The sequence below is a fragment of the Mauremys mutica genome, chromosome 12 (assembly GCF_020497125.1).
Source record: "Mauremys mutica isolate MM-2020 ecotype Southern chromosome 12, ASM2049712v1, whole genome shotgun sequence".
In the NCBI taxonomy this organism is placed as follows: domain Eukaryota; kingdom Metazoa; phylum Chordata; order Testudines; family Geoemydidae; genus Mauremys; species Mauremys mutica.
Genome location: NC_059083.1, coordinates 28934843 through 29004248, shown reverse-complemented (window position 1 = coordinate 29004248; position 69406 = coordinate 28934843). Strand labels below are relative to the sequence as shown.

At 49.4% G+C, this 69406-nt stretch overlaps 3 protein-coding genes across 5 annotated transcripts; 1 reads left to right on the top strand and 2 right to left on the bottom strand.

Moving 5' to 3' along the window:
- Window positions 1-12103: 12103 nt before the first annotated feature.
- LOC123346097 (zinc finger protein 585B-like) lies at window positions 12104-14747 on the bottom strand. Of its 2 annotated transcripts, none has more exons than XM_044983314.1 (3): window positions 14696-14747; window positions 14250-14363; window positions 12104-13938 (listed from the first exon to the last, which is right to left on the bottom strand). In XM_044983314.1, exons 1-3 carry the CDS (start codon window positions 14727-14729, stop codon window positions 12326-12328), a joined length of 1761 nt encoding a protein of 586 aa, XP_044839249.1. In that variant the 5' UTR covers window positions 14730-14747; the 3' UTR covers window positions 12104-12325. The 2 variants fall into 2 exon arrangements, with proteins under 2 accessions (XP_044839249.1, XP_044839250.1); XM_044983315.1 differs by having other exon boundaries at window positions 12104-13935.
- A 5011-nt stretch (window positions 14748-19758) lies between these two features.
- Window positions 19759-24909, bottom strand: LOC123346095 (zinc finger MYM-type protein 1-like). The gene is made up of 3 exons (XM_044983311.1): window positions 24860-24909; window positions 24223-24336; window positions 19759-22632 (listed from the first exon to the last, which is right to left on the bottom strand). The coding sequence occupies exons 1-3, from the start codon at window positions 24891-24893 to the stop codon at window positions 19934-19936; spliced, it is 2847 nt and encodes a 948-aa protein (XP_044839246.1). The 5' UTR covers window positions 24894-24909; the 3' UTR covers window positions 19759-19933.
- A 5002-nt stretch (window positions 24910-29911) lies between these two features.
- On the top strand, window positions 29912-46499 carry LOC123346113 (butyrophilin subfamily 2 member A1-like). 2 transcript variants are annotated; one of them, XM_044983335.1, is made up of 8 exons: window positions 29912-31093; window positions 33331-33441; window positions 33754-33870; window positions 36981-37328; window positions 37839-37961; window positions 38170-38190; window positions 40506-40532; window positions 45228-46499. In XM_044983335.1, the coding sequence occupies exons 3-8, from the start codon at window positions 33771-33773 to the stop codon at window positions 45743-45745; spliced, it is 1137 nt and encodes a 378-aa protein (XP_044839270.1). In that variant the 5' UTR covers window positions 29912-31093; window positions 33331-33441; window positions 33754-33770; the 3' UTR covers window positions 45746-46499. The 2 variants fall into 2 exon arrangements, with proteins under 2 accessions (XP_044839270.1, XP_044839269.1); XM_044983334.1 differs by lacking the exon at window positions 33331-33441 and having other exon boundaries at window positions 29913-31093.
- Window positions 46500-69406: the final 22907 nt, after the last annotated feature.

Below are 69406 nucleotides of genomic sequence, written 5' to 3'. Positions count from 1 at the left end.
CAGTGTGCAGAGGCGGTCAAAAAAGCAAACAGGATGTTAGGAATCATTAAAAAGGGGATAGAGAATAAGACTGAGAATATATTATTGCCCTTATATAAATCCATGGTACGCCCACATCTCGAATACTGTGTACAGATGTGGTCTCCTCACCTCAAAAAAGATATTCTAGCACTAGAAAAGGTTCAGAAAAGAGCAACTAAAATGATTAGGGGTTTAGAGAGGGTCCCATATGAGGGAAGATTAAAGAGGCTAGGACTCTTCAGTTTGGAAAAGAGAAGACTAAGGGGGGACATGATAGAGGTATATAAAATCATGAGTGATGTTGAGAAAGTGGATAAGGAAAAGTTATTTACTTATTCCCATAATACAAGAACTAGGGGTCACCAAATGAAATTAATAGGCAGCAGGTTTAAAACAAATAAAAGGAAGTTCTTCTTCACGCAGCGCACAGTCAACTTGTGGAACTCCTTACCTGAGGCGGTTGTGAAGGCTAGGACTATAACAATGTTTAAAAGAGGACTGGATAAATTCATGGTGGCTAAGTCCATAAATGGCTATTAGCCAGGATGGGTAAGGAATGGTGTCCCTAGCCTCTATTCGTCAGAGGATGGAGATGGATGGCAGGAGAGAGATCACTTGATCATTGCCTGTTAGGTTCACTCCCTCTGGGGCACCTGGCATTGGCCACTGTCGGTAGACAGATACTGGGCTAGATGGACCTTTGGTCTGACCCGGTACGGCCTTTCTTATGTTCTTATGTTCTAATTTTTAGGCAGCGGGAAAATCACAGGAACAGCAACACTGTGACCCTCAGAGCTGAGTCAGGGGCCTAAAGGCCCTAGACCAGTGTTTCCCAAAGTGTGGTATGCGTACCCTTGGTGGTACGTGAAAGAGTTTCAAGGGGTACGTGACATAATTTTTTATTTTACTTTATCATTGTTTGTTTTTTTAGCAGCAGAAAACAATTCACTACAATTTAATATATAAGAATGGTGTACACTTGTACAGTAGAAATACACACAGGTTTACATTGTAACTAATATGATAATGCATTCAGAGCTAACCCCCAACCAAAATGACATTGGTGTAGTTTGCTCAAATTTTGTTTTCAGGAAGCTATCTGAAGCCAGCTCCAAGAGCTGCTGTTCTTCTGAAGCAGCGAGGTTATTTGGCAATGTTTGAACATTGCTGATAAAAGAGTTCCTTATCCATTCGAAGGTGCCGTCCGGTTCAGGGAAATACTTATGAAGATCTTTCTGCAAGCTTTCCAAATGCTGCTTCATGGTTTGCAACACATCACTATTAAGTTCGTTAGTCAAGTTTATTACTAAGTCATGAAGAGATGGAAAGGAATCCAGTTCATGATGACCAAGACGTTTCTGCCACACTTTCAGTTTTGCGACCATGGCACTCACTTTGTCTTGAACATGGAATATGGATATGAGTTTCCCTTGCAAGGCTAGATTGAGGTTGTTTAAATGAACAAAGATATCTGCAATATATGCTAGTTTGCATAGCCATTTCCAGTCATGTACACGATCGTGAAGGTTAAAGGTTTCATCTAAAAAAACCTTGCAGTTCTTCTTGCAGCTCAAACAGGCAATTCAGAATTTTTCCATGCGATAACCATGGCATTCATAGTGTTTGTCTTCCTTTAGGGTTGTTTTTGCCTCCTGCTTAGACCCTGGCTGCCCCCTCCTCCAATTTGTCCCCTTTGCCCCTTTTTTAAACTCCTGTAAAAACCACTCAGCACAATCTTACACTTAGTAAGGGCAGGGTGAAGGGCAGTGGCTTCAGCAGATGTTACTGAGCACGCTCACTTCACCATAAGTAGCACATTCCTACAGGGAGCAGTTTTCTGTACTGAACCGGTGGGAGAGTTAATTAATCCACCCCAACGGGCGAGAGCAGCTCTGTCTGTGGGAGAAGCTAAAAATAAATAAATGCCAATTGACTCTCCTTTGGCAGGAGGCAGGCAAATGGGAAATACCAGCCAGAGGGGATTTCCCTGGTAGATAAGGTTTCCAACTCTCCCGGCCCAGACACCATTGCCACAAATGGTGTCCGGTCCAGGAGAGTTGGGAACCCTACTGGCAGATGAACAAATTTTCCCACAGACCCTAGAAAAGGCTGAAAAGCTGAAGAATGACCAGCTCTGGTCTGAGCATGGGCAGCAGGTAAAACGCCAGGGGAAGGGAGGTTAAACAATGGTGGTTGAAGCACGAAGGGACATAGGAATCTTTAGCACATCTGGCATGTAAATATCTTGCTATTTGGGCTGCAACAGTGTCATAAGATTGCCTCTTCTCACTTGCAGCATTACCTCCTGCAAATGGAAAATAACTTCTTTGTCTTAGCGACTGGCAGAAAAAGAAGTAGCACTGAGTGGATTTCTTGACTCTAAAGTTTTTAATTGCTTTATTTTTGAGTGCACTTATGTAACAAATCCATATTTCTAAGTTACACTTTCATGATAAAGAGCCTGCTCTACAGTCCTTGTATGAGGTGAACTGAAAAATACGATTTTTGCTTTTCGTGTTTCCAGAACAAATATTTATACTCAAAAATAATATAAAGTGAGCACTGTACACTTTCTATTGTGATATGAAAGATGTGAGAGATTTTAGATATGAAAATGTAGAAAAACATCCAAAAACATTTAACAAATTTCAAATGGTATTCTATTATTTAACAATGTGATCCTTTGAGATTAATATTTCTACCCACGATGAATTTTTTTGAGTTAATCACACGAGTTAACTGCAATTAATCAACAGCACTAACATGACTCTAAAGGTTGAATCTGGATCAATTAGCCTGCAAGGTTCTTAACTCTTCGGGGTCAGGTTGTAGGATTGAAGAATGAAATCACCCTTTTAATAAATGATACCTATATAATATGGCTCTGTATACTTGCAATGAAATTACTGTAATGAAACCACCTTTTATTATTAATGAAATTGTCTTTTTATAAATGGAACAGTGTTAACCACCTTTGGACAAATTGTGTGTTAGTAGCTTATGAAGAATTGCCTTGGAAAAATTGGTTACTGTAACTTTTTTCTTTTTAATACATTGTAACTAAAGTGCCTTCATATTGTAACTAAAACTGCCACCTTAAACCACTGATACATTCTAACTAAAGCAACTGTATATTATAACTGAAACTGAAACTCTGTTTAATGTTAGGTGTGTGTGTTTCATTTAAAAGGGTGAATGTGGGTGTGGGCAGTGGTGAGCTGCAGCCAGTTTGCGGGAACCGGTTGCTAAATTTAGAAGCCCTTTTAGAACCGGTTGTTCCCCGTGGGACAAACCGGTTCTAAAAGGGCATTTACCGTATTGTCCTGAGTATAGGCCGCACTTTCCCCCCCTAATTTAAGTCTTTAAATTAGGGGTGTGGCCTATAATCAGGAACTTGAAAAAAAAACAATAAAAATACTTCAAATCCCAGCCGCGGCCGGGAATCAGAGCGCTCTGGGCTGCCCCAGCCGTGTCCCCGCCTCCCCCGCTGCCCGGCCCCGGCCCGCATACCCGCCTCCACCGGCCCTGGCCTCGCGCCGCCCGGCTCCAGCCCCGGCCCCGCATCCCTTCCCGGCTGCCCTACTCTGGCCGGCCAGCTACCTGGCTCTGGCCGTCTGGCTCCCGCCACATATTTTAAGTTAAAAAAAGTTAAAAAATTATTTTTTTTAAAATAGCACCAAACTTTAAGGGTGCGGCTTATAATCAGGAGCAGCCTATACTCGGAACAATACAAGCGCTCCCTGCTGCCCCACCCCAGCTCACCTCAGCTCTACCTCCACCTCCTGCCATGAATTCTCCTCCTTGCTTCTCCTCCCCCCGCCTGCTTCCCGCGAATCAGCTGTTCGCGCGGGAAGCCTGGGAGGGCTGAGAAGCAAGCAGGCTTCCCCGGCCCAAGAAGACAACGCTCAGGTAGGAAACTAGGAGGGGCTGTGTGCCCCGGCCGTCTCCAGCCGCGGCCCAGCCTCGACCCTCCCCAGCTCCACGTCCCAGACCCTCCCCGGCCTCGCGTCCTCGACCTGCCCCGGCCGCGGCACCCTCCCCCGCATTCCTGCCGCGACCCTGCCTGGCCCCGCGTTCCCGGTCCCGGCACCCCCCGGCCTCGCGTCCCCGACCCTCCCCGGCCTCGCGACCCCCCCCCCCCGCGTTCCCGCCGTGACCCTACCCGGCCCCGCGTTCCCGGCCCCGGCCCTCCCCAGCCATGGCCCCGACCCGCCCGGCCACGACCCTCCCCGGCCACCGGCCCTGGTCGCGGCACCCCCGCCCCCACCGCGTTCCCACCGTGACCCTGCCCGGCCCCGGCCCTCCCCGGCTGCGGCACCCCCCGGCCTCGCATCCTCGACCGGCCCCGGCACCCCCACCCCCGCGTTCCTGCCGCGACCCTCCCCGGCCCTGGCTGCAGCACCCCCCCCGGCCCTGCCTCCCCGTTCCCGGCCGCGACCCTGCCCAGCCCCCCCCCCCCCCGCCCGGCCGCGACCCCCCCCGCCCCGCATCCCCGTCCCCCCCGGTCCCGGCCGCGACCCTGCCCGGCCCCGCATCCCCGACCCTCCCCGGCCCCGCCCAGACCCGGACCCGCATCCCCGACCCTCCCCGGCCCTGCGTCCCCGGCCGCCTGGCCCCATGTCCCCGACACCCCACCCGGCCCCGCCGTGCCCCCACCTACCCGGATGCCTGGCTCTGGACACGGCCCCCCAGCTCCGGCCCGGCCTGGCCCCGTGGCTCCAGCCGCCCCTGCTGTTTTGCCAGCCTGCGCGGTAAGGGGGCAGGGAGGGGGTGTTGGAGAGAGGGTAGGGGAGTTTGGGGGAGGGTCGGAGGGGTTGGATGGGGCGGCGGAGGGTACTCAGGGTACAGGGAAGGGGGGTGGATGGGGCAGGGGTCCCTGGGGTGGGGGGGGCATCAAGGAACGCGGGGGATTGGTTGGGGCAGGAGTCCGGGGGGGGGCATGATCCCTCCTGGGGTGAGGAGGGAACCGGTTGTTATGATTTTGGCAGCTCATCACTGGGTGTGGGTGTGTGATGGGATCAGTCCCTGATGCCAGCTCATCTCAAAGACCAGCTGCCAGCACCACCCTGATGGCTGAAGAACAATATGGGCGAAACTTGCAAAAGAACCCACCCAAGAGAAAGAGAAACAAAAGCCCCAGGAAGAAAAAGATCAAAATCACATCTGCCATTAACTGATGATTCGTGGTCAGACAGTGTCCAGGGGCACTGGGACAGGACAGGATCTATGGACAGAAACATAAAAAAGATGGGTACAAAACCATAGGGTTGGGTTCTTCTCTCCGTTCTACGATCATCCTCCAGGAGCATCAATGCGCAACGACAGGACCCAGCTACCCTCCTTGTGACTGGACCACCTGGCCAGTGGACTAGGAGGAGCAACTGAGGCTGGTAATTATATTCCGTGTGGGTGGGTGTGTGGTGAACAACCTTAGCTAGGAATAGAAACTGAATTACTTATCTTTTACTCCTATTAAGAATTCTCTGTGTTCACAGTAAACGTGGCATATTCTCTTCTCCCTCAAACAAGACTCTGCTAGTTCTATTTCTAGAGGTGCACCAAGGTGTCACAGAAGTTGAGATTATGTGTGAATTTTCCAGTGTTTAATGAGGTGTGATCGAAATGTGCAACTTTTGCCACAGCCAGGGGTGGCTCTAGCCATTTCGCCACCCCAAGCATGGTGGCACGCCGCGGGGGGCGCTCTGCAGGTCGCCGGTCCTGCGGCTCCGGTGGACCTCCCGCAGGAGTGTCTGTGGATGCTCCACCGAAGCCGCGGGACCAGCAGACCCTCCGCAGGCATGACTGCGGGAGGTCTACCGGAGCTGCCTGCCGCCCTCCAGGCGACCGGCAGAACGCCCCTCACGGCGTGCCACCCCAAGCACACGCTTGGCGTGCTGGGGCCTGGAGCCACCTCTGGCCACAGCCCAAGTACTTATAGAGTCTTGCTCTTGTGTGGATTTTCTCATGTAAACCAAGGACTGATCGGTTTCTGAAATGTTTCCCACAGTCTAAGCACTTATGGGGTCTCTCTCCAGTGTGGATTGCCAAATGTTTAACAATGTTTGACCTCCATATAAAACTAAAGCTAAGCAGTTATGCAGTGTCTCCCCTGGGTGGATTCTCTGATGTAAAACAAGGGCTGACATCTATTTGAAATGTTTTTTCCATAGTTTAGGCACTATAACTGTTTTCCCTGATGTTTAGAAGGCCAGATCTGTTTCTGAAAGCTTTCTCAGAGTCCAAGCACTTATGGTCTCCCTCTTGTATGGATTGCTTGATGTTTAAGAAATGTTGACCTCTGTATGAAACTTTTCCCACAGTCTGAGCACTGATGGAGTCTCTCTCCTGTATGGATCCTCTGATGATCTATACAATTTGATCGGTCTCTGAAACTTTTTCCACAGTCCAAACACAAATGTGGTCTTTCTCCAGTGTGGATTGCCTGATGAATATGAAGGGTTGAGCACCGTATGAAACTTTTCCCACAGTCTAAGCACTTATGGGGTCTCTCTCCTGTGTGGATGGCCCAATGTTTGACAAGGGCTGACCTCTGTATGAAACTTTTTCCACAGTCTAAGCACTTGTGGGATTTCTCTCCTGTGTGGATTCTCTGATGTGAAACAAGGGCTGACCTCTCTGGAGGTGGGCTCACCAGCTCTTTGTAGTACCGGCAATTCGTGGGGGCAGCACCAGAGTGGCGATTTGCCTCCCCCCGCTTTGTGGTAGGCATTCCGCAGCTCCTTGACTTTAACCCTGCACTGCATCCCCGTCATGGCCCCTTTCGATCCTGGCCCTTGATATCTACCCCTAGGTATCTTAATTCCTATGGCTGGAGCCCAGCTGGGACTGGACAGCTTCCTTCCCCCAAACACTGCTGAGTCCAGAACCTCAGCCTTGTTCCAGGCTGGTGATCACCTGGTGTGTGGAGCCATGGTCATGTGGAAAGATGCGCTGAGAGCACTCCACGCCTGGCTGGGCAAACAAGGGGATTTTCAAAATTCCCAGAGAATTTAAAGGGCGGGTCTGATGGTTGGTCACATGAGGACAGGGCAGTAGAGTTCAAACTGATGACCAGAGTGGCTAGAACAGGCATTGTGGGACACATCCTGGAGGCCGATCAGAGCACAGTAATAGATCAGAGCATCCACACTGGCACCGCGGCGCTCCAGCGCGGGCGCAGAAAGCTCTATGCTTCTCATGGAGGTGGATTACCAATTCTGCCTGGGCCTGACTTTCCCTTTTCTAAAGTGGGGGTAAGAAGTTTGAAGAAGTTTGTGTGGTGCTCAGATAGTGCCGTGATGGGGGCCAGATAGGGGCCTGCAATAGCTACAGACATGCAGCTGTTTCCTGTTCACGTCAAATCACAAAACATCACATTGGGGTTGTTGCAAACTTTCCTGATTTCACACTGACTCCTTCACTAGCTGGCGTTTCCCTTAACAACAATTGGAATGAAATGCTTAAACCCAAATTTTTGTGCAACTGTGAAAGTTTAAATCAATAAATATAAAATTTTGACAGATATTTTAAGCATTTTAAAATGTAAAAAAAAAAATTCGACCAAGCCTGACTATCATGCCTTAGACACTCAGCGCCTGCTCCTGCAGGCTCATCCTCACAGGGGGGTGCCTCTGATTGCGGGACCAGAGCCCTAGTGGTACATTTTCCACTAAATACTCCAGAGGGAGCCATGGCTGCAGAGAACCCCCTGGAAAGTCTCCAGGAGGAAGCTCCACGTCCCATTTGTCTGCAGTATTTCACAGAAGCTGTCACTCTGCAGTGCAGGCAGGTCAGCCAGTGCTGGGAGGAATCCGATACAGCCGTCTCCTGGCCTCAGAACCTGTGCAACAGAGAAACATCAAGCTGAACATGCAGCTGGCAAACATGGTAGAAATCGCCAAGCAGCTGAGTTTCCAAGAAGCAAAAGGAGCAGGAGGGAAAGGGGTGGGTGGAGACCACCAGGAGGCTCTGAAACTTCTGTGAAGAGGCTCAAACCCCCATCTGTCTGGTTTGCCATCTGTCCCGGGCTCAAAGAGCTCACACGGTGGTTCCCATAGAAGAGGTGCCCAGGAGTACAAGGTAGGGAATTGCTGTTAAGTTTAATGAGTAATAACTTAGCTTTGGATTTTAATGACAGGCTAATTTCACTGAAAGTTCCCTGGCACAGGCATGACGCATCATTCAGCTCTGTAAACCCTTCAGGGTATGGGAGATGCTGTAACAAAATAACTGATTTGACAGAGTGGGAACAGAGGCGAGTCTTTAACGATACCTGATGTGGGAAAATGTCCTCTGAGATTCTGATGGAGATTCCTGAAAATCTTCATCATATAAAGAATTCTCCCAATCCCAAAGGAGCAGACAAATTACCCACCAAGTTAATGAATACTTCAATTCTTACCCAAATACAGTAACTCCTCACTTAACGTCCTCTCGCTTAACGTTGTTTCAATCTTTCGTCCCTACTCAATTACAGAACATGCTCCATTTTAAGTTGTGCAATGCTTCACTATAACATCATTTGGCTGCCTGCTTTGTCCCTATGGCTGCCTATCCTCTTCCCTATGCCCTCCCCCCACAGCACCTCCCGCCTGCCAGCAGACCCCATGGATCAGTGAGTTCCTCCTTCTCCTCCCGCCTCCTGCCCGCAGCAATCAGCTGGCTTGCAGCATTCAGGAGGGAGGGGGGGAGTGAGGACTCAGAGTGCAGGCTCCCCCTCCCTCCCCAGCCTCCTGAATGCTGCAAACCAGCTGATTGCAGCAGCCAGGAGGCAGGGGAAGGAGGGGGGAGACTGTGTGCTGAGTCCTCACTCCTCCCCCCACCCTCCTGCCCCCGAATGTTGCAAGCCAGCTGATTGCCCCAGGCAGGAGGGAGGGGGGAGGAGCGAGGATGCGACATGCCTCCCCCCTCCCTCCGGCAATCAGCTAACTTGCAGTGTTCAGGAGGCAGGGGAGAGAGGGGAGCCTGCGTGCTGCATGCCATGGACAGGGGAGGGAACCGGGAGGAGCGAGGATGCGGCATGTGGAGTAAAGGGGGAGGGGGGGAGAGGCAGGTCAAGGATGGAGGTTTGGGGGGAAGGGGTGGAGTGAGCAGGCTGAGGGTTGAGCTCCCCACCCCTGGTGTTTGCAGAGTAGGAGAAGCTGCCACTGCTGCTGTGCAACGTGCTTCTCCGAGCCTACAGCACCTTCAGCCTCCTTGCCTGACTCATCTCCAATACCAGTGGGCTGTGCCTGAGTGGGGTACAGCGGGCGCACCTCCCAACTACAGTACTGTACTGTATGGCAAAAAAAAATTCCCTGGAACCTAACCCCCCCCCATTTACATTCATTCTTATTGGGGAACTTGGATTCGCTTAACATCGTTTCACTTAAAGTTGCATTTTTCAGGAACAGAACTACAACGTTAAGTGAGGAGTTACTGTACACGCTTACGGCCAATTCTTGTGAACTAAACTACGATTTATTAAAAGAAGAAAAGACAATATTGGCAAAAAGATCATTAGACATACAAATGCAAATAGAGTCCTTAGGACAGTTTCACCAGAGATGGCAGGTTAGAATTGAAGAGTCCTTTTCAGAATCATTTCATCACGTTCTAGTCCAATGTCCAAATGTTCAATATCAGGGCAGTGCAGAGGGGACTGGAGATCTCAGTCTTAAGACTCAAACGCCCCCTGAATAAAGCTTAAGAAGATTGGAGATAAAAGGATCAGGTCTCAAGAATTTATATAGACATTTTTGCAGCCTCTTCACAGCAGGCAGTCCTTGGATGATCAACAAGTTGTAGAAGTAACCTCCTATTTCCCAAACATCACAGGTAATTAAACTACATGGATTAACAAAGTAATTATCCCTATAGAATCACAGAATATCAGGGTTGGAAGGGACTTCAGGTGGTCATCTAGTCCAACCCCCTGCTCAAAGCAGGACCAATCCCCAACTAAATCAACCCAGACAGGGCTTTGTCAAGCCTGACCTTAAAAACCTCTAAGGAAGGAGATTCTACCACCTCCCTACGTAACCCATTCCAGTGCTTCCCCACTCTCCTAGTGAAAAACTTTTTCCTAATATCCAACCTAAACCTCCCCCACTGTAACTTGAGACCATTACTCCTTGTTCTGTCCTCTGCTACCACTGAGAACAGTCTAGATCCATCCTCTTTGGAACCCCCTTTCAGGTGGTTGAAAGCAGCTATCAAATCCCCCCTTATTCTTCTCTTCTGCAGACTAAATAATCCCAGTTCCCTCAGTCTCTCCTCATAAATCATGTGTTCCATCATTTTTGTTGCCCTCCGCTGGACTCTTTCCAATTTTTCCACATCCTTCTTGTAGTGTGGGGCCCCAAACTGGACACAGTACTCCAGATGAGGCCTCACCAATGCCAAATAGAGGGGAATGATCACGTCCCTCGATCTGTTGGCAATGCCCCTACTTATACAGCCCAAAATGCTGTTAGTCTTCTTAGCAATAAGGGCACACTGTTGACTCATATCCAGCTTCTCGTACACTGTAACCCCTAAGTCCTTTTCTGCAGAACTGTTGCCTAGCCACTGGGTCCCTAGTCTGTAGCAGTGTCCGGGATTCTTCCTTCGTAAGTGCAGGACTCTGCACTTGTCCTTATTGAACCTCATCAGGTCCCTCTGTATCCTATCCCTACCCTCCAGCATATCTACCACTCCTCACAGTTTAGCGTCATCTGCAAACTTGCTGAGGGTGCAATCCACGCCATTCTCCATGCCTTTTTTTGCACTGTAAAAAACCAAAAGAATAGTATTTTTCAATTCACCAAGTGCAAGTACTGTAGTGCAATCTCTTTATCATGAAAGTTGAACTTACAAATGTAGTATTACGTACAAAAAATACCTGCGTTGAAAAATAAAACAATATAAAACTAGAGCCTACAACTCCACTCAGTCCTCCTTCTTATACAGTCAATCACTCAGAAAAACAAGTGTGGTTACAATTTGCAGGAGATAATGCTGCCCGCTTGTTGTTTACAATGTCACCTGAAAGTGAGAACAGGCGTTCTCGTGGCACTATTGCAGCTGGTGTTGCAAGATATTTATGTGCCAGATGCGCTAAAGAGTCATGTGTCCTTTCCTGCTTCAACCACCGTTCCAGAGGACATGCCTCCATGCTAATGACGAGTTCTAATCGATAACGATCCAAAGCAGACCAGACCAACATGAGTTCATTTCCATCACCTGAGTCAGATGCCACCAGCAGAAGGCTGATTTTCTAATTTGGTGCTTCAGGTTCTGTAGTTTCCCAACCAGTGTGTTGCTCTTTTAAGATTTCTGAAAGCATGCTTCACACCTCGTCCCTCTCAGATTTTGGAAGGTACTTCAGATTCTTAAACCGTGGGCCGAATGCTGTAGCTACCTTTAGAAATCTCAGATGGTTACTTCCTTTGCGTTTTGTCAAATCTGCAGTGAAAGTGTCCTTAAAATGAACATGTGCTAGGTCATTATCCGTGACTTCCATATTATGAAATATTTGGCACAATGTGTGTAAAACAGAACAGGGGACATACAATTCTCCTCCAAGGAGTTCAGTCACAAATTTAATTAATACATTTTTTTTAAATGAGCATCGTCAGCATGGAAGCATGTCCACTGGAATGGTGGCTGAAGCATGAAGGGACATAGGCAGGTTTAGCATATCTTGCACATAAATACCTGCACGGCCAGCTACAAACACGCCATGTGAACACCTTCTCACACTTTCCGGTGACATCATAAATTAGAAGCAGGCAGCATTCTCCCCCGTAAATGTAAACAAACTTGTTTGCCTTAGTGAGCGGCAGAAAACGAACATAGACATGTAGGTTCTAAAGTTTTTAATTGCTTTATTTTTGAGTGCACTTATGTAAGTAAAATAATCTGTGTTTTTAAGCTACACTTTCCTGATAAAGCGATTGCACTACAGTACTTGTATGAGGTGAATTGGAAAATACTATTTTTATTTTGCATGTTTACAGTACAAATATTTGTAATAAAAATAATATAAAGTGAGCACTGTACACTTTCTCTTCTTTGTTGTGATAGAAATCAATATATAAGAAAACGTAGAAAAACATCCAAAAAAATTCCAATTGCTCTTCTATTGTTTAACAATGTGATTCATCAAGATTAATATTTCTAACCACGATGAATTTTTTTTGAGTTAATCATGTGAGTTAATTGCAATTAATCAACAGCACGACTATCTCCTTTCAATTTCTTAACAACACCAGGTTACATTTCAAAGCTCTAGTCTCTATTTCTTGGAATGGTCCCAAATAGCATTTACACACTTTCAGAACTCTTATGGTCTCTCTCTTGTATGGATTGCTTGATGTTTAACAAGGCCAGGCCTCCGTATGAAACTTTTCCCACACTCTAAGCACTTATGGGGTCTTTCTCCGGTGTGGATTTTTTGATGTGCAAGAAGGCTTGACCGCCGTACAAAACTTTTTTCACAGTCTAAACATTCATGGGGTCTCTCTCCAGTGTGGATTTCCTGATGTTTAACAAGGTCTGACCTCCGTATGAAACTTGTCCCACAGATTAAGCATTCATGGGGTCTCTCTCCAGTGTGGACTGCCTGATGAAGAAGAAGGGCTGATCTCTGTATAAAACTTTTCCCACAGTCTAAGCATTTGTGGGGTCTCTCTCCTGTGTGGATTGCCTGATGAATAAGAAGGGTTGATTTCTGCATGAAACTTTTTCCACAGTCTAAGCACTTATGGGGTCTCTCTCCAGTGTGGATTGCCTTATGTTTGACAAGGGCTGACCTCTGTATGAAACTTTTTCCACAGTCTAAGCACTTATGGGGTCTCTCTCCAGTGTGGATTTTCTGATGTTCCATAAGATATGATCTTTGTGTGAAACTTTTCTCACAGTCCAAACACTTATGGGATCTCTCTCCTGTGTGGATTATCTGATGTTTAGCAAGGCCTGACCTCTCTATGAAACTTTTTCCACACTCTAAGCACTTATGAGGTCTCTCTCCCGTGTGTTTTCTCTGATGAAAAACAAGGCCTGACCTCCATATGAAACTTTTCCCACAGATTAAGCACTTATGGGATCTCTCTCCAGTGTGGACTGCTTGATGTATAAGAAGGATTGACCTCCGTTTCAAATTTTTCCCACAGATTAAGCACTGATGGGGTCTCTCTCCAGTGTGGACTGCCTGATGTGCAACAAGGTGTGACTTCTGTATGAAACTTTTTCCACAGTCTAAGCACTTATGGGATCTCTCTCCAGTGTGGATTGCCTGATGACTAAGTAGGGCTGACCTCCATACGAAATTTTTCCCACAGATTAAGCACTGATGGGGTCTCTCTCCAGTGTGGATTACCTGATGTGCAACAAGGTGTGACTTCTGTATGAAACTTTTTCCACAGTCTAAGCACTTATGGGGTCTCTCTCTAGTGTGGACTGTCTGGTGTGTAATCAGTGTTGACTTCAAATTTAAACAATTCCTGCCCTCAAGGCACTGAGAGGGTCTCTCTCCTGTGTGGCTTCTCCCATGGTTATTAAGATCTGAGCGGTTATTGAAGCTTTCCCCACAGTCCAAGCATTGAAGTGATTTCTTTCCAGTTTGGATTTCCTGAGGTGTAACAAGCTGTGGTTTCAGAATGATTCCTTTCCCAAAACCAGGACATTCATAACTTTTGTCTTTCTTGGAGGTTGTCTGTCGGGCTGTGGGATCGCTGTGTCCTTCCCCACATATGATAGATTTATCCATTTGCTTCCTTGAGTGGTTTCCCGGAAGCCTATCTGACCTCCGCCAATTTTCCCCATCATCTCCCTGTTCCCAGCACTGGGAAAAATTCCCTTCAGCTCTTCCCACAAAGGTCCCCTGTGATTCTCCATGCCCAGGAACTTCCTTCTCTTGATTCTCCTCCTCGTTCTCACTCACTGTCTCGTTACCTGCTGGGAGACACAATCCAAAGAGGAGTCATTGTGCTGGGGAGAAATTCAGAGGAATAGCACCGAGGGAAAACCCAACATACTAAAGCTGCACAGACGGAGCAACTGGATTCTGCCTCCACTTCCCACCCAAACTTTTAAAAAGACGGAAAGTAGGGAAGGAAACTCCTGCAGTGAACAGGACATGTGGGAAGCGATGTCAGTGACATCTGCTGCCTGCTGCCCTGGCCTGGGTGAGAAGAGGAAAGAACTGAGGGCATTTACTGATACCTCATTTGGGGGATTCTCAACTTTTTTCTTGTGTCAGTCCTCACCTGTGTGGGCACCTCTCGGGATCTCTCTTCTCTCACAGGACTGGAGATCGGGCACCCACGGCTCTTCCCCTCGTTCCAGCTGGCTGATCAGGTCAGGTTTGGGAAGGGGGAATCCTGTGCAGGGAGTGAAATCAGATTAGATCAGGGTGTGTGGAGGACTGAAAGCGTCCCTCCGAAAGTGGGAGTATTTGTCAGAAAGGACATTCCCTGAGCGGCACCTGTCCCTGTGCTCTGCTGGGGAATGTGGAACCCAAGAGGACGGGAACGTGGTCGCTGAGCCCCCTTGGGGGAGGCAGACATCTGGGGAGGTGAGGGGAATTGTGGTGCACACCCAGCTCCAGTGTTAAACCCCTGTGCCTTAGGTTTTGACACCCTGGTCTCATTGCAGTGTGAGACACACAGACCCTCTGCAGCTTCCCATATGCAAGGTGCCAGGAATCTCTTACCCAGCGAGGTCACTGTCTCGTAGTTCTCCTGCATGACGTCCCTGTAGAGGGCTCTCTGAGCGGGGTCCAGCAGAGCCCCCTGCCCCTGGGTGAAATACACAGCCACCTCCTCGAAGGTCACCGGCATCTGGAACAACAAGAGTCCCCCACTCAGCACCTGCTGCTCCAGCCACAATCCTGCTAGTCATGGGGGGAAGGGGGAGAGGCCTGGAGAAACAGAATCCCAATCCCACTTCCACCCTGCTGAGAAGGTGGGAGAAGGTGAGAGCTCCTTGTCCCCCCCAGCACACGGAGCAGGGCAGAGTCCTGGTTCAGAAATGGGGGAATGTTTCCTCTTCTCCCCACTTGCCACTGACCTGTTCCAGCAGCCCCTTCCAGTCTCTCCGCTCTCCCTTTTATCGTCTTCCCTCGCCCTGGGGGAATGGGCGACTGCCCCATTGCCCTGGGCCTTTGCTCTCATCAGGCAGCTCAGCCACTGACACTGCTAACGGGGGTTGAACCCGGCTGTGCCGCTGAGGGCAGCAGCTCTGGGACTCACCGACACAGGGAGCCCCTCCCCTTGTAGGCCAAACTCCCCAGCTGGTCCCTGAAAGGGGCCCTTTGTGCAGAGTCATTTCCCTGCCCGGCTCCAGCCCTTTCCCCAGGTCTCTCCATCACCTGGAGGCTCAGGGGCTGGTGTGGTTAGAGGGGTTCCAGCCACTGGAGAAAGTGCCCCTGGGCTGGTCTCAGGGGGGTGGGATGAAACAGGAATGTTCTGATTTTTTTCTCTGAATAGTGTGTGTGCCTCTGTTTCCTCCTGGTTTGGGACTCAGCGGGGAGAGTCCAGGGCTCGGGACTCTGGATTCCCCCCCAGATGGACTTTGCTGGGAGCTCCTGATTTCTGTGCTAACAAGCTCTGCTCTACGCTGTGTTCCCAGCGACCAATAAACCTTCTGGTTTCCAGGCCGGCTGAGAGTCACAGCTGAGTGCGGAGGTGGGTGCAGGGCCCCTGTGGGGAGCGGGTCAGGCTTCTCCTTAGGCTGCCCCCGGGGCTCAGGCTGGGCCCACGCGCTCAGCAGGTGGGGTAATATCCCCCTCCCCCCGCCTCAGATCTCCCTGAGCTGCGGCCAGGGGCCGGGAAACAAAGCAGCGGATGGGGGGCGGGGGGTAACGTGATCCCGGCGGCAGCTTTCCCGGGCCCCGGGCGGGAATCGCAGCCAGCTCCGCTGGGAGCAGCCTGGGGCCAAACCTCCCCCTGCAGCCCGGGGGTGCCGGGGGGGGGCGGGTCTCTCTCACCTTCCCTCCGAGCGGGGCCCCCCGGGGCAGGGGCCGGGCCGGGCCGGGGGCTCTGCCCTGGGAGAGGCTCCTGGGGGGGGAGCAGCGGGAAGGGCCCTGCTGGAGATTCCCCTCTCCCGGCTGCAGCCAGGGCTCCGGGCTCCCAGCACCAGGGCGCCCCCCGGGGCTCGGGGATCTCGCCAGGAGCCTGGGAGCCAGAGTCACCGCAGCGGCTGCGAGTCACTTCCTGCGGCCGGGCCTGAGCCCGGAGCTCGCTGCCCCGGAGCCGCCTCCCGGCTGCTCCTGGGTCCTAGCGCTGAAGGGTTCGCGCTGCAGCATCTCTGGGTCCGGCTCCTGTTCCACTCCCAGGCTCTCAGGACACAAGGGAGGGACCCTCTTCCATCCAGCGGGGGGAATGGGTGACACATTTTTCTATAATACTTAATGAACTTTAGGGGAAACCAGTAAACATGCGCAGAGGTAAGCGGGGAAATGGCCCTGCTATTGGGGGGAACTTTCCTGACTTAAACACCCCCCGGTAGGGTGACCAGATAGCAAAAGTGAAAAATTGGGACAGGGGGTGGGAGGTAATAGGAGCCTATGTAAGAAAAAGCTCCAAAAATCGGGACTGTCCCTATAAAATCGGGACATCTGGTCACCCTACCCCCCGGGTGGAATCGAATAGCAGAAGGATCTGAGTCCTCGCTCCCTCTCCCTTCACCCAGAGCCTGCCTGACCCCGAGGGCTCCCCTTCCACTCTGCTGTGTGGCACAGTCCTTATATCCCCAACACGGCTGGGCCCAGGCTTCCTGAGGGGCCCGTCCCCCACCCTGGTTGTGACCACTCAGGACCCGGGTTAGAGCGTCCCCACTCTGGGGCACTTCCTCCGCTCTGGACGCTTCCCTGACCATTGTCTATACCCCAGAACAAATGCAATTTACTAAACAGCAGCTAATAAAAGAAATCAGGAAACAACGGGGAAGGTGAAAGGAAAACACTTTGCCCCACTCTGCGGGCCTGGGGGAAGCACAAACAGCGTCTGTGGGATGCCAGGGCAGTTCACAGTCTGTCCCTCCCCCGTCCCAGGCCTCCTGCCCAGGCCTTGGCTGTGCTGCAGGGATGCTGCGGGTCAGACACCTGCTCTGGCGGTGGCCACACACCCTCAGGCTCTAGGTGACAGGACCCTTCTTCCCAGTGTCCCTGGGAAGGTGCAAATCCAGAGGGCAGATAAAAAGCCCCCGAAATTGGTGATCTTTGAGCACTTCTGGCTGCTGACCTAGTTCTGTCCCTGTGCCCCCCTTCTCCTCCCAGGGTTCCACAGGGTGCAGGCCATGGACTGGGACACCCCTGGAGAGTGGGGGAAGTCCCAGTACGACAGGGATGACTTCATCAGCTTCCACATCCAGCCTCGGGCTGTTTTTCTAAGCCAGGGTGGGCAAACTTTTTGGCGCGAGGGCCACATTAGGGTTGTGAAACTGTCTGGAGGACCAGGTAGGGAAGGCCGTGCCTGCCCAAACAGCCTGGCCCCCACCCCGTTTCCACACCCACCAACTTCACAACCCAATTGCCCCCCTCAGAACATGTGACCCATCCAACCCCCACTGCTCCTTGTCCCCTGACTGCACTGACCAGTAGCCACACCCCTGCCCCCTGACAGCCCCCTGGGACTCCCACAGCTATCCAGCTGCTCCTTGTCCCGACTGCCCTGACCCATATCCACACCCCCACTCCTAATGGCCCCCTGGACCCCACCCCCTATCCACCTGCCCTGTTCCACCTCCCCTGACTGCCCCATCCAACTGCCTCCTGCTCCCTGTCCCCTGGCTGCCCCCTGGGACCTTCTGCCCCTTATCCAACTCCTCCCTGGCTCCCCACCCCCTTACCATGGCACTCAGAGCGGCAGGAGCTCATATCCCCGCCGGAGGCAGCCACATCGCTCAATGCTGCCCTGCAGGAGCGGAGGTCCAGCGCGCTGGTGGTGTGATGTGCTGAGGCTGCGGGGGAGGGAGAACAGTGTGGGAGGGGCCAGGGGTTAGCTTCCCCAGCCGGGAGCTCAGGGACCAGGCAGGACGGTTCTACAGGCCAGATGTGGCCCAGAGGCCATAGTTTGCTCACCTCTGGTCTAAGAAATTGACTGAACAAGAAGTAGCACTGAGTGGACTTCTAGGCTCTAAAACTGTACAATGTTTTATTTTGAATGCAGCTATTTTTTACATAAATCTACATTTCTAAGTTACACTTTCCTGATAAAGAGATTGCACTACAGTACTTGTATGAGGTGAACTGAAAAATACTATTTTTGTTTTGCATGTTTACAGTACAAATATTTGTAATAAAAAATCATATAAAGTGAGCACTGTACACTTACCATTCTTTGTTGTGAGAGAAATCATTATATACGAAAACGCAGAAAAACATCCAAAACCATTTAACAAATTTCAATTGCTATGCTATTATTTTACAATGTGATTCATCGAGTTTAATATTTCTAACCACAATGAATTTTTTTGTTAATCATACAAGTTAACTGCAATTAAGCAACAGCACTACTCTCTTCTTTCAATTTTTTAACAACACCAGGTTACATTTCAAAGTTCTAGTCTATATTTCTTGGAATGGCCCCAAATGCCATTTACACACTTTATGATGTCTCTAAATGTTGAATATGGGTCAAATAGCCTGCAAGGTTCTTAACTCTTTCGGGCCAGGTGTCACAGAAGTTTAGATCATGTGTGAATTCTCCAGTGTTTAATGACATGCGATCTCTGTATACAATTTTTGCCACAGTCCAAGCACATACGGAGTCTTGTGGATTCTCTGATGTAAAACAAAGATTGGTCAGTTTCTGCAATGTTTCCCACAGTCTAAGCCCTTATGGGGGCTTTCTTCTGTGTGGGTTGCCTGATGTTTAGCAAGGGCTGACCTCCGTATGAAACTTTTTCCACAGTCAAAGCAGTTATGGGATCGGTCTCCCGTGTGGATTGGCTGATGTTCTGTAGTGTTGAGGTGTTTCTGAAACCTTTCCCACACTCCAAGCACTTACAGAGTCTCCCTCTTTTGTGGATTACCTGATAATTAAGAAGCCTTGACTATGGTATGAAACATTCTCCATAGTCTAAGCACTTATGGGGTCTCCTATGTGGATTCTCTGATGTAAAACATGGCCTGAACTCCATATAAAACTTTCCTCACAGCCTAAGCACTTACGGGATCTCTCTCCTGTGTGGATTAGCTGATGTTTAACAAGGTTTGACCTATGTAGGAAACTTTTTCCAGTCTGAGCACAGATGGGGTCTCTCTCCTGTGTGGATCCTCTGAGTGTTATATGATTTGATGTTTGTGTGAAACTTTTCAAATGGTCTAAACACATATGGAGTCTCTCTCCTGGCTGGATTGCCTGATTTGAAACAAGTTCTGACCTCCACTTAAAAGGTCTTTCACAGGCTAAGCAGTTATGAGGTCACTCCAGTGTGTGGATTCTCTGATGTAAAACAAGGGATGACATCAATTTGAAACATTTTTCCATAGTCTAAGCACTTACGGGGGTCTCTCTCGTGTGTGGACTGCCTGATCTACAGAAGGGTTGATCTGTTTCTGAAACCTTTCCAAGAGTCTTATGGTCTCCCTCTTGTATGGATTGCTTGATGTTTAACAAGGTGGAACCTCTGTATGAAACTTTTCCCACAGTCTAAGCAGTGGCGTAGCCAGGTTCTAACATCAGGGGGAGCGAACACATAAAAAAGGCGCCACCCGACATATCAAATTACTAATTACATACTTTAAAATCCATTATACATATTTATTTTGTACTTAAAATAAAAACACAAGAATGATATTGTTTTTCAAGTATTATTTTGCATTTAAAATAGAAAAAGTTTTACAGTATGACATCTATTTATATATTGTATATAAAATCAAAACAATAAGAACACGTTATTTACTTATTTTAGATTTCAAAGATAAGATTAAAACAATATGAAGCAACTACAACAGCCTCTTTCGTCTAAGCTTCATTCTAGCAAAGTTATCTATTACTTTATTATAATCTACTTCAGTAGCTAATTGTCTTTCAATGGCGAGCAAAGCTAACCTAGACAATCTATCTTCACTCATTGTGGAGCACAGGTAAGACTTTATAAATTTGAATCGGCTAAAGGGTCTTTCCACAACTGCGCTACTTATTGGCAACGTCAGAAAAATGTGGTACAACCTCGAAAGGTTAGGATAAATGGAACACATATCATTGGCGATCATGAATTTCAGGACACAGTTGATGGTGAGGTTCTCGTCGACACTTGACTTTACCCTACCACTAGTGATCATTATATCTTTGTACATGTCTTTAAAGCTAAGAAACTCTTCCACGATTGCGGTTTGACTGTCGATCACATCTGAGTACATGTCTGCCAAAAATTCTAATTTGTTCACATTATCTGCGTTGTCAAAATGCTTTGGATCTAAACCGCTAAATTTGGCAGCCACATCTTTAAAATGCTCAAGTCTTTTACTTGTGCTATTTATAACAGAATCTAAGGACACTAAGTAGGATTCAACAATGAATTTCTCCCGGGCATCAAATATTCCTTCTTCACCCTCTGCAATTTTCTCATGGAATCTTTTTCTCTTATGTATTCTGTGCTGCTTATAGTCCGTAGTAATATCACATTTTCGAGCCAACTCGGTTGCTTCATTCTCAATCTGTTTGAATTCAGATACAAATTCACTTCGAATGTTTTTCATATCATTTTCAAAAATCTGAATCAAATGAGAAGCTGTTACCAGATCTAGACTACTTTTCTGTAAATAGGTGGATAAACGGAAAGCCTTCTCTAGCACTTTACTCCAGAATATAAGAAAAACTAAGAATTCGTAAGTATCGAGTGTTGCCAGAATACCCTTTGCCTCACTGAGCTGTTTAGAAGTACAGTTTATCTCATCCTCCACAATTCTTTGCAGGGCAATTACTAGTGCTGGTAAATTTTGCAAGACTGCCTCTACTGCTGACTTTCTAGACGCCCATCTGGTATCACAAAGTTTCTTTAGAGTTAATGCGAAAGATTCAATAAGATTGCGTTGTTCTTCCTTTAGTATTGAAAGATGAGGTAAACTGCCAGAAAAAAAAGTAAACAGACTTTCTAGAGTTCCAAAAAACAACCGAGTTTGAATACTGGAGCTTAATGCATCAATCAGAATTAAATTAAAATCATGTGCACAGCAGTGCATAAAGAGTGCATTTGGAGCAATTTCCCGTATCCTAGTTTGGAGACTTGATATTTCACCCGACATGGTGCTTGCTCCATCGTAAGACTGACCGTAACACATATTTATTGACAGCCCCAAGTTTTTGATTGCTGAAAGAAGAAAGTTGAAAAAATCTTCAGCACTTGCTCCAGGTAATTCGCTGAACTGTATAAATCGTTCCACTGCATCACCGTTTACTGTTACATATCGTAAGGATAAAGAAAATTGATCAGTTGTGCTGATATCAATAGTAGAGTCAACAATTATGGCAAAGTACTTAGCAACTTTGATTTCAGTTACTATCTTTGAGAGAAGCTCGGCTGATAAGGACTGTATCAGATCATTTTGTATGTCAGGACTGAGATATGTTGCATTTCGATCACTCCGTAATAAATGTTGTTCCAGTAATGTATCACTTTTAGCCAACAGCTTAATAAGTGCCAAAAAATTGCCTTCATTTGTACTTGGGGAACCTAAACCTCGATACTCGCGATGACCACGGAATGCCAGTCCCTGAATTCCCAAAAAGAGAACTGCATCTATAATACGTTGTAAAATCATCCTATTTTTTTCTATCTCTTTCCTTTCTGCTGTTAGACAAGCCAAGATTGTTCTATCATTGAACAAATGGAATTTGGTAAGGAAAAGTTCTTTCTCTGCTTTTTTGTGACTTTCACTTTTTTCATGTTTTTCAATTTTCTGCATACCTGTAGCAAATTTCTTGCAACCAGTTTTTGGATCGCTCCAAGCACTCGACCGATTTGCAAAAAGCCAACAAGCAAAACAAATCATAATGTTTGCTCTTGGCGAGTAAACTAGCCAGTGCCGGTCAATTGTACAAGCACTTTTCACTTGTTTTTGTTTGTACCAAGTTGCTCTGAAATGACGTCCAGCTTCATCTTTTGGAAAATTGTCAAAATTATCTTTAAGTCCTGGCTGACAAGGGCCTAACTCAAGCAGAGCACGTATTAGATCAGGTGTTACAGGTGTGTCACAAAACAAGTGTGGATCTGTTGGGTATTCCCTATGTGTGTCAACGATAGCACAGAATCTTACTGTGTCATTCTTGTCCTCTGCATGATAGTCTGCTGAAGTAATCAGGTATTCTGAGGATTCCACTTCCACTACCTGTTCAGCTGCAGCAGCCTGGATGCTGTAATCAGCTCCTAGGTTGAAGGTAGGTACTAGCAGGTCTTCAGAGGGTTTTATCTCTGGTGAAGCTGCAACGGCCGTGGCACCGTCTCCACCTCCTTGGCTGAAGGTAGGTAGCAAGTCTTCAGAATGTTCCACCTCTGGTGCAAAAGACGTTGTGGGCCTGTCGAATGAAAAGTAGGCCTCCAACTTTACATATTTTGATGATTCTTTTACTCGATTTGCATCTTCCTTCATCTTCTTTCTGTCCCACCCAGACAGTTGCTTCTTCTTAGTGCGCTTATCCATCCCTTATCAGAAACAAATAAAATAAATATGAACAACATACAATTGTTTTTTTAAAAAGTGATGCGTTTTAAACGCTCTCCACATGGCAGCCAGGTCAATTTCACAGTTCTATGAATTTGACACCCGTCGAATTTGGTCAGCAAAGTGTTAAATGATTTGTTGAAAAGGCGCCACTTTATTCAAAACTAGAGGAGAAGCGAAAACAATCCGCACACTAAGAAGTAAGCAAACAGACTGAACTATTTGAAATCATCCAAAGGGTTCAGCATTTGTTTACACTGCAGGAAACAATTCTTGTGTGGGTGCCTGGGTGAGTGAGTGCACATGTCAACCGCTAAAAAAAGCGCCAATAGAAGAGCGACGACAAAAAGTTTTTAAAAATGTGGGCCTCTTGGCTCTTGCAAGGGATTCACGTGTTACAAGACTGACTAATGCTGCAGTTGTAAGTGTTACAAGTGTACAGATGACGTTTCTACTGCATTTGATTATGTGATAGAAGTTTGTCCAGAAGAAAATGACACCGCTCAAAAATTATTTGGAGGTACCTGTAACGGAATGCGTTCTTTCGTCGGCGTTCTTTTGTCGGTGCTTTTTTTCCCCTGCGTTATTTAGTCACTCGGCCACAGGTGCCAACTTTGCTTGGCGCCAGTGGGAGCTCGCGCCCCCACCCGGCCCCGCCCCAACTCCACCCCCCCTTCCCCTGTTGGACTCCTCCCCAAATACCCGCCTCTTACCACACCTCTTCCCCAGCATGCTGCGTTCCCCCTCCTTCCCTCCCTCCGTCCCTCCCAGGCTAGCCACACAAATTAGCTGTTTTGCGGCGCAAGCACTGGGGAGCCAAGGGGAGAAGCAGAACGTGGCAGCGCGCTCAGGGGAGGAGGCGGAGCGGATGTGGAAGTGAACTGGGCCGGAGGGCGGGATCCAGGGAGCTGCCGGTAGGTGCTCAGCAACCACCAATTTTTCCCCGTAGGTGCTCCAGACCCAGAGCACCCACAGTGCCAGTTTTGGAGAATGTGCTCAGTGGGAGCGGCTGCTCCCCCTGCTCCCACCCTAGCTACGCTACAGAGTCTAAGCACTTATGGTGTCTCTCTCCAATGTGGACTGCTTTATGTAAAACAATGTGTGACCACCATATGAAACTTTTTCCACAGTCCAAGCACTTATGGGGTCTTCCCACAAAGCTCCCCTGTAATTCCCCGTGCCCAGGAACTTCCTGCTGTTGATTCCCCTCCTCATTCTCACTCACTCTCCCGTCACCTGCTGGGACAGAGAGACAATCCAGAGAGGAGTCATTGTGCTGGGGAGAAATTCAGAGGAAGAGCACCGAGGGAAAACCAACATACTAAAGCTGCACAGACGGAGCAATTGGATTCTGCCTCCACTTCCCACCTAAACTTTCACAGAGAAGGAAAATTGGGAAGAAAAGTCCTGCAGGGAACAGGACATGTGGAAAGCGATGTCAGTGATATCTCCTGACTGCAGCCCTGCCCTGGGTGAGATGAGGAAGAACCAAGGGCACTTACTGATACCACATTTTTGGGATTCTCAACTTTTTCCTTCATTCCCCAGATGGTTTCTGTGTCAGTCCTCACCTGTATGGGCGCCTCTTGGGATCTCTCTTTTCTCACAGGCCGGGTGATCGGGCACCCACGGCTCTTCCCCTCGTTCCAGTCGGCTGATCAGGTCGGGTTTGGGAAGGGGGAATCCTGTGCAGGTGGTGAAATCAGACCAGATCAGGATGCGTGGAGGATTGAGAGAGCGTCTGTCATAAAGGACATTCCGTGGGTGGAACCTGTCCGTGTGCTGTGCTGGGGAATCTAAGAGGAAGGGAACGTGGTCACTGAGCCCCCTCGGGGGAAGCAGACATCTGGGGAGGTGAGGGGAATTGTGACACACGCCCAGCTCCAGTGTTAAACCCCTGCCTATTTCTAAACCTGCAGAGCCCAGAGCCCTCCACATTGCTAGAGCTGTTCCCAAGGAGGAGGGAGAAGAGGGATTATGTGTGCGACCGAGAAACAACACAGACAGGACAATACATGACTTCTCCACCTTGAAAGCTAGTGGGGTTGGGTGGGGATGATTTAGTATGTGCTTTAGGTTTTGACACCCTGGTCTCATTGGAGAGTGATGAGAGAAGAACTCGACCAGTGTCAGACACGCAGACTCCTTCCTCCCCCACACACCCCGCCCCGCACCTTCCAATAACCAAGGGGATGGGGAATCCCTTACCCAGCGAGGTCACTGTCTCATAGTTCTCCTGCATGACGTCCCTGTAGAGGGCTCTCTGAGCGGGGTCCAGCAGAGCCCCCTGCCCCTGGGTGAAATACACAGCCACCTCCTCGAAGGTCACCGGCATCTGAAACAACAAGAATCCCCCACTTAGCACCTGCTACCTTACCCACAATCCCACTAGTCATGGGAGAGGAGGGCCAGAGAAGCAGAATCCTCCCTCAACCCTGCTCAGAGCAGCCAGGAGGCTTCAGGGGGTGGGAGAAGGTGAGACTTCATTGTTCCCCAAGCACACGGAGCAGGGCAAGGTCTCCTCATTTCCCACACGCCTACCAGCCACAGGCTGATATAGGAAGCAGAGCTCTGAGCCAGGGACAGGGAAAGGAACCTTGAAAGGTTCAGAAATGGAGGAATGTTTCCCCTCCCACCACCACCAATGGGCCTCTTCAGAAAATCAGGCCCAGGTTGATCCTGTTCCAGCAGGTTTATCACACCCTGTCCCATGCCGGGTGATTAACCCCCCTTCAATACCACCAAAATCTCCCTGAAAATCCCCTACCTGAGCTGGCTTCATTATGGCCATTTCCCTGCCCTGTCTCCTGGAAGACGGGAGGATCTGGAGCGAAACGTGGACGCGATTCCTCAGCCTGTCAGAGGAGCAGGGAGATTGGGCAGGTTTCATAAGGGGCTGGAGTCCATGTCACGCCCCGATTCCCCCCAGGCTCTCTCCCTGCAGACAGACGCATGGATTCTAGGACTCTGCCATGCTGGGAAAAACCCCAGTTAGTTCATTACCCCCACCCCCCGCCCCCGGCCTAGCCCCTCCCCCATTAGAACTAACCCCACCAAGTCCCTTCTACACCTCCCCAGAACAGCATCTCTGAGCCAAACGCCGGAAAAAGAGCAGAATCAAAGGAGTCACTTTAGGACACTGCCCCACGGTGTATTGTAACCCCTCTAGCTCTGCCCCAGCTCCCTCAGTCCTGCGGTGCTCAGTAGAGTCAGCAACTGGCTTTTCCTCGCTCAGCTCCTCCCCTGCTTCCCAGGAGAGCTGACTGCCCCGGGGGTGCAGGGAATGGAGCCGGGCAGGGCTGGGAGCTGGGAACCTCCTTCCCCACTTCCTGCTCCTGCTGCCCTTCCAGTCTCTCCGCTCCCCCTTTAATCTTCTTCCCTCGCCTTGGGAGAACGGGCGACTGCCCCATTGCCGTGGGCCTTTGCTCTCATCAGGCAGTTCAGCCACTGACACTGGTAACGGGGGTTGAACCCGGCTGTGCCACTGAGGGCAGCAGCTCTGGGGCTCACCGACACAGGGAGCCCCTCCCCTTGTAGGCCAAACTCCCCAGCTGGTCCCTGAAAGGGGCCCTTTGTGCAGAGTCATTTCCCTGCCCGGCTCCAGCCCTTTCCCCAGGTCTCTCCATCACCTGGAGGCTCAGGGTGTGGTTAGAGGGGTTCCAGCCACTGGAGAAAGTGCCCCTGGGCTGGTCTCAGAGGGGTGGGATGAAGCGGGAATGTTCTTAATGTTTTCTCTGAATAGTGTGTGTGCCTCTGTTTCCCCATGTGTTACTCAAGTATCAAGCTGGTAGGATACGGGTGTGAGATCATTGCAGAGGCCTCTAGAGGGCAGGTGTGACTGCAGAGTGGCTGCCTGGGCATAGAGAATGGCCAGAATTCTGTATCCTGGCAAATGATGGCCGGAGCAGGTCCTCTGCAAGGAGCCAGCCAGCTGAAGGTGTTGGAGAACAAGGAAAGAGGGGAAGGCCGGTGACACAATTTCCTGGGAAAGAGAGAAAGTACCGAGGGGCTGCCGAACATCACTGAGGAAGGGGGGCTGGTTTGGGTCAGTCTCCTGGTTTGGGACTCAGTGGGGAGAGTCCAGGGCTCGGGACTCTGGATTCCCCCCACAGATGGACTTTGCTGAGAGCTCCTGATTTCTGTGCTAACAAACTCTGTTCTACGCTGTGTTCCCAGCAACCAATAAACCTTCTGGTTTCAAAGCTGGCTGAGAGTCACAGCTGACAATGGAGGTGGGGTGCAGGGCTCCTGTGGTGAGCGTGTGTCAGGCTTCTCCTTAGGCTGCCCCCAGGGATGAGGCTGGGGCCGTGTGCCCCTCCCTGGGCTCCAGGGCCAGGTAGGCTGGGACCACATGCTCAGTGGGTCTGGGGGATGTTGGGGGAGCTCAGGGGCTAGGAGGGGCTTGCCTCCCCAGCCCTAGATTCACCCCACTCCAGCTGTTCCCCGTTCTTGTCCCTGGCTCCTAGTCCCAGGCGGGGTGTGTGTGTGTGTGTGAAAGAATCTGTACAGTGAGGGGAGGGCACTGAGATCCATTGAACCAAACTGTGAACCCTGGATAGGATGGAAACTCCTTCAACCCCGGGTGGGGGGCCGGCAGGGCCCCACCAGCCTAGAGCCAGCGCCTGTGCTGCTCCACTCCCAACCCTGGTTGTGCCCCTGGGCCCCTCTCCTTCCCCGCCCCCAGCTGGACCCCCTCCCACCCTGCATTCAGTTTGGCCCCTGCCCACCTTCCGCGCCCCCCTCAGATCCCCCTGAGCTGCAGCCTCCGTCCGCACCAGCGCGGCCAGGGGCCGGGAAACAAAGCAGCGGATGGGGGAGGAGGACGGGGGGGGATGGAGGGTAACGTGATCCCGCCCCCGCTCCGCATCCACGGGGGCCGCTCCCAGCGGAGCTGGCTGCGATTCTCGCCCCGGGCCAAACCTCCCCCTGCAGCCCGGGGGTGCCGGGGGGGGCGGGTCTCTCTCACCTTCCCTACGAGCGGGGCCCCCGGGGCAGGGGCCGGGCCGGGCTGGGGGCTCTGCCCTGGGAGAGGCTCCTGGGGGGGGGGAGCAGCGGGAAGGGCCCTGCTGGAGATTCCCCTCTCCCGGCTGCAGCCAGGGCTCCGGGCTCCCAGCACCAGCCGCCCCCCGGGGCTCGGGGATCTCGCCAGGAGCCTGGGAGCCAGAGTCACCGCAGCGGCTGCGAGTCACTTCCTGCGGCCGGGCCGGAGCCCAGCGCTCGCTGCCCGGAGCCGCCTCCCGGCTGCTCCTGGGTCCTAGCGCTGAAGGGATCGCGCTGCAGCATCTCGGGGTCCGGCTCCTGTTCCACTCCCAGACTTTAGGATCGGAGAGGGACCATCACCATCATCTAGCCCAGGGGGGTCTCCTGACTAAAATTTTGGCGGCCTCAGAGTGTGGGCAGCAGCTCTCGCTGGTGGCCGTTCTGACACTTTTCTCTAAAATAATGAATTTTACCAAAAACCAGGAGCTGTGCACGTCAGCCGGGCTCAGCAACGTGTCTGTACACAGTAAAAATTATGATGTCCATGGGGGCTGTCCCCACGAGCGGCTCCCTGTCCCTGCTGTTGCTGGCAGAGGCACGGCCAGGCGGCTCTGCACGCTGCCTCCGTTCCCCCAGCCGGAGCGCTGACTCTGTGACTCTCAGCCCATTGGCTGGGAACCACGCAAATGGGAGCTGTGGGGGTGGCACCTGAGGACAGGGCAGCTCAAGTAGAAGCCAGAGGGGGGGCCATGCTGCTGCTTCCAGGAGTTGTTTGAGGTAAGCGCTGCATGGAGCCTGAACACATCTCCGGTGCCCCACCCTTCTGCCTCAGCCCCGATCCCCCTCCCGCCCTCCAAACCTCTTGGTCCCAGCCTGGAGCACCATCCTGCACCCCAAACCATCATCCCCAACCCCACCCCACAGCCCTCACCCCCCCATGCCTCACCCTCCTGTTCCAGCCCTGATCCACCTCTGAAACCCTCAGTGCCAGCACCCTCCTACATCCCCACCCCAGAGCCTGAACCCCCAGCTGGAGCCCTCACATGCCACAATCCCCTGTCCCAGCCCTGAGCTCCTTCCCACACTCTGAACCCTTCAGCCCCAGCCTGGAGCTCCCTCCTCCACCCCAAATCCCTCATCCCCAGCCCCACACAACAGCCTGCACCCCCAGCCAGAGCCCTCACCCCACCCCCACATCCAAACCCCCTGCTCCAACCCAGAGCCCCATCCTGCACCCTGAACCCCTCGTGTCTGGCCCCACCCCAGAACCCACACTCCCAGCCCAGAGCCTGTACCTCCTCCCACACCCCAACCGCCTGCCTCAGCCCAGAGCCCCCTCCTGCCCACCATCAAGTGTCTGTCGTGCACCATGGTGGTGCTGACCCCTGCACAGAGATAAGTGGGAGAAGGGTCCTACTATTTTGGGGATCTTTCCTTTTACACCCCAGCCCGCTGGAATCGAATAGCAGAAGAATCGGAGTCCTTGCTCCCAGGGCTGTCCCTAGCCATTTGGGTGCTCTGTGCAGCCCCCCTGTGGGGGGGGGGCTGTGTGGGGCTCCAGACCTCCCCCACAAGGGTCTGGGAGGCAGGAACTGTGGGGGGCACTTTTAGGGTCCCCACAGGTCCAGCATGGCCTAGGGGATTAGTGGGGACCTGGAGCAGGGCGCTCCGCTTCCCTTGTCTTGGCCCCAGCTATGTCGCTCGGGGGAGAGGGCTTGGGGGAAGGTAACCCCCCACCCCCCCGGCGGGAAGCTGAGCAGCCTGGCCTCAGCCAGCTCCCAGCTGCAGCACTCCACTGCCCACCGCGGGTGAGTGCAGTGGGAGGGGGAACCTTTCTCTAACCCCCTCCCTTCCTGAGCAACATGGCTGGGGCCGCATTGCTCCACTTCCCGCCGCCGTTGAGTGTGGGGTGGGAGGGGGTCATCCTTTCCCCAACCTCCCTGCACTCACCGGTGGCGGGAAGCAAAGTGCGAAGAGGGCAGGGGAGTTCTGTGGGTTGTGGAGGGGTGGCTAGGGGTCAGGGCGGTCAGAGGGCAGGAAACAGGGGGATTGAATGGGGGCAAGGGTCCTGGAGGGGCAGTCAGGAAGGATCTGGGGTTGGATGAGGTGGTGGTGGGCAGTCACGGACAGAGAGAAGGGGTGGTTGGATGGGGCAGGGGTCCCGGGGGGCCATCAAGGATGAGAGGAGGGGTTGGATCGGGCATCAGGGGGCAGTCAGGGGACAGGGAAGGGGGGTGGATGGGTCAGGGGTCCCCGGGGGAGGTGTCAAGGAACATGGGTTGGATGGGGCATGACCCCCTCGTGAGGTGAGAAGGAGGGAACCTGTTGTTAATATTTTGGCAGCTCATCACTGCCTCTACCCCTTGGTCTAGCTACACCTCACACCAGGAATCCAGCTGGGGTGCATTCAGATCATTTCCCAGTGACCAGTGACAGCCCCATGAGGGCAGTGTTAAGGTTGCACTGGCCTGTACCTTAACTCTGTATTTCTTGGTTTTCAGACATTTGAGTTTTGATGAACTTACACCAGGTGGGGGAGATAAAATCTTTTACGGGACCAACTCCTGTTGTTGGTTGAGACGAGCTTTGGAGCTGCACCGAGCTCTTCTTTAGGGCTGTGTTGCTGGGAAGCTCGTCTCTGTCCCCAACAGAAGTTGATCCAATAAAAGATCTCACATCATCCACCTTGTCTGTGTAATAGACCGGGGCCAACATGGCTGCAACAACACAGCAAATCACTTCTGATGAACCTGATGTTTTGGAAGGTCACGATCTTCAGTGGGAAACCGGAACTTCCTTTTTGAACTCATGACTGATTCAGAGTCAGTTGTTCAACCTGTCATGATTTCAAAGAGAATCTTCTTCCTGCTTTTTCTGAATATAATAAAGGAAACAGGGCCACCCAGAGGATTCAGGGGGCCTGGGGCAAAGCAATTTCAGGGAACCCTTCCATAAAAAAAATTGCAATACTATAGAATATTATATTCTCATGGGGGCCCCTGTGGGGCCTGGGGCAAATTGCCCCACTTGCCCCCGGGCGGCCCTGAAACAAAATGGCAAAAAACACCCCTCCCCCCCCAAACAACAACGCCCCTTTTATTAACATGAAGTTCCGGTTTCCCACACACTCGCGGTGCAGCAGGACCGGGGCTGTTTCTTTAAGAGAAGACTCGACCCTCCCCACGGTTTGCGGCGAGGTAATTGACAGTGTTACTTTCACTTTCCCCGGGCGAACGCTGTGAGCCGAACGCAGGTTCATCGATTCGGAATAAAACCAAATTTCTTTTAACAACGTTCTGCGGAAAAGCCAGGACACGAAATTGCAGCTCTTTGATCGCCAAAATTTGCTGAGCAACGTGCGTGAGAATCGGGACCAGTCAATGACCATGTCACTGTCCCAGCCAAAGGGGTGAAGTCTGGCCACACCCGGGAGATTTTAAACTTCACAAAAAACCCAACCAGGTGGGTGAATTTTGCTTCAGAAGGGCTGTTTGTAACGCCTGATACCCGATACTTATTGCGGGTTAAGAACTGCCTTTTCTCCTTCTGTTCAAAACACAGGGAGTAAATAATCGTAGAAACTTGACAGAACAGCTACATTCAAAGTGATATGCCGTCAAATACGTTGCAGTTTGTTTTCATATCAATGTAACACGAGACTTTTACAGCTTGTGGAATTAGTCATTTCTTTGTTTTGCTGAATTTTATTCAAGAACAGGGGGCCCAATACTGTTCTTGGGGGAGAGTTGTAACTTCCTGTATTTTGAATAGAGGAAACTTACTGCACCAAACCCAGCTGCCATCAGTCTAGTTTTTGCCCTGTGCTGACATTGCAGTTTTCTGCCTCTTGACTGGGGGGCGGGGTGAATCCTTTTATTTTTTAAAAATAAAATTATGCTCAGAATCAATCGAAACAGAAAACTGTCTCCTTTTCTCCTTCTGAACTCACTGGGAATTAAGCATGTGCCTGAAGTTGATCCTGTGTTCAAGAGTGTCACTGAATAGGGACTTCAGGCTATATTAAAAAGGGACATTTATATATTGTGTAACAGATTATCTCCTCCTATGTGAAAAGCCATTCAAGGGGCTATATCATGAAGAAACATATAGGAGTGCAGCTATTTTAAATGGCAGTATTGTTGTGAAATTATGTTTTTGTTTTGTTTAAAACATTTTGCTTATTTTTAAATTTTTAATCACGTATTATTGCACAAAATATTAGATTTTAGGTTTTTTTTTTTTTCAGTTTTCATTTTTCCTCCCTTTTCTCCTTTGAGACAGGATAAGGGATGGGTGAATAAAATGTTTTGTTTCCATTTGATTCGGGTTTCTCATTTTGAATCAATTTGAAATATATTTTTCATTTAGCATCATTTTGTTGAAAAATTAGAAACATTGAAATAATAGGAAAACAGTTTTTTAAAAAACTGTCTAAAAGCCATATTCTATTGAAGAAAAATCATTTTTGTTTAAGTATTTTGGACCAGGTTCAGTATTGTCAACTCTCAGAGTTATTTGTGATTTTTGTGATTTTTATTTTAAGTCTCACAGTATTTGGTAATTTTCTGAAAGCCCTAATGTTCTAGTTTTTGAGTTTGTGAGAATATTTGATTTCATTTAAAGTAAAAAATAAATCTCCAGCCTTTATAGTTGCAGGGAAAAGTTTAAGATTGAGTGTACCCTCAAGGCTCAAAAATCAAATGGCAAAAAATAGGAACTCAAAATGTATATTTAAAATATTGTTTTTTAAGTCAATCAAATACCTTTTTTGACCCAATTTGTGATTTTTAAAAAAAATGTGTGTGTACATGGGGGGGGGGATTTTTTGTATTGATTTTCATAAAGCAACAAATATTCTAAAGCACAAAAAAACCCCACCCCACAAAAATGTACAGCTTGTATATGTTCCCATAATTAAGCAATTATGCAGTTTTATAGCTAATCAAAGCTACAAGACCAGACAATCATAGGTGCGGGAAGTAGGGATGTTTGCGGGGTGCAGTTTCCCCAGGTTTTATGCGAGGCTCCATTCCTGGTCCCAGGGCTCCGATCATGGTCCCGCACGTGGGGATCCACTCCTGCCCGCCACTAGCTGTGGCCCCAGCCTCAGTCCCTTTACCCCTGTCTGTGCCCCACCCTTCTGCAGATACAGCCCTGCTCCCAGCTCCAGCTCTGAGGGGAGGGCATGTGGGGTGTGAACAGGGGTAAAGGGGGCACAAGGTAAAAATTTTGGGGGCACTTTGACTGGCTTTCAGCACCCCCACTGTAAAAACTGTTCAAGTGCCACTGCAGACAGCACGAGACCATACAGTACCACACACAACTAACACACTGGGGGGTTACATTGACTTTTGAATCCTGGTTTTGGCAGTGCTGCTGCTCTGTTTTTGAAAGGCTCAAACAAATTTCAGTTTTCTGCAATAATTCATCCAATCTACACAAAGCAGTGTATCACACCTATTAATTTAATTCATCAAAGTGCTGTAGTTCTTTGGCAATAAGGGTCTGAAGGAAATGTCAGACACTCAGGGTGGATGAAAATTGATCTTTAAAAAATTAAATGAGAGGCTTTTCTTTCACTTGGATTTTTTTAATTTATCTTTCAAATTAGAATTATGATAACTGAGGCTAAGGCATATAGATATAGATATATAATGTATATATGTATAACATTCAGCAGTATATGTTTGTTTCAAAAGTTTTAAAGAAAATCAGATCAATGAAGCGGTGGCAGTCACTGGCTAAGCACCTGGAAGCTCACCCAGCTTGAAGGGTCACCCAGCATTTAACAACAGTAGCCTCTTCTGCAGGTACAGAGAAAATATTTTATGCACTTCAGTGTACCCAACTTGCTGAATTCAATGACTCGTCCATTCAAAGTTGAGAAACCAGTTGGGAGTTGAAAAATCAGGAAAGTTTGTTTTCCGCTCTGAAATTGTCATTAAAAACAAGGTGTGAGAGGATGAGATCTACGCGCTCTAAAATCTTGAAGGACACGGTGACCAGAAACAATCAGTTCAATTCACTAACTACAGATAATAGTTCCTTTTTCTAACAAATCAGATTTGAATGCAAAACATGTTTTAGTGAAGTATTTTTCTCTTCCCTATCCTGTTGTCCAGATCAAGTTACAGTGAAGATGAAGGTTCTTTGCATCTGTTCTAGCTCCACAGTGAGCGCCTCTCTGCCTGATTTCATCATTTTCTTCATTATTTATCATATTCACAAGTTGGAATCAGGTAGGAATCCCACTGGTCCTGCTGCTCCTTGTAGGATTTGTTTCATTGTAGTGATTATAAATCATGCCTATTCCACTCCTTTGTACAAAACTGAAAAACAAAAACAAACAAAAAAACCCAAACCCACCCCTACAACAAATTTCAGATTGGCTCAATATCAGTAAATAAGTCTCCATTTCCTCCCCAACCCTTCTGGAGGAGTAATTCTCCACGTGCTGCATATGAGGCAATTCAGTTTCTCTATCTATCTAGGTACTTATATCATCATAGTATCTGAGTGTAAGGCTGTATGGAATATGGGTGACCATTTATAATAGCATTGATACCAATATTACAAAATCACAATAAATCTTATACAAGATATGCCATGAGAAGTAATTATGCCGCTCTACCCTGTGCTGATTAGGCCTCAACTAGAGTCTTGGGCCCAGTTCTGGGTACCACATTTCAGAAAAGATATGGACAAATTGGAGCGAGTCCAGAGAAGAGCAACAAGGATGATTAGGGGTCTGGAAAACATTTCTTATGAGGGAAGGTTGAAAGTACTGGGTTTGTTTAGTCTGGAAAAGAGAAGACTGAGAGGGGACATAACAGTTTTCAAATACCTAAAAGGTTGTTATAAGGAGGAGGGAGAAAAATTGTTCTCCTTAACCTGTGATGATCGGACAAGAAGCAATGGGCTTAAATTGCAGCAAGAGAGGTTTAGGTTGGACATTAGGAAAAACTTTCTAACTGTGAGGGTGGCTGAGCACTGGAATAAATTGCCTAGGGAGGTTGTAGAATCTCCATCACTGGAGATTTTTAAGAGCAGGTTAAACACCTGTCAGGGGTGGTCTAGATAGTGCTGGTCCTGCCATGAGTGCAGGGGGCTGGACTTGATGACCTCTCAAGGTCCCTTCCAGGTCTATGATTCTATGTAAGGTATCAGTGGAAAAGGCTTGATTTGCTAAATATGATAAGCTTGTTTATAGGTCTGTATCATCTTTGTATGGTGAGATATAAATATGTGCAGTATATTTGTGTCTCAAACTTGTGCTGTGCATTTGGGTGATACCCCCAGACAGACCGGCATCAGCACTATCCGGCCTGCTGTAGAATGAACCATTGAGAGAAGCCCGGGGTTATGCGTCAACAGGACATGTAGACAAGTATCAGGGGGTAGCTATGTTAGTTTGGATCCACAAAAACAATGAGGAGCCTGCTGGTACCTTAAAGACTAACAGATTTATTTGGGGAAAGCTTATGCCCAAAATAAGTCTCAGTCTTTAAGGTGCCACTGGACTCCCTGTTTTTTCAGGACATATAGGGACATGCATAGGTGCTGACTTCTACTGGTGCCGGTGGGTGCTTGACTCCCACCCCCCGCCCCTGCCTCTGCCCTGACTCCACTCCTCCCCCATTCCAACCCCTTCCCCAAAGTCCCCATCCCAATCCCGCTCCCTCCCTCTCCCATTCTGACTCCTTCCCCAAATCCCTGCCCCAGACCCGACTCTTCCCTACCTCCTCCCCTGAGTACGTTCCCACTCTTCCCCCCCTCCCTCCCAGAACTCCCACTAACTTTTTTTCTGAGGGTGCTCCAGCCCTGGATCACCCACGGAGTCGGAGCCTATGGGGACATGCCGATGGACAGGGGACTCCAAGTACCTTTTCATGCACATGTGCTGTGAGTTTGTGTTTGGGGCAAAGGATATAAATGCATCTTCTCCATTTTGTCTGCAATCCTGCTTCTCGTGTCTGGAGTAACTTCCCTACAAACTGAAGCTTTGAACAAAGGACTGCTAGACCTATCCAAGCTTTGGATGTGTTCCAGAGGGACTTTGCAAGCTAGCAAACTCACCAGTGCTGCTAAGAACCTGATATGTCGATTCTAAAGTCTCTCTCTCTGTATATGTGTGTGTGTATATATATGAAAGTATCTGACTGCTTTGACCATTTAGCAACTCTCTTCTTTTTAGTTCCTTTTCTTTTCTAATAAAACCTTTAGATTTAGATACTAAAGGATGGGCTAGCAGCATGGTATTTTGGGTAAGATTCAAACTGGTATTGATCTGGTAATGTCTGGTCCTTTGGGGAATTAAAAGAACATTTTGTAAAGTGAATACATTTTTTTTAAGTAATTTCTCACTGTACTGAACCTATTTGCTGATTGGGAGCCAGAGAGTGGAATGCAGTAAAGGGGGCTGTGTGATTTCTTTTCTTGATAACCAGTGTGGGGGATCAGGAGCACAGTTTGTGACTGGTTGGTGAATCTAACTATGGTGTAAACCACCAGTTTTGGGAGAATCTTCTCTCCTTTTTGCAGCCTTCCCTGATGTTGGCATTTCCACTGTGGGCTGCCCTACGCACCTCTGGTCACGCCGAGCATCCTACTTCACATGCTTGCATCCTCTGTGACCCAGTCCTTTCTCAAACACCAAGGCAACCTGGCTAAAAGCTGAAGTGATTTGGGGTCAGTGGGGCCAAGGCATGTGAGTCCCAGAGTTGAAGACTCTGTACTGAAAATGTCCTGGCAGTGACCTTGTCTCACTAAAAACAGGTGGAGGGGGCAAAGGAGGAAAACTCAGGAACCTCCACTCATCTCAATGAAAATTGTGTCCTTATACGACGTGATAGGTGGTGGTCTCCAAAGAGGCTGGATCCCAAAACACTAGGGTGAAATCCTAAGAGATCTCCATTGACTTCAGTGGAGTCAGGATTTCATCTTTTCAGCCTTCTCATATTAATACCAGTGCTGAGAATCACATCAGAAATATAGTGAAGGCTGGAACAGATCACAGAGCTCAGGTATACAGTGTATATACTCAAGTGACCCTGTCCGGTCACGGGGCACTGAAATGGCTCTGTGGCATGTCAAATTAATATAAGGGGAGTTATCAGTGACACCCATACCTGAGCTGGCCTGTCACTTTTTAATGTAACTCTCCCCTCCCCCCCCCCTTCCTTTTCAGTTGCTTGTTATTGTGCCAAATTTTCAATGTTCAGGCTGGAAATTTGATTGCCAGGTGTCTGCCCCAGGCTGAATTTTTGGAAAGTTTGAACCTATTGAATCAGTCATTAATATATTTTTTCCCTCTGAGTTTGTTCTGTTTTTGCTTTGGTGTCTTTCACAGCCCAATTCAGAGTGATGGGTCCTGGTCACCCTGTCACTGCCATTGTGGGTGAGAACATTGTGTTACCCTGTCACCTGTCCCCCAGGATGAGCGCTGAGAACATGGAGGTGAGATGGTTCCGATCTGAGTTCACTTCAGTTGTTCACCAGTATCATGAAGGAAAGGATCAGTATGGAGAACAGATGCCAGACTATCATGAAAGGACCGAGCTTTTGAAAGCTGGCATCACGGATGGGAATGTTTCCTTGCAGATTCTTAATATCAGCCGCTCAGATGAAGGACAATACAGATGCTTTGTTCAAGATGGTTCTTTTTATGAAGAAGCCCTATTGGAACTGAAGGTAGCAGGTCAGCAGCTCTTGTCTGTATTATCTTAGTCTGGGCTGGAGTTTTTATTCTTTCCTACTGCAACAACTGTGACTAGCAACTTGTGAATTATTTTAGAGTAACACAGTGTGACTAGATTTCAGCACACGACCACATTCATACACTTTGGAAAATATGCTGAAAACTTTCCCAACGTTTTATTAAAGACCTTTTCAGAATGGTCAAGAGATTTCCTTGCCCAAAAGATGTCCACTGAAGTCAATACAGTTGTGTGAGCAGAGAATTTGCCCCTGAACTCAATGAAGCTCTGAATACCATGAATCAAACCAGGCCTGTTCATTCACAGGTTAATCAGTGCTGGTTGGAGTAATTTTTAAAATCAGTTTCTAGTCTTTTGTGTAGCATAGAGGGGGTCATGTTTTCACTCTGATCTTACACATGTTCTGCTGGGGCCTATTTTGTGCTATAGAAAAATACTGAGTTTTGTCCCTGCTGCAAACTAATGCAAGTCGGGGGGGCGTTATTTTTCAGATTCCTTTTTCCCGAGGGTGAATCCATGGATGGTGGCTCTGAGTTTGATCCTGGTGGTTTTGTTTGTTTCCATTGGCCTCACTGTTTATCTATTTAAAATAAAAGGACATGGGCCAGCCGCAGGTATTTAATTGCTGTGTTGTCACCTTATGGGACTTTGCAGGTGCTCTGTGCCCTGCCCGTGGGTTGGAAAGGGACTCTTCTCCCCAGACCTCAGTAGTTTCCCTGGTTTGTGAGGGGCAGGCTGCGTAAAGGGAGGCTTGAGTTAATTCCATCCCATAGGAGAAGCATTTAATTAGTGTGTATTTGTTTCTCATTCTCTATTCCCTAGATGCTCTTCAAAGAGAACTCGGTAAGTGTTTCTATTTCTCAAATGAAGCCTTGTCCATGTTATTGAAACTATCCCTGGATCCGTCACCCTTCTTGATCCATCACCCTTCTGGATTTATCACCCCTGGATCTGTCACCCTTCTGCCGGGTGGAGTCGGCGGCAGCAGCAAAGGCTGGGTTTACTATCAGGGGGTTCCTCTGAACAATCCAAAACAGAAACAACTTCAGCCTCCACCCAGTAATCTGGGAAAACTTAGCACTGCCTCTGGGCCCCTCTAAGAGGCAAAACGTCCCACTCACCTTCACTGAGTCCCTGTGGAACAAAAGAAAACTTTCATTACAAGGGAAAGGGAACCCAGCAACATTTTTGGGAAACACCACAGCCGCGATTCCAAACCGTAAGCAAGCACCCACCCTACAGCGCCTTGGCCAGTGTCCTTTGCCTCGGTTTCCTAACTTGCCGTGTGAAAATTTGATAAATGAATGTCTTGTTAACGCACCTCTCCCTTCACTGCACCCCACTCCCAGTCAGTTGTGCTTAATTAGCAAAGACCCAGCCTTCAGAGGTGCCCTCACATGGGTTCACCTCCCGCACCTGAAAGGTGGGGGAGGGGACATTGAGCAATGCATCTGCTTCTGCCTCTGCAACTCCGCCAGCACTTGCTGATGCCTTTGCCACAGCTGCTGCTGCTGGTTTCTCTTCTGTTGCTCTCCAGTCACTATGTCTGCTGCTATCTCTGCCACCACACAGCTCCACTGCTGTTACTTATCACTGCTGCTAATGACCACACACTGCCACGTCTGCAATGCTGCATTCTGAGGTTCCACCACCTACCCAGTGAGTTCAGCAGGCAGTGGGGAACCTGCCTAATGAAATCACCATTATTTTTCATTGCCACATTGTCCTTACACCAGATCAAGGTTTGGATCCTAGACCTGCTCATCAGTTGTTTCAGTTCTAACAATCACTCCACAGAAACAAGGACTCTCCATTGAGTCAAGTCAGCTCTGGCTTTAAACACTGGAGAGAGGAGGGTAAAATAGCATTTGGACTTTTTAAGGAGAGTTTATACCATCAGGCAGGAACATCTATCCCTCCCCCTGCTTTGATTTTCAGTGGGATTTGGCATTCCTATGTCTGCTTAACAAGTGACTAAGTACAGTTCTGCTGCCCTTTACTCATAGAATGTGGATACCAACATTTCATTACCCCTGCATTCAATGCTAAAGTGAATTGTGATCCAAAACCAGATGAAATTAATCATTTTGGCAAAAGCAACTCTGTTTGCAGAGCACCTAAGCAGGGTAGGTGTGTCTGTGCAAAAATGGGCTGCCGCTGAAGTCTTTTTCCCAGTTCATCAGTAGAGAGTTCATTCACGCCCTGCTCATCTATTTTATACTGCTTCTGAGCACTGTACTATCTGAAGACCTTGACAGAATTTCAGTAGAAATAAGGTCCATGGTCAATTTCATAGAGTCTCTGGCTCTTCTCCTTTTCACGGTAAAAACTTTACTAGGGGTAGGGTTGGGGGTGGGGGTTGGTACAAGATATATCATAGTTGTGAATTTCACTCTTGCTGTGACAGAAAGGCGCTTTTGATCAGAAGGGTTTTACAGCAATTCCTAAAGCAATTCCAGATGCTAGGTTCCCCTGATCTCCTCTGCAAGTTTGTTCCATTGCCAGATCCCCTCGACCAAGAATGCTTCATCTCCAGCTATTATGCATGTCCTGCTGGGATTTGTGATCTGCATTGGCTCAGACGAGCACAGCGGGTCAGACATTGAACTTTGGCCATTAATGTAGCTGGGGCTTGATCCTTGACTTGCTCTGTAGATTAGGACTGACTTGGAGCCAGTGGAGGGACTGGAAAATGGGCCTGATGTGTCACTGTGGCTTAAGCCCTGGAGAAGGCCGGCAGCTGCATTAGGTGCCAGCTGGAGCCCTCACACTCAGCTGTGGATTCAGTGAACTACAGTAACCCAGCCTGGCGGTGGCAGAGGCAGGGATCACTGTGACCAGAATCTTGTGCACAGGAAGATGCAGAGTTTCCTAGTGAGCTGGGATGTTTAGACACTGATGCTACCTGGTCACCTAGGCCTAGTGAAGGGTCACATAGGACCTGAGTATTTTCACCTCAACTTTGGTGAATGGGGCTGTACAAATTCAATGGAACGAAGGGGAGAGTCTCATCTAGTTCTTCAAAATGTGTCCCTGCTTCTGAATCACTTTGCTCTTGCCTGGGTTCAGCTTAAGCCAGCTGCTCTTCATCCCAGAGCCCTGGTGTTCCTGCATTTGCTCAGCTGAATTCTCATCCCTCTCTCTGTGTTTGGTTTCAGACTGGAGAAGAAACATCATCTGCCCAGGTAACTACAGCTCCTATTGCATCGATATCCAAAGCTCCCCTGCCCTGAGATTTCCCGTCCCTTTTTCTCATGCAGTTAACGTTTTGCACTAGCTCTTTGGGGCAGGGACGGCTCAGGACTAAGGTGAAAAAACTCAGTCTTGTGTGGTCAGAGCTGCTGGTCTGGGTACCTAAAAGGTTCCTTTGTGCATGCTGGGAGCTCAGAAGATGCTCAGCGAGATGCTGTTAGTGGCCCTGATGGGGCTGGAGGCTCAGGGAGGGCAGGTGGATAAAGGGCTGGACCAGGCCAGGTTAATGTCTAGGCTGCTCATTTCAGTTTTCAGAAGCCCTAACAGGGCTGCATGTGCCCAGACAGGTGCTGCTGCTCTAGCCGTGGCACCGGCACATGGCAGCCAGCAGGGGTAATTTGGCACATTCACTGCACACAGACACCCATTGGCTCAGGTGGATGCAGCAGGCACAGAGATAGAGACCCCATCGCACCCTGACTGCAACCCCCCAAACACACAGCAGGATCCAAGCTGCATGAGGAGCCCAGGAGCCGTAAGGGCCCAGAGAGAGCCAGTGTGCTCTGGAATTCCTTGGGCAGGAGAGGAGTGTTATGGGGAGGGGTAAGCTTAGGGCTATGGAGTAGAAGAGGAATGGAGGGATGCACAGGGGATCTGGGGAGTGGGGCCTGTGGGGATTGATACCTCTTCAAGGGGGCTGTGGCTGAGGCTGGCAACCAACAATACACCTATTGATCATTCCACTGATATTCAGTGGGGAAGTGAGAGAGATACCAGTGGGGGAGGGGGAGAGGGAAGGGAGGAGAGCTGAGAATATTGCTCAGAAGCTAAAGTATTTTTTTATATCAGGTACTACCGGAGAGTGAGGTGTCAGTGGAAGGAAATGATAATATGAAGTAAAAACTCACCAGCTACAGCTGGCACATCCAAGAGTTCTGAAGGAGCTTAGCTGTTGGAGGAGCTAGACTGGAGAATTGTAGGGTAGCAAACATGGTACCTATATAATATATGGAGATATACCGATCTTATAGAGCTGGAAGGGACTATGAAAGGTCATTGAGTCCAGCCCCCTGCCTTCCCTAGCAGGACCAAGTACTGATTTTGCCCCAGATTCTTAAGTGGCCCCTGGGTTTAGCAGGCTAATGGTCAAACCACTGAGCTATCCCTCCCTCGTAATGTTAAAAGGCACCTAGGGGTGTGCCAGGGAATGACACATTGGGAAGATTTACAGCTTACCTGGTAAATTGCCATAAATGATCATTCAAAAGAGACTCACAAAACAACTGAAAGATCATGGTAAAATTGTGTCTAGCCAGCAACATTCCTGCAAATTAAAATTGTGACTCACTTTTCATCTATTAAGATTCTTTTTGATCATGTCAGTAAAGTAGCATGTAAAGGAGAATAAGGTGATATCATATATTTAGATCTTGAAAAGGGTTTTGATTAAGTCCCTCACAAGAATCTTTTTAAGAATCTATTTAAGAAACTAAGTGGTAATGCTGATATAAATGTGTTAGTCTCTAAGGTGCCACAAGTACTCCTGTTCTTTTTAAGTGGTAATGGAGTAAAACAAAGTAATGCATTGTCAAGGATAAAAAAACTTACTAGGGGACAGAAATCAAATAATAGAAATATTTTATCTGTTATCATAGCAAAGTTTAACTGCAAGGGTTCCTCAACTTTATAGGGAGTAGGTTCTGTTTATTTATTAATAATCTTGAAACCCAGGGGCACGAGCAGTGTAATTGAAAGCAAAACCAATTGTAATGTTGAGCTGTGGCACCATCTGTAACATAACTTACCTGAGCTGGTACCAGCCAAGCTAGCCGTGCATTACAGAATCGTTGCAGGGTAGGCCTGCACCGCTGTAGCACCTAATGAAGACACTATCCATGCCAATGGGAGAGCTCCTATCAGCATCAGGGCTGGCTTTAGGCCCAAATCAGGCCCAGCGCCTAAGAGGGCCCCGCGCCCAGTGGCCTTTTTAATTTTTACTCACCTGGCGGCGCAACTGATCTTCGGCGGCGGGTCCTTCACTCGCTCTGGGTCTTCAGCGGTGGGTCCTTCACTCGCTTCAAGTCTTCGGTGGTGAGTCCTTCAGTGCCGCTGAAGACTCGGAGCGAGTGAAGGACCCGCCGCCCAAGTGCCACCGAAGACTCGGAGTGCCACCCAGTGAGTACAAGCCCCACGAATCAGGCCCTGCACTTGCTTAAGCCAGCCCTGATCAGCGTAGTTAATCCACCTCCCCAAGAGATGGTAGCTGTGTCAGCAGGAGATGCCCTCCCACCAACATAGGTCTACTTACATCGAGAGTTGTCAGTTTTATTACATCCTGCAGAGGTGTGGATTTTTCACATCCTTGAGCGATGTAGTTATACTGGTGTAAGTTTGTAGTGTAGATTTAATTAAATTGACTCAGCAACATTGCTTAGCTGTGTGAAACAGGCACACCCCAAGCAATGTCGATGAGCTAATCTAACCCTCGGTGTAGACAGCTACCACTGCTTGGGGAGGTGGGTTAACTAGAGTGATGGAAGAATCCCTCCCGTTGCTGTAGTGAGTGTCTGCACTGAAGCTGCAGCTGCACCAATGCCCGTGTAGACTAGCCCTTATGAGAAGACATCTCTTGTACCTCTCTCCAAGATGGGAGCTGTGGCCTGTCTATATCTGATACAGAACCCTCATCTGCTAGTAGTAACTTGGCAACCTACTGTGCACAAGGAGGACGTGACGGGAAGTGAGGTAGCACAAAGGTAGCAAAGTTACTCAGGCTCGTCAAGTCCAGTGAAGTCTGTGAGGAGGTTCAGAGGGACCTACCCACTCAAGCTGCGTGAAAGGGAAACATGGGAAATGAAGTCCATTGGTGATAAATTAATGCTCCGTGGAGGGAAAATATTGAACATCTCATTCAGGTGACAGGCTTTGAAAATAAGTGGCCTAAGCCCTGGAGAAGGCCGGCATCTGCATTAGGTACCAGCTGGAGCCCTCATACTCAGCTAATACTCAGGGAGAGGAGAGGCAAAAGGGCAACTGCCCTGGGGCCTGGAGATTATTAAGTTCCCAGGGCCCCTGGCCACCATGGCTGTAGCCAGAGTCCCAGGCCCTTTAAATCACCGCCAGAGCCCTGGGTGGAGGGCCGGTCAGCGCTGCAGGGTTGGGTGAGGGAAACTATCCCTCAATTCTGTTTTTCTGAATTATTCTTAGTTCAGTCCTGCTCCCATCTCTTTCAAAATTCCTCTCCATGCCTCAGGCCTCCCATTGAATTCCAGGGGAGATTGGCCAGTGACATGAATGGCAGCCGGACCAGGTCTTTGGTAACAGGCTGGCAATGTCACTTCAGAGTGTCAGAAGGGAAAGTCTAACTTCTTATTAATAATTATAAAAGTGACAGAAATTCTGCTAAGGAAGAAAGAGTCTGTTAAAATTGTAGCCGCTGACAGAGAAATGCTCACATGTGTATTTGAGGATTGTGTGGGGATCCCCAGGGCTGTTCCTGCTCACAGCCCCCTCCCTGCCTGAGGCCCTGGGGGCCTGAGCCACAGGCTGTGGAACAGGAGCAAACTGAATTCTGGATTTGTCAAATGCCCAGTAATTGAGGATTAACAATTCAGAGTTTGGAAACCGAGGAAATGACGTGTAAATGCTAAAATTCAGAGATTAGAGAGAGAGAAACAAAGATATTTTAAGTGACAAAACAGGGAGGTGAGGAAATAAAATATGCCCGGTGACGAGAACCCTGGTGCTAGAGCACAGGGAGAGCCCAGGGGGGAAGTCATGAGAGCGCAAAGAGGGGGACACCTCAGAATTTGGAAGGGCCCAGAAGACTGAGGGATGGGGCAGCGTTTGGAAGCGTCTGGAGGGCCGGCAGTGCCTGGCAGGAACAGGAGGGTGGGGAGAGCCGCAGGCCGTCAGCTGAATGGGGCTGGTGCGGAGGCAGTAGGAGTGGGGGCAGGTGGAAGGGCCTGGAGGTTTGGTAATGGTGGTTGCTTGGAGGGAACAGGCAGGTGAGTTGCTGTTTTCACCCTCACAACAAACTCTCTATAACCTTTCACGTCCTGCTGCCCTGGGCCTCCCCTGCCCCATCTCCTCCTCATCCAATATGGTTTTCTCTCCCCTCTGGGATCCCTTCCTTCATGTCTCCATTCACCTCTCTGCTTGCTCTCCCTCCTTCCCCTCCTGCTCCTTCTCCCCCAACACTCCCCTTGCTCTCACGTAGGCTGAGGGCGCAGGGCTGGGAAGCACCTGTTCTCCTCTCCCAGCGATGCTCTTTCACATCTGGGAACATGGGGTTTAAGATGGGAAACGGCAGGGAGAGGTGAGGCGGGTCAGTGAGCACTGAGCAGAGGGAGCTCAGTTTCTCACCACTATGTTGCCCCCCATCCCTCCGACATGTGGGGCTCTAGTCCCCTCCCTGGAGAGATGTGGAGCAGGACAGGAAAGAGCCTGAGTCCCAGACCTGGTTCAAGTGACCCTTTTGCTGCAGGGCCCATCTCTGCCAGGGGCGTGACTCTCCCCTGCTCTGTGCTGACATCTCAAATCTACTCCCTATTCCGAGCTGACCAGTAAATCCTGCAGGAAGGAGATTCAGAGTCACACCCCAGCTGGGGCAGATTCTGTCACTGACACCATCAAACCCTCCCCCAGGGCTGAGCTCTGCCCCTAACGCTCTGATTCTCTCTCCCCAGTGAATGTGACTCTGGATCCTAACACGGCTCATCCCAACCTCGTCCTGTCTGAGGATCAGAAAAGTGTGAGATGGGCAGAGCGACGGCAGCGACTGCCCAACAACCCTGAGAGATTTGACTCTTCGGCCTGTGTGCTGGGCTGTGAGGGATTCACCTCGGGGAGACATTGCTGGGAGGTGGAGGTGAGGGCTGGGCGATACTGGGCTGTGGGGGTGGCCAGAGCGTCTGTGAGGAGGAAGGGAGAGATCAGCCATAGCCCTAAGAGGGGGATCTGGGCTGTGGAGCGATGTGGGTGGGGTCTGTTCTGGGCTCTCACCTCCCCTGAGACCCCCCTGCCCCTGAGCTGGGTCCCCAGCAGGATCCGGGTTTGTCTGGACTGTGACCGGGGGCAGGTGACATTTATTGATGCTGGTGACCAGGCCCCGATCTTCACTTTCCCGCCGGGCTCTGTCCCTGGGGGGAGAATCCGACCCTGGCTCTGGGTGGGGTACGGATCCCGGCTCTGCCTGTGTCCCTGAGAGGCAGGAACCGGAAATCAGCCTCGCTAGCCTGATGGACCCCAGTCTCTATGACCTTGGCGGACTCCCATCTACCCAGCCCTTTTCCTCTTCATCTCTCTGGCCGCTGGAAGCACCTCCCCCGCCCTCTCTGCAGCCCCAGGGATGGGAGGGGGAAGAACCCCTGTGGCTGCAGGAGGGGCCCTGAGGGGCAGAGGTGGGGGCTGGGCAGGGGGTGGCACTAACAGCTGGGCAGGAGGCAGGCGGAGGTCGGGGGTGGCAGGGACACAGCATGAATCAATCAGGGTTTGGGGGGTTGGGGAGAAGCAGCAGCAGCCAGGAGCGTTTTGTACAGATGTGTCCTTAGATCTCACTGGGGGCTCCCAGCCCGGGATCAGCACGAGGGGAAGGGATAAGATCAGGGAAAGAAGAGAGCAGCCGAGGGGGATGATCTGTGACAGGGAGGCGAGACACAGGAAAATAAACAGGGATGGGAAGTGAGGCTAGAACAATAATGAATAGAAAAGGACAGTACGAAAGGAAAGGGAACGTGAGCGGGACGGGGAGATTTATTACATGTTACTGAAAGTGAGACTGCAACTCATTAATTCCCTATAGTAATCCCTGGCCATTAGTGCAATTTTAGTGCCATAAAGAAAACTGTTCTCAGTAGCTGGGGATCTCCTGGCCGTGCTGTGGTTATTAAAGCTCCTTCTCAGCTCCTTTTACTTTGCTACTTTCCAGCTACTTATGTAAATAAAACATTACAAACAATTCTTCTTGTTTGTTCCACTTTACTGTCCCAGCTGCAGGTGCTGGGGGCAGCATCATGGGATTTGCTTCCCAACTTGGGGCGACAAGAAAGCTGGAGCCGGTATTTATTGCACCTCTAGGAAGAGAGTTTGGGTTTTACTCTGTGATGTGTCACTAACCAGCCTGTGCTTTGCGTCTGTCCTGTGCACACCCATGTCAATCAGGAATTGCTCAGCTGTGCTCTGCGGAGAGGTGACAGGTTGCACAGGGGGCGATCCATGCAAGGACTCGGGTGTTGCAATGCTGAGTGTCACAGTGAGTAACTTTTAGGCAGCAAGAAAATCACAGGAACAGCAGCACTGTGACCCTCGGAGGTGAGTCAGGGGTCTAAACTCCCTAGACAATGCCAATCTATGGGTAACACAGGCACCTCAGTAGGCGGGGAGCCATGTAAACTAGCCAATGGGAGATGCCGACAAGGGGGGAAGGCGTGTCCTAGGTCACACCCCTCTCACGGATAGGTGCCTCAATCTGGGCTGCAGAGGAGTGTCTGTCTCTGCTTAGCAACCCACAAACAGGAACCCACCACCTGACGTCCGGGGCCCTCCAGTCACGGCAGCTGCCATTGCCTGGTAGTGATGGTGGTGGCTGGGAGCCCCAGGCCCTTTGAAATCGCCCCAGCAGGCTGCAGGGCTCCTAGGCACATGCGCTGGATGGGTGCAGTGACACATTAGGGGAAGGAAAAGTCCTAGACCCCGGCAGGAGCCGCACTGAGCAGGGGTGGGGAGAAGCAGCCCAGGACACTTGCTCCTGGGTGGGGGCAGTGGAAGTCCCGGACTGCGACAAAAGCCATGCAGGGTGGATGGGAGAAGCCCTGTACCCCAGCAGCAGCCACACTGGGTGGAGGGGGAGAAAAAGAAGCCCATGACCCCGACGGAGGATGGGCTGACGCCCCACCTCCACGGAGCTGGCCTGAGCCCCTCCACCTACTGTGCCCCCTGCATGGAGCCCAAACTACTCACCTTGGTATCTCCATTTCCCCCATCACCACACAGCCATGAAGGGATTCAGCCTAGGAGGCAGGGTCAGCATTAGCCCCATTTGGCAGGTGGGATCTAGGGTACACGGAGGTGAAGTGACTTTCCCAAGGCTAAGCAGGGAGTCAGTGGCAGAGCAGAGAACCAAACTCAGGACACCTGAGCCCCAGGCCTGTGCTTGAACCACTAGGTCACCCTTCCTACCCGAGGAGGGGGAACCTCCTCTGTGGGCACTAGACAGAGCTCCCAGGGGGTGGGGAGCAGAGAGAGATGAGAAAAAGGACACGGGTGGGAAGCAAGAAGGGGAAACATCAGGAAGATGGGGAGCAAGGACTTAGAAAAGAAACAAGAGGGAGGGAAAGGGGCAGGGAGCAGAGAAAAGAGGAAGGGGAGCGAGGAAAGACTCCCCACTGCTTGTGAGTCCCATCCACCTTCTTCCCACAGCCAACAGTGGCCCTCAGCTCCCAATCAGGCGCTAAGCCGGGGTGAGGCACAGAGTGAACACAGTGTCTTTACACAGGGGTGTCAGTGAAGGCAGCTTGTAGCGGAGTGTAATGATTTTAACAGACTGTAATTCATGGTAATGTAATGCTGTAGTTCATTACTATTTTAATAATGACATTGCTGTGATACCAGTGATGGACACACATTCAGTAACTAGAATATGGAGGAAGTGTGTGTATAAATATGCTGGAAATTGCCATTTTGGACGGGGAGACTGAGCCAAACACACACACCTCACCCTTAAAGCAGGAGGAAGCAGAAAGGAGTTGGCAGGAGATGCTCAGAGGAGGGAATCTAGGGGGCAGAGCGGGGGAGGAAGAGGTGGTGTGTGGCGAAATGGGGGCAGAGGCAGAGTCGAGAAGGGGCAATCACTGGCAAAACCAAAATTCAGCACCTATGGCGTGTGGGGCGATATCAGCAGTGGCGGCGAAGGCAGCCGGGGGGCATATGGAAGGCCTGGCCATGCCGGAAGAGCGCACCCAGCAGCACAGCCGGCAGCTCGCTGGGCACCAGCCAGCACAGGCTCTGCTCAAATGTCAGGTGGAGGGGTCCACGTGGGCATGGCTCACACATGCGGGCACCAGCGGGGGCCCATTGACTGTTCTGCCCTGGGGCCTGGAATTGCTGTTGTTGGGCCTGGGGGGACTGTGCTCATGTCCTTGGGGCCCACAGCCCAGCTCTGCGCGTTCCCATAGGTTGTCCTCTGTGTCCGTTCCCCTTTCTGTTCACTGTGCTGGTTTAGATCAACGATGACACTCATTTAGGGGCCTTCCCTTGGGTAACAGAGGGATTTACGCTCTGAATTCTCACTGGCACGGTGCTTTAAAAATCTTAAGCAGGCCTGCTCCCCACAGTCATGAGGTTTAATAAGAACAATATAGTAAGTATTCGTATTATTTTATTTGCCTTTTGGTGTCTCAGATCTTTAGACTGCACTGCGGTGAAATTTTTAAGTGTTTCTCTACAACAAAGAGAACTAGATACTTCCTTTGTTTAGAAAGCAAAAGCTGAGAGTCTCATCTCCTCACATGCTTCCAGGAGCTGGGGCTTCATCAAACACACCAAATATCACAAGACTCATGATAAAATCATGAAAGTTGGAGATCCTGCAGCCCCTTTCCACTGTAACAAGCAGCGTTAGTGTAAACGAGAATCAGGTCTTGAAAACACTGATTCCAGCTTAACCAAGTTTTTAGCCTGAGAGTTTATCACCACCAGGCTGGGAAGAATGAGCTTTTATTCATAAATGTTGGCAAACGTTGCTTTTGCTGTCTACACAAAGACCAATGGCAAATATTTCAATTGATAATAAATGAAAATTACAGATATGCAAAGTAAGGACAAGGCTGCTTGAGAACTTATTCGAGTTTGACTAAAGGCCAGTGACTCTGCATCTCTTGACAGGTGAGGTGACCATCTGTGTTTTCATGGTTATAAAGCTTCAACTTTTTGAATCTCAGTGTCTGCTGCCATTAAATCATTGGGGTCTGACTTGCTATTGACGTATCCCCCCCTAATTTCCCACAACTGTGAAAACTGAAATTGAGAACAATTGGAAGGAAATGCTAATCCCAGAGTTTTGTGCAAGTGTGAAAATTTAACTCATTGAATATTGAAAAAATGCTTAAAACTAGCTGCAGAACTAGCGGCATGTATATATATATATATAATGAATTCTGCCAAGCCTGACTATTTTTCCTTAGACACACACACTCTGCTCCTTCAGGGGCACCACCATAGGTTTATGCCCACCAGCCACAGGTCCTGGGCAGGGCCGGCTCCAGGCACCAGCCTACCAAGCACGTGCTTGGGGCGGCACCTTGGGAGGGGGCGGCGATCGGGGTTTGTTTTTGTTGTTTTTGGTTTGGCCAGGCGGTGCTGGGGGTGGGGGCGAGACTTGGGCAGCGACGCGGCCCTGGGGCGGGGACTTGGGCGACTCAAGGGGGCGCTGGGGGGGTGGGAACTTGGGCGGCACGATGCGGCGCTGGGGCAGGCGGGGACTTGGGCGGCCCCAAATGACACTCGGGTGGCCGGGGACTTGGGGGACGCGACGCAGCGCTGGGGGGGCGGGGACTTGGGCAGTGCGACGTGACGCTCTGGGAGGGGTCGGGCAGCGCTCGCGGGGGCAGGGCAGCGCTCTTTTTATTTTTGCTTGGGTGGCAAAAATGTTAGAGCCGGCCCTGGCCCTGGGGCACATGTCACACAAACGCCCGCAGGCTGCCATGTTCCCGGGGGCTCCTCCCCGCCCAGCAGCAGCCGAGTCAGTCCCAGGAAGGGAAACACCTGGCGGCTGCTGCAGGAGCTGCCAAGGCAGAGCCCGGCCGGCCTCGCTCGGCTTCTCTTCTGCAGCGAATGTCGCTTGTTCTGGGGCTGCCCCTGGGGGCGGGGCTTCTGCCTTTTCTGTTGGTTGGTTTTTAATTTCCCTCCCGAGAGCGTGATTGGCTCCCGGTTACCCAATCGGCCTTAAAAAAGCTCTAAAGGCTCGTTACTGCGCCTGCGCAATTTTTGGTTCCAGTTTTGGTTTTCCTTTGCCGTCCTCCGGCAGCTGCTGGCCCAGTTTCTCCTGGCTGATGTGGGCGCCTGGCTTGGGTGCGGGGGCCTTGACTTGCTGGTTGGGGTCGGGGGGAACTATCAACTGCCCCGTCCCTCTCCTGCACCCAACACCCCCACGTGGCTGCACCTGGCTCGCTGCGGGGGGTTGCGGTTGGCGGGGGACAAATAGCTGTAGCTGCAGCCAGGCAACATCGATTTACCTGCCCCCACCCGGCTCGCCTGGCAATTGCATTCCCGGGGAAGAGGGGGGGGGACACACAGGCTGTGTGGGGGAGGGGCAGGTGGAGGCTACAGCAGGGTTGGGGGGAGTTGGATGGGTTGGCACAGTTGGTCTTGGGACAGTGGGGGTGGCTCCACTGGGCTGATGGGGGGAGGGGAGTGGCACCTACTGTCCTGTGCTAATTATTGGTCAGTCTTTGGGCACTGGGGTGCACCAGCTGGGGGTGGGGTCTACTGGCGGTCTGGTCCAGTTGTGTAATGGCTCTGTGTGTGTTAGGTCAGTTCAGAGTGGGGATGATTTATAAATATGGAAGCAGGAAATCTGTCCACCCACACACCCATAGAGAATATCGTGCCCCTAGGAGAAGAGTTTGGTGTTTACTGGGATGTGTCACTTTCCAGCCTGTGCAGCTCCTGGCCACAGGTATCTGGTTAAAGCCACCAGCTGCTGTATCCTGACCACAGAGAATGATGGAAACAGTGGAACAGCATCAGAGGGGGAGCCGTGTTAGTCTGGATCTGTAAAAGCAGCAAAGAATCCTGTGGCACCTTATAGACTAACAGATGTTTTGGAGCATGAGCTTTCGTGGGTGAATACCCACTTCGTGGAACAGCAGGCAGCCTCTCCCCAGCCAAGGAAGAACCATTAATAGAAACCTTCCCACCCCAAGGCAAAGGGCAGCCCTGGAGGGAGAGCCTCTCCTAAATACAGAAACAAGGAGAAGCATTTAGGAAAGAGCCCTCCTCAGTCTAAGGCAAAGGGATGTGACAGGCTGAGGGGGCGACATCTCCATTCATGTCTCCGAATTTAATATTTCAGACCTCTAGAAATATTCACCAGAACCCACATGGTCAGAGGTAAGGGTGTTTCAATACTGGGCCATGAGAAGGTTTCTGTTTCCGTGTGTGTGCGCGTATCCCAGATCTGGTTAGGTGCCACTGGACAGTTGTCTGGGGAATCCAGGTATCTGAGCCCCAGGATCCCCAGCGTAGTCAAGACTCTGGCACCAGAACAGAGCCCATCCACTGCTCCAATCTTGGAGTCCCTAGGCACATTCTTTGGGGACTCTCCCTCTACCTGAGGTGTGAAACCCGCTGCCTAACCCCCTGGTGCAGAGCTGACCCTCCAGACTCCCACTTGCTTAAACGCACCATCTGCCAGAACTCCACGCCAAGGTGAGAGCCTGCCTGTTTCAGCTGAACTCTCTCTGGAGGCACGCAGTAGTTGTGAAGCATCTCACACAGAGGGGGAGACTCTTTGCACACATCCAACACACCATTGCTCTTTCACTTAACCAGATAAAGTACAAGAGAGTTCATATCACGTAGCACAAAATGACCAACCTATTACAGTTCCCCCACTAGCTCACCCTTCCCTTGGGAGTCCTGGGGGCCATCTGGGCCTAGGAAAGCAGGCAGGGCTTCCAGCCTCATGAACCTGCTGCATACTGGGGGACTTTGCTCTCTCCTTCTGAGTTGGAGACAAAGAACGAGATCCATGAAGGGACTCAGGTATTACAAAGCTGAATGTCACCGGGTCTAAATTGCAGCTGCCTAGAAAGTCACTGGAACCAACACCGTGAGCCACAAAACCTGAGTTATGGGGAGATGTAAGGGCTTTAGAATGGGTGACACAGAAGCCAGCGTGCTGGGCAGGGAGCTGCCTAAACCAGTCAGTGGGAAATGCTGAGCAGAGGGGAATTGTACAGGGAGTCCAGGCCCCTCACTCAGCTTTGTGGATTGCAGGTCTGTTCCTGTGACTGGCTAGTGCCCAACGTCCTTTGATAAATTTTGTTCCTGAGGTAAACGCCCCAAAATACAGAAAATTCAGAAGCCATTTCTCTCTTCTTAGGATCAAATTTGGAGCTGTTTGGGGCATTTGAGGAAAGAGGGAGATGAGAACTTGGCATTTAACTACAATAGGGAAAAGGAAAACCCAGGAACTGCTGGAAGGTGACGTTGTAACTCACCAGTAAATCTGCACAGGGACGTTATCAATGCTCAGATCTCTGTGAGTAACAGGAGAGTAACAGCGAGTAACATGCTCCCCCTTGAGAAGCTATTTATTGTTGCCTCTGTGCAAAGCAATTTCTGTTCTGGTTTAATGGAAACTAACAGGCGAAAGGAGAATGGAGGAAATTATATTTACTTATTGAATAATCCAAATAGTTTTGTTCAAATTGTTCATGTTTTAAAGAATCTCTATTAGAAATCTCAATTCCTCTGCAGCTAAAGCCCTCCATAATTACAGCATGTGTTATATCCTTGGGGGCAGCCGGTTTAGGAAGAAATCACTTGAGGCCAGACAGCAGACAGCTAACAAAACTACTTTTACAGACACAGAGCTCACCCAACCAGCCGAAACTGGCTGGGCTATCCCCTAATAATCTAACTCAGTTGCCATAGGAACAAAAAACATGACAACCAAATACACAACATATTCCTACCCCCCCTAATAAGAACATCCCCGAAATAAAACACACACGAGACTAGAGAAGGAGGATAGACTGCCTCCATTCCCGGCTAAACCCTGGGGATTATTTTGCCCCATAACTGTGGGTTCGCCCTAGCTAAAGATTCAGCCGATGAGGAGGCCTTCTGTCTCTAGGTGGATTACGGCGAACTTCTGGTGTTGTTGCACCCAAAAGTACCATGGGCTCAGGGTCCACAGCACAAACAGGTGAGAAGGTGGTATCAGCTCGTGCTGGGCAAAGGAGTATCTCAGCCGCCGGCAGTAATGGAGGAGAACAGTCAGGAACAGGTGATTAGTGATTCGGTGTCTCACCAGAAGAGGTGAAGTCAGACCACTCAACGGCAGATGTGTCCTGAAGACTGGCATGACCTGACAACAGCTGATCTACATGTCGCCGCCAGGTAAGATTCTCTGCAGTCCAGACTGTGTAGGAAACAGGTCCTGTTTGAGTGATGATTGTGGCAGGGACCCATTTAGCTCTGGAAGTATAATTCCGAGCCAAAACTGGCTGTCCCGGGCTAAAGGTTCAGTCTTTTGCTCTGGGTGCCAGTCTGATGACTTGATATTGCTGCTGATGTTGCACAATTTGTTGGGGTTCAGAAGGTTTCAGCAGATCAAAGCAAGTGCGCAGCTGTCGTCCCATCATTAGAAAGGCTGGGGATGCCTGGGTTGCAGCATGAGGTGTGTTTCTGTAGGAAAGTAAGAAGGTATCCAGACGCTTTTGAATGGAGTGTTGTCCCCTTGCTGATTTCAAAGCGTGTTTCATTGTCTGCACAAATCTTTCAGCTAATCCGTTGGTGGATGGATGATATGGTGCTGATGTGATGTGGTGTATCCCATTTGCCTTCATAAAATTTTGAAACTCCTGAGAGACGAACTGCGGTCCGTTGTCGCTCACAAGTTGTTTTGGCAGACCAAAACGACTAAAGAGTCCTCGTAGTTTTTGGATAGTACTCTCTGCAGTAGAGGACTGTATTATAGAGACTTCTGGCCATTTAGAATGGGCATCTACTGCCACCAAGAACATGCTTCCTTCAAGGGGGCCAGCAAAGTCAACGTGAATACGTTGCCACGGGTTTTCAGGCCAGTCCCATGGGTGTAGGGGTGCCCACTGGGGTGCATTCCTCACACCCTGACATGACATACAAGCTTTTGCCTTCTCTTCAATAGCACTGTCCAATCCAGGCCACCAAAAATAGCTTTGTGCAATTTCCTTCATGCGCACTATTCCACAGTGACCGGAATGTAGCTGTTCTAACATCTGTGAACTCAGTGGTGGTGGAATAATGACACGTCTCCCCCACAACAAACAACCAGATTGGACCGATGACTCCATCCTCCTGGACATGTAGGGAACAAGGTCGGGTGAGACCGGAAAGGTTTGTCGAGGTTTTCCATGCATCACCAGGTCCATAACTTGGGACAATACTGGGTCAACGCGAGTTGCCTTCTTTATCTGAGTAGCAGTGATGGGTGTATTCTCTACCTGTTCAAAGTAGAAGATTTCCTTTTGGGCACTATCTTGATGTTTGACCAGCAAAGGCAACCTTGAGAGACCATCTGCATTGCCGTGCAGAGTGGATTTCCGATATTTGATTTCATATGTGTGTGTTGAAAGTAACAATCCCCAACGTTGCATACGACTAGCAGCTAATTGGGGAATGCCTGTGTAGGGTCCAAAAATTGACGTCAGAGGTCGATGGTCTGTGAGAAGAGTAAACTTTCGCCCAAACAGGTACTGATGAAACTTCCGAATTCCAAAAACAATTCCTAATGCCTCACGTTTGATTTGGGTGTAGTTAGTTTCTGCTTTGCTTAGAGTGCGTGAAGCAAAAGCAATAGGTCTCTCTTCTCCCGAGGGCATAATGTGTGACACGACTGCTCCCACTCCATAAGGGGAGGCATCGCAGACCAATTGTAGGGGTAAGGATGGATCAAAGTGCGTTAGAACTTCAGAATTTAGCAATGCATCCTTAGCTTTGTTAAATGCAACATCACAGGCTTCAGTCCACTTCCAGGGCTTGTTCTGCCCAAGGAGCTCATGAAGTGGTTTTAGCAGTGTGGCTAACTGTGAGATGAACTTTCCATAATAGTTCAGTAGTCCTAGAAACGAATGCAGCTGGCTTACATTTCGAGGTGGGGGAGCCTCCACAATAGCTTTAACTTTTGCAGGGGCCTTATGAAGACCTGCAGAATCAATTATGTGTCCCAAATATTCAGCAGAGGGCTTGAAGAATTCACACTTGTCTTTGCGAACTCGTAGGCCATACTCTTCCAGTCTTTGTAGGGTAGCCTCTAAATTCTTTAAGTGATCCTCTTCATTTCTTCCAGTGACCAGGATATCATCCAGATAGCACTGAACTCCTGACAAGCCACACAAGATCTGGTCCATAGCCCTCTGGAACAGGGCGGGAGCAGACGTCATTCCGAAGGGTAGGCGACAGTATCGATAAAGCCCCTTATGAGTCACAATAGTCAACAGCTCTTGGGACTTTTCATCGACGTGCATCTGTAAATATGCTTGACTCAGATCAATCTTACTGAACTTTTGTCCCCCAGCCAGGCCTGCGAAGAGGTCGTCGATGCGGGGAAGCGGGTATTGCTCTGCACACAACACTGGGTTGACAGTGACTTTAAAATCACCGCAAATCCGGAGAGAGGCATCTTTCTTCACGATTGGAACGATAGGAGTGGCCCATGAGCTATGGGTAACTGGTATTAGGACTCCATTGGTGACCAGGCGCTCCAGGTCTGCTTCAACTTTTGGCCTGATGGCATATGGCACAGTTCGGGCTTTCAGATATTTTGGTGGACTGTCAGGTTTAATGTTCAATGTCACAGTGATTCCCTTCATACTTCCCAAATCATCTCCAAAAACAGCAGCATGTTTCCTTAGTATAGGGGTTAGACTGGTTTCTTCTTTAGTCATCCAGTGCACTTCTGCCCAGTTCAGTTGAATCTTCCCAAGCCAAGACCTACCCATTAAGGCTGGGTAGTTACCTCTCACCACAAATGGTGGCAATTGAGCAGCCTGTCCATTGAGCTCCACCTTAACATCAATAGTGCCCAACATGGGCACAGCTTCTCCCGTATACGTCTTCAGAACAGTTTTTGTTGCCTTAAGCAGAAGATGCTGTAGCTTTTCTTTATACACAGTCTCGGAGACCAGCGAGACGGCTGCACCGGTGTCCAGTTCCATGAGTATAGGTTTGCCATCCAACAACGGGGTTACCCAGTATTCATGTGAGCCCACTGCCAAAGACAAAACATGCAGTGGCACTTCCTCTTGCAATGAGGTGTCACCTTGATCATCCTGGGTCTGCTCTAGGGTATGCAAGGCTCCTCTTTTTGTCGGCCAGACCACAGGCCTCTTTTTCTTTTGTTTACAGGTACACTCAATGTGTCCCTTTTTGCCACAGTGTCGACACACCAGGTCCTTACACCAGCATTCTGATGCTTGGTGACCCGGCTTACACAGTTTTGTGGGTCAGTTCTTGTGACACTTTTTGCACCCTAGGGGATGCACCGATGTATTGTGCTTCCCTTGTAGCCAGTTCCATGGAGACAGCAATATCAACAGCCTTCTGTAATGTAAGCTGAGCCTCTGTCAGTAGGCGCTTCCGTATAGCTTCACTTTAGAGGCCACACACTAACCTGTCACGCAGGGCATCATTTAACGTCTCTTTAAATTCACAGTGTTCTGCTAGCTTTTTTAAAATTGCTACAAATTGTACAACTGTTTCATCTTCCTTTTGGTCTCTTTTGTGGAACCTATATCTTTCAGCAATTACCAGTGGTTTGGGGGAAAAATGGGACCCCAGGATTTCCACAATGTCACTGTAAGATTTAGGCCTGGTCTACACTAAGGGGGGGGGGGGTCGAACTAAGGTACGCGACTTCAGCTACGCGAATAGCGTAGCTGAAGTTGAAGTACCTTAATTCGGGCTACTCACCCGTCCAGACGCCGCGGGAACGAAGTCCGCGGCTCCCCCGTCGACTCCGCCACCGCCGTTCGCGGTGGTGGAGTTCCTGAGTTGACGGGAGCACGTCCGGAGTTCGAACTATCGCATCTAGATTAGACGCGATAGTTCAAACTCCGAGAAGTTGAAAGCCGCCCGTCGACCCGGCAGGTAAGTGTAGACCTACCCTTAGTCTCAGGCTTAACAAGGTGTAGTAAGCTGTGTAGCAGGGAGCAGGTTTTAGCCCTTACAACACTTAAGAATATTGGCATCTTCTTCGCTTCTGTAATGTCATTTGCAATAACAAAAAGCTCAAAATGCTCAGTATACACATGCCACTGCTCTCTATTCTCATCAAAAGGTTCCAGTGGCCTGGTCAGAGTAGCCATGATTTTTAGTTTCACTTTCACAGTCAGTGCAAACAAGCAGGTTTTTTGTTTGTTTGTTCTTTACCTTGACTTCTACTTCCTTCTGTTACTGGAGCAGCACCGGAATCCCATCCATCGTCGCCACTTGTTATATCCTTGGGGGCAGCCGGTTTATGAAGAAATCACTTGAGGCCAGACAGCAGACAGCTAACAAAACTAGCATTTTATTTACAGACACAGAGCTCACCCAACCAGCCGAAACTGGCTGGGCTATCCCCTAATATTCTAACTCAGTTGCCATAGGAACAAAAACCATGACAACCAAATACACAACAGCATGTTGACATTTTTCACACAGAAATGTCTCTCACCTGAAAGTGTGGCTTCAGCAAAATCAGGGTTTCCCTAGAAATGTTGCTATTTACGACAGTACGCTAGATTCTGATCAGAAGAATCAATGTGTAATTGCAAACGGCTGAATCATTTAAATTTCAATCTAAAATGTCCGTCCACATTTTCTGTTTCTACATTTCTGCAGGGAAACATTACAGAATATTTCATTCCAGGAAACATCTTAACCCCTGGAGCTCAGCAGCAGCTCATTTATGTTAAGGGTGAAAGATCAAGCTACAACACATATTATGAAAATGTATTTCATGATGAAGTAGAAAGATCTCCAAAAATATCATGTCCAAGAATAATCTAGCGATCATGCAGCCACGAAACCACTTCAAGCCAGGGGGTGCTGCATCCCCAGTACCCCTCGTTCCAGCACTTAAAACTTATTTTTAAAGGCTCTGTGTCTGACTGAAAATAGTTCTTAGACCAAGAGCCCTGGGCAGTGTTTGAAACCCAAATATTGGAGCATCAGGATATTGAAAGTGAAATGAATTAAAACTGTAGAACTGATTTTTTTTTCAGTGTCTACACTTAAGTAAATGGAGAAAGTAAAGCACAGCCAGCCTGCAAGAGCCGTGCTGCAGAACAGAAAACCTGGAATCGTTCCCTGCTAGGAAGAAACAAGCATGAGCTGCCACTGCTACAGATATTGCTTCAATTACACTAAAACTTTCCAATTTTTTCCAGCTCTCTAATTCTGTAGTGAAATGGCCACACTGGGCACTGCCATTATTCTACCATTTAGTCCCCCTTGTCTGTGGGAGCCTTTCCTTTGCCAGCAATGGGCTTTGGGTCTGGTCCATCGGCTGTGACACAGAAACACCAATGCCCCTGGGAATGTCTGTATGTTACCAAATCTCCCCACAGTGGGGCTTCACTTTTCTATTCTAGGACCTTTTCCCCAGATACCTTTTGGGGAGCTGCCCCCACGTAGCCATTTTGCAGCTTTCTGCTGTATCTTCTCTTCCAGCTGGTAAATATTCATATCTCCTGTTGTACTCACTGTCTAACAGTTGTGAGGGTGGCAGAGTCTCACAAAGTTGAGTGCAATCAGTGAATTTCATGGAGGTGATGTTTACTCTCTCTCAAATCCTTACAGCAACACACCAAAAACCTCCTTCTAACTTAATCCTTTGTATTCATTAGAACTATTTGTATAAACCCTTCAGGGAACATAAACCTAAGCCAATCTGAACAATTTGTATGATTTGGCTGCCAAAATTTGTTTTCGCTACCATCCATCATTTATACTCTAGATAGATAATGATTCCTTTTACAGATATAGACTGTAGTGTTAATAAAAACAAAGTTTAAATAAATAGATTGGGCTACTTTTGCACTATGTTTGAAGTGACTGTGGATATTGATGCAGTAAAAAATAGCCCTGGGAATCATAGTTAAACCTGCCCCTTCCACTCCCCCCACCCGCCAAATCTGAAATGGCGCCCCTGGCTCCAGCTCTTGAAATCATATGAATACATGAGAATCTCATTTAAAAATAAGTTTCTTGCCAGAAAAGCTTGACACTTTGAAGAGTTACTTTCTCTTGGTTGAGTAGAAAAACTTGAGAATATGATGAGAGTGAAACCTCGTCACTCAGAAACAAAAAAGTTTTAGAAAAGATCTCATGATTCCTTCTGCCAGTCTCAGGAATGCTGAACACTTGGTGCTGTCAGTACTGCATGGCCATTGATCAGTTTATGTTTCCAGGCCTGGTATCTTCAGGTAAGACTCTAAGCCTCAGATCCTCAAAGGTATGTAGACTGCTGTCAATGAGAGTTAGGAGCCTACAAACCTTGGAGGATCTGGTCCTAAAGATCTAAATATAAAAATTAACATTCTCCTGTATCTTTTTAGTTCATCCCCTGTTGGGGGAGCTGTGCTCATGTCCTGCTTGGGGCCCACGTCCCGGCTCCAGGTGCAGTCCCATTGCTTGCCCTCGCCGTCTGTTCCCCTTTGTATGGCCGGTGCTGTGTTAGATCAATACTGACGTTCCTTTAGGGGACTTGCCCTGGGTAACAGATAGAGAGCTAAGGCCTGAATTCTCACAGGCGCAGCACTGCCAACCCCAGGCATTTAAAAATCACAAGTCAGGCTCCTCGAAATCATGAGACTTAATAATAAATTGTCAATGTTAAGGGTTTTTTTAATTTCCCTTTTGGTTTCTCAGAGCTTTAGGCTGCACTGGGGTAACATTTTTTCTCTGCAATGAAGAGCGCTAGAAACATCCTTTCTTTAGAAAACGGAAGCTGAGAGCCTCACCTCATCACATGATTCCAGGAGCTGGGGCTTCAACAGACACAACAAATATTGCAAGAATCGTGATAAAATCATGAAAGTTGGTGAGGCTGCAGCCCCTTTACACTGAGTCAGAGCAGCCTTAGTGTAAACGAGAATCAGGTCTTGAAAACATTGATTCCAGCTTAACCACATTTTAGCCTGTGAGTTTATCATCACGAGGCTTGAAAGGATTCGCTTTTATTCATAAATGTTGGCAAACGTTGATTTTGCTGCGAACACACGAACCAATGAAAAAATATTTCAACGGATACGTGAAAATTACAGATCTGCAAAGTAAGAACAAGGCTGCTTTACAACTTACTCAAGTTTGATTTAAGGAGAGAGACTTTGTCTATTTTGAGAGGTGATCTTAGCCACCTGTGTTCTAATGGTTATAAAGCTTTAACATTTTGAATCTCAGTGTGTACTGTCGTTAAATAACTGTGGTCTGACCCACTATTGTCGTATCCCCCCATAATTTCCCACAACTGTAAACATTTAAGTTGATAAAAATTGGAAAGAAATGCTGAAACCCAGATCATTGTGCAACTGAAACTTTATCTCAAGACATATGGAAAAAGTGCTTAAAAAGGAACATCAACATTTTCCAACAAGGTTTTTTTCTACCTGTAAAGGGTTAACAAGCAGTACCTGTGAACACCTGACCAGAGGACCAATCAGGGACAAGAGATTTTCAAATCTCTGTGGAGGGAAGTTTTTTTTCTGTTCTTTGTGTTAGAGAGTCTCTCTTGGGAGTTAAGGGAGTCCAGACATCTTAATCAAGTCCTCCCAGGTTTCTGCAATAAATTCTTCTATTCAAGCTAGTGAGTATTAGCAAGGAACTAGTATTCTTATACTTTTATTTCTGTGTTTGCAATTCTGTGTTTTGCTATAGAATTTCTTTAATTCTGTACTGTTATTGCTTTTACTGAGAAAGAAAAGAGGGGGGATTCTCTCCAGAGATTGATAAGTTTAGACCCTGTGTATTGTTCCATCTTGGTATTACAGAGACAGTTACTTTCTTTTTATTCTTTAATAAATCTTTTCCGTTAAGGACTTGGTTGATCTTTCCTTGGGTGAATTCTCAGGGAAAAGGGAGGAGGGAGGAGGAAGGCATCCCTCTGTAGTTGGATCCCGGTATCTCTCCTAGGAAAAGGGAGGGGGAGGAAGCAGGGGGGAATGGTTTATTTCTCCTAGGTGTAAGAACTCCATGGATTTGGGGCTCTTGGGATCCCCAAGGATTTTGGGGAAGGACTGTGTCCCAATAAACGTACATTATTGGGTGGTGGCAGCTTTTACCAGATCTAAACTAGGATTTTAGTCCATGCAGGTCCCCATATTGGAACCCAACAGCTCTAAGTGGGGGAGAAACCTATGACATTGGCAAACGTTGATTTTGCTGCGAACACACAAACCAATGAAAAAATATTTCAACGGATACGTGAAAATTACAGATCTGCAAAGTAAGAACAAGGCTGCTTTACAACTTACTCGAGTTTGATTTAAGGAGAGAGACTTTGTCTATTTTGAGAAGTGATCTTAGCCACCTGTGTTCTAATGGTTATAAAGCTTTAACATTTTGAATCTCAGGCCTTGTCTACACTACAGGACTATTTCGAATCTACTTAATTCGAATTTGTGGATTCGACCTTATGAAGTCGAATTTGTGTATCCATACTAAATACACTAATTCGAACTTCTGAGTCCACATTAACGGGGCCGGCGTCGACTTTCGAAGCGGTGCACTGTGGGAAGCTATCCCACAGTTCCCGCAGTCCCCGCTGCCCATTGGAATGCTGGGTAGAGCCCCCAATGCCTGCTGGGGGAAAAAATGTGTCGAGGGTGGTTTTGGGTAACTGTCGTCATTGAACCGTCAATCACGCCCTCACTCCCTCCCTCCCTGAAAGCGCCTGCGGGCAATCTGTTCGTGCACTTTTCTGGTCAGTGACAGCGTGGACGCCACAGCACTGCAAGCATGGAGCCCGCTGCGATCCTCGCCGTTTTCTCCTCCTCGCACTTTATCGTCCACCTCTTCCACATTCAGCTGCTGAGAAATTGGGCTACTTTTCAATGGTTCTGCAAGCACTGGGGGACCATAGGGGACGTTTTACCAACATGAACGTCGTATGGCCGGGCAAGGTTCCTGATGCGTGTGTTCTCAGGAACTGTGGGCTGCTCAGACGCCTGCTGGAAGGTAGTTTCTTCCCGTACCACGAAATAACTGTTGTGGATGTGCATTTGCCTATAGTGATCCTCGGTGACCCAGCCTGCCCGCTAATGCACTTGCTCATGAAGCCCTATACAGGCGCCTGGGACAGCGACAAGGAACTCTTTAAATACCAGCGAGCAGCGTGACCTGTGACTGTTCAGTTTCTTTACAGAGAAGCTGAACCTGCCCCTGTTTCTTTACCCAGTTACTGTTGACTCTCCTCTTCGGTTAAATACCCCGTTCTCCCCGTTTCCTCCACTTCCAAGACACGTGTAAAAATAAAATACATGTCACACTGTTACTGAGGAGAGGTTTCTTTATTCATGACTTTTCGTTAAAGGGTCGAAACTGGAACGCAGACTGCGGTGGGTAGGGTGTGCGCTGATGTAAAGACCGCCTCTAAACTCAAGGAATGACAGGCTCCTGCTCATACAGCGGTCCGCATTGCCGGACTGCTTGTTTCAACGGAGCCTGCCATCCCTCCTTTTTGGGATTCTGTGTGCGGGGGCTATGTGGCCTTGTGGCGGAGGAGGACGGATACAGATTCCTCTGCTGCGTGACTCAGCGGTCCACGACAAGGACCGCTGTATAAGATCTGTACCTGCCCTCCCCCGCTAAAAAGTCACATCCCCACCGCCCACACAGAACCTGGAAACCACCTCCCATACCGACCACGGTGCCTGCTGACTGCACTGTGTGTGTTACCCGCTGCTGATCCGGCCCCCGTGTCTGTACCCTGCGAAAGGTGCCTGTCCTATGCAATTAGCAACGCACTTCCCCACGCACCCCATTCAAACACAGTCTTCAGTGAAGAAACATGACGGAAACAGTACTTAACAGCAAAGTATTTTTATTACTTAAGTACACAGTTATGGGATGGGACTGGGATTGGGACTTGTTTGAGTCCGGAAGGGAAGGACTTATGCAAATGTAGGGTAGGAGAGCTTTTGGTTACTTGAGCACTCTGCTGGGGTGCAGTGACAGTATTCACGGCCCAGGGCGGGCATCCTCCTGGTTATTTGAGGTGAGGGGGGAATGTGACTTTGTGGCGGGGGAGGGCAGTTGCAGAGATACTGCCGGGGGCTCTGTCCTGCAGCGGTCCTGCAGAACATACACAAGTCGCCGGAGCGTGTCCGTTTGCTCCCTCAGTAGTACAAGCATTGCTTGAGTCGCCTGCTTGTGTTCCTCACGCCACCTCTCCTCCCATTCGCTGTGTGAGCGCTGGTACAGAGAGACTTTCTCCCTCCACTGCCTCTGCTGGTCCGCCTCGGCTACGTAGCAGCCCACACATTCATCGAAAATCGTGTCCCTTGTCTTTTTCTTTCGCCGCCTAATCTTCGCCAGCCTCTGCGAGGTGGATGCTATGGCAGGTCTGGAGACAGTGGAAGCTGTGAGATGGGAAACAGTTAGTTAATTCCTTGCAATGATACTTTTTTGCGAACAATTAACTGAGTCTAGGCTGTCTCTGTGAATTTTTTGTTGAGACCCCTGTGCCTGCTGTTGCACAAATCATTTGCGCGGTGGATTCTGGGTAAATGTCGCCAGTCATTCCTTCCTCCGGGAAAGCAATGGCAGACAATCATTTCGAGCACGTTTTCCATGAAATGCCCTGGCACACGCCATAGCGTGGCAACAATGGACCCTATTTTGCCTTTTGTATATGTCACCGTATGTGTACTGGATGCCGCTGACAGAGGCGGACCAGCAGCGCTACACAGCAGCATGCTTATGCTTTTGCATGACAGCAGCGATGGTTACCAGGCATACTGCACCGTCTACCATACCATGAACTGGTAAGAAGACGGTAATAAGATGGTCATGGTTACCTGTCCTTTTGCACTGCGCCATTTGGTGCTGTCATAAGTGCCCCTGGTCGATCAGCCAGGGGCGCAAAAGCAAAATTTGGGAATGACTCCCCGAGTCAATCCCTCCTTTTTGGGTATCTAAAAATAGAATCAGTCCTGCCTAGATTATGGGCAAGTGTACTAGAGAACCACTGTATCATACAACCAGAGACCACAGCTGCTCTCTGTCCAATCCTGCATAAATTTTGAGCTGAACGCTATTCACAGGGTGTGCTCCTGAAACAACCCCAGCTGTTCATTCCGTTCTTCCCCCAGCCTTCCTGGGTTCCAATACCATTGTCCCCCCACTTGTGTGATGAAGTAATATAGAATGCATGAACAAGACACAGGTAGTCGTTTGTGAGAAATGAGTGGAAGGAAGCCTCCAGCTGCAATGATAGTCCAGAGATGACATTAAGGGGTGTGGAGGAGGGAGCCACTCATCCCTCTGCTAGTCCAGGGGCAATTGAATCTTTTCTTTACAATGAAGGGTGGGGGCTGATGGAGCTCAGCCCCCTGTTGCAATGATGAGGACGGTTACCAGCCATACTGCACCATCTACCATGAAAAATTAGCAACAGGCGGCCTTGACCGACCGGTCCCAAGCAAGTTGGTACGGTTGTCATGGTTACCAGCCCTTTTGCACTGCCCCATGTGCCAATAGGCTGATGGTACAAAAAGATGGAAATGCATCCTCATCATCAGCCATCCATAGCGTGGGGGGAGCAAGGATGTTGGTGTTGAGTGCTGCACCATCGCGTCTATCTGCAGCATTCAGTACAGATACGGTGACATGTAAAAGAGTCAACAGAGGATTGTTTTCCCTTTAACTTCTGGGGGTCGGGGGGCTGCGTAAATTGCCGAGCTATGCCCCGACCCACCGCGGACACTGTGTTTGACCCTAGAAGCATTTGGAGATCAGCCAAGAATGCAAATGCTTTTCGGAGACAGCAGGAACTGTGGGATACCTTGCGTCCTCGTTCCCCCCTCCCTCCATGAGCGTCCATTTGATTCTTTGGCTTTCCGTTACGCTCGTCACGCAGCTGCGTGCTGAGTCTGTGCTATGCCGTCTGTCCGTTTATTTATTAAAAATACTTTGGACCAGGCGTAACGTAACATTTCTTCCCCTACTTAGATGCAGGAGTCTCCGAGCGAGATCACCGTGAGGACGGGCACTGAAGGAGATAGAGAGCGCATGCTGCGTGAAATCTAGCACGAACCACGGACCTATGCAGCCGTGCTCTGGGAGGCAGTGCTCCCTGAATACCGCGTGAAAGCCTCGCGCGGAAAAGTGTGCTACCACGGAGCACCCAATAAGGCAGCTCTCCCCAGGAACCTCCTGCTGATGCTTATCGATTAACGGCAGGAGAGCTTCGTGGCATTCTCCCAGGAGGATTTCTGTTCTATCACCATATATACAGAGACCTCCTTTTCACACACTTCAGATTCCTGTTATATTAAGAATAAAAGTTAACATGGTTAAAGCACTTACCGACAGATCCTACCCCTGATTCAGGATCCGGGTTCCTGGCCGGGGAGGGTTGGTAGGGGATCTCCGTGACGGTGATGAATAGATCCTGGCTGTCGGGGAAACCAGCGTTGTAAGCGCTATCGCCTGCCTCGTCCTCCACAAACCCTTCCTCATCTTCCCCGTCCGTGAACATCGTCGAGGAACTGTCCGTCGACACTGTCCCATCATCAGAGTCCATGGTCACTGGTGGGGCAGTGGTGGCAGGCTCCGTAGCGTCCGTTGGCCGCTTTGATTTTTTGGTAGGCTTGTCTGGGGTCCTTGATTTTCACGCGGCGCTGCGTTGCATGACGGCTGTATCCTCTGTCTGGATCATGGCTTTGGAGACCTTCTCGTAGGTCTTTGCATTCCGTTCGTTGGAGCGCAGCTCCGAAAGCACAGACTCCTCGCCCCACACACCGATCAGATCGAAGAGTTCCCGGTCAGTCTATGCCGGGTCCCTCTTTCTATTCAGAGATTACATGAACTCCTCTGCTGGAGAGCTCTGCATTGCTGCCGGTGCTGCGGAGCTCGCCCCGATGTGCAACCAGAACGTCAGATTCAAACCGCCCAGACAGGAAAATGAATTCAAATTTTCGCGGGTCATTTCCTGTGTGGCTGGGCAGAGAATCCAAGCTCGGGCTGCTGTCCAGAGCGTCAACAGAGTGGTGCACTGTGGGATAGCTCCCGGAGCTACTAAGTTCGATTTGCATCCACACCTAGCCTAATTCGAACTAGCCATGTCGAATTTAGCGTTACTCCACCTGCCGGGGTGGAGTACCAAATTCGAACTAAAGAGCCCTCTAGTTCGAATTAAATGGCTTCCTGGTGTGGACGGTTGAGCGGTTAGTTCGAATTAACGCTGCTAAATTCGAATTAAAGTCCTAGTGTAGACCAGGCCTCAGTGTGTACTGTCATTAAATAACTGTGGTATGACCCACTATTGTCGTATCCCCCCATAATTTCCCACAACTGTAAACATTTAAGTTGATAAAAATTGGAAAGAAATGCTGAAACCCAGAATGTTGTGCAACTGAAACTTTATCTCAAGACATATGGAAAAAGTGCTTAAAAAGGAACATCAACATTTTCCAACAAAACTGATATAAAAGAAGAATTCTGCCAAGTCTGAATGTCACTCCTTAATCACACAGACCCTCACCCTGCAAACTCATCATGCCAGGGGATGCCCAATGTGAGTGGTGCCCAAGTGAAGCCCCACTGACCCCTCACACCAGCACAGGGGGCTGGTTGCCGGAGCAGAGCCATTCTTCACCAAAGCTCCAGGCCTGTAATGTCACCAGGGGGCTGGTTCCTGCTCTGCAAACAGCCTGAGTCACTTCCAGGGAGGGAAACCCCCAACTGCTGCTGCAGGTGGTGGGACATATTCCTGCCCAGAGGGAGTCATGGCTGCAGAGAACCCTGTGGAAAGTCTCCAGGAGGAAGCGACATGTCCCGTCTGTCTGGAGTATTTCACAGAACCTGTCAGTCTGGAGTGTGGGCACAATTTCTGCTGAGCCTGCATCAGCCAGTGCTGGGAGGGATCCGATACAGCCGCCTCCTGCCCTCAGTGCAGAGAAACTATGCAACAGAGAAACCTCACTTCTATTTGCCTCACAACACCCTTTACAGACCACACATGAGATCTGAGCACTGCACAAAACCCAGCCAGGGGCAATCCCTGCCCTGAGTAAGTTACAGTCTAACTGGGGATGGGGGTGGGAAACTGAGGCACAGAGAGGCACAGTTACTTGCCCCGGACAGATGTGACTTGAACCCCAAACTCCCCAGACCCACTCCACTGTGCCAAGCATTACGCCATGCTGCCACCTCAACATCAGCCTCCCTGAAGAAGTGTGTCCGTTAGGAGGGAGAGACGCCTTGGTAAAGGTCCCAGGCCCAGCAGGGAGAGGAGGTTTCTCACTGGGATTCTGAACTCCTGTTCTGCTCCATGAAGGGTTAAACTCAGCTGCCGCCGCCCTGCACTAGAGGAGATCACTGGGCTAAACGCTATGTGGGACCCCAAGCACCTTGAGTCCGCACACAACAGGGCTCTAGGCAGCTCAGGTCCATGCCAAGACTGGATTGTAGCCAAACTAACCCCAGGCAGGGTACAGTGTGACTGCTGTGTTTTTTGATGAACACCCACCCCCCCCTTGATTGACTCATTCCCTGTAAGCAACACACCCTCCCCCTTCAAGTACAGCTTACGTATTCAAATAAAGTCACTCTCGTTTAAAAAACATGAATTCTTTATTAATTCATTATAAAAAGAGGGAGAGAAGTAAGGGTGTGGTTTGGGAGGAGGATAGGCGGGAAGGAGAAGGCCATTAAAAAAATTTCACATTAATGACAGCCTTCTGGTTGGGCTGTCCACGGGGGTGGAGTGGGCGGGTGCACGGAGCCTCCCCCCACGCGTTCTTACACGTCTGGGTGAGGAGGATGTGGAACATGGTGAGGGTTGAGGGTGGTTATACAGGGGCTGCAGCGGCACTCTGTGATCCTGCTGCCGTTCCTGAAGCTTAAAGTGACCATACATACTGGTTTTACCAGTACAGTACTGGTTTTTTGAACATTGGTCTGGTTAGTCGTGAGATGTAACCAGTACAGTTTAGGACTACAAAATCAAAAATTATTAAATTTATCAAAAGATTGAGTACATCAAATCAATCCTTGATAAACCAGCCTAAATCAATTTTATTAATTTATCCTAGTTTTAGTTTTAGGCCTGGTCTACACTAGGACTTTAATTCGAATTTATCAGCGTTAATTCGAACTAACCGCTCAACCGTCCACACCAGGAAGCCATTTAATTCGAACTAGAGGGCTCTTTAGTTCGAATTTGGTACTCCACCTCGACAGGTGGAGTAGCGCTAAATTCGACATGGCTAGCTCGAATTAGGCTAGGTGTGGATGTTAATCGAACTTAGTAGCTCCGGGAGCTATCCCACAGTGCACCACTCTGTTGACGCTCTGGACAGCAGTCCGAGCTTGGATTCTCTGACCAGCCACACAGGAAATGACCCGGGAAAATTTGAATTCCTTTTCCTGTCTGGGCACTTTGAATCTGACGTCCTGGCTGGACATTGGGGCGAGCTCCGCAGCACCTGCAACGATGCAGAGCTCTCCAGCAGAGGAGTCCGGGCAATCCAAGAATAGAAAGAGGTCCCCAGCATGGACAGACCGGGAAGTCCTGGATCTGATCGCTGTGTGGGGCGAGGAGTCTGTGCTCTCGGAGCTGCGCTCCAACAAGCAGAATGCAAAGACCTTCGAGAAGGTCTCTAAAGCAATGATAGAGAAAGGATACAGCCGGGATGCGATGCAGTGCCGCGTGGAAGTCAAGGACCTGAGACAAGGTTACCAAAAAGTCAGAGCGGCAAACGGACGCTCCGGAGCACAGCCCCAGACATGCCGCTTCTACGAGGCATTGCATGCCATTCTCGGTGGGTCTGCCACCACTGCCCCACCAGTGACCGTGGACTCTGAGGATGGCATAGTGTACCTGGACAGTTCCTCGGCGATGTTCGCCGATGGGGAAGATGAGGAAGGGTTTGTGGAGGACGGCGCAGGCGACAGC

What these genes read in the sequence shown, in the direction of transcription:
- LOC123346113 (XM_044983335.1), top strand. Translation starts at nt 33,771, where the DNA reads ATGAAGGTTCTTTGCATCTGTTCTAGCTCCACAGTGAGCGCCTCTCTG. An exon ending in ATTGGAACTGAAGGTAGCAG is followed by an intron (nt 37,329 to 37,838) that starts GTCAGCAGCTCT and finishes GTTATTTTTCAG; the next exon opens with ATTCCTTTTTCCCGAGGGTG. An exon ending in AAGAAACATCATCTGCCCAG is followed by an intron (nt 40,533 to 45,227) that starts GTAACTACAGCT and finishes CTCTCTCCCCAG; the next exon opens with TGAATGTGACTCTGGATCCT.
- LOC123346095 (XM_044983311.1), bottom strand. Translation starts at nt 24,893, where the DNA reads ATGCAGGAGAACTATGAGACAGTGACCTCGCTGG. An exon ending in TGAGACAGTGACCTCGCTGG is followed by an intron (nt 24,337 to 24,859) that starts GTAAGGGATTCC and finishes CCACCTGCACAG; the next exon opens with GATTCCCCCTTCCCAAACCC. An exon ending in CCCAAGAGGCGCCCATACAG is followed by an intron (nt 22,633 to 24,222) that starts GTGAGGACTGAC and finishes GTTTCTGATAAG; the next exon opens with GGATGGATAAGCGCACTAAG.
- LOC123346097 (XM_044983314.1), bottom strand. Translation starts at nt 14,729, where the DNA reads ATGCAGGAGAACTACGAGACAGTGACCTCGCTGG. An exon ending in CGAGACAGTGACCTCGCTGG is followed by an intron (nt 14,364 to 14,695) that starts GTAAGAGATTCC and finishes CTCCCTGCACAG; the next exon opens with GATTCCCCCTTCCCAAACCT. An exon ending in CCCGAGAGGTGCCCACACAG is followed by an intron (nt 13,939 to 14,249) that starts GTGAGGACTGAC and finishes TGTGTCTCCCAG; the next exon opens with CAGGTAACGAGACAGTGAGT.